This window comes from Protopterus annectens, chromosome 11.part0, assembly GCF_019279795.1.
Source record: "Protopterus annectens isolate FY-2018-M chromosome 11.part0, PAN1.0, whole genome shotgun sequence".
Classification (NCBI taxonomy): Eukaryota; Metazoa; Chordata; order Ceratodontiformes; family Protopteridae; genus Protopterus; species Protopterus annectens.
This window is the reverse complement of record NC_056745.1, coordinates 1,291,949,598-1,292,021,686: the sequence shown is the minus strand read 5'-3', so window position 1 is coordinate 1,292,021,686 and position 72,089 is coordinate 1,291,949,598.

Here is a 72,089-nt window from a genome sequence, read left to right as displayed (position 1 = left end):
ACTTTCCCGGTTAACAAATGTTAAATAAATAAAATAAAATAAATAAAAAATAAAATAAATAAATAAAATATATATATGTGTGTGTGTGTGTGGGGGGGGGGGGGGTGTATGGATTTCCCAACATATCCACAGATTGCTGCACTCACACATCAAAACACCAAACCAAGGCTGTGACAGTACATAATCCAATCACCCACAGACCCCTGTGCTTCTGGAATGTCACCTTGTAGACAGACACAGGTGAGAAGGTGTTGTACTGTAAAATGGTTCAATGCATGCCATGGACAGGCCATATTGTCCCTGGCAACATGTTTACCTAACTGCAACTACTGACATATGCCCATAATGATAACTATACACACATAGCAGGGACAGTGACAGGTATCCCACACATAGCAGGGACAGTGACAGGTATCCCACTCCTAGGATACTAGATACAATAACAGTACTGAGCAATATCACACTGCAGGCCACACATGCTGTCTAACACAAGGCTACTTTGTGTACTACACAAGTACTGTGCCTGCAATCACATATGCAACAGATGTAACCCATGCTGCATGTGATAAGTACTGTGAGCTATAGTGTTATAGGTAGGGGTTCTAAACTCACATCAGCTAACTCTGTAAATGTGTACAAATATATCCCCATGAAGCACTGCAGACAAGCCTGTATGGGCTATCTCCGTGCAATGGTTATGCATTCTATGGCCCTGTGACTAGCTGTTGTCCTCTACATTGCCCTCTTCTACAAGGCCTGCTGATGTCATCCACCTTAAGAGTGCTGGCTGAGAGTCTAATATCAGATAAACTCTGTGGCACATGTGATAAGTACTGCAAGCTCTAGTGTGTAACAGGAGATAGGTAAGGGTTCAATACTTACAGCAGATAACTCTGTTTCTGTGTGTGTGTGTGTGTGTGTGTGTGTGTGTGTGTGTGTGTGTGTGTGTGTGTGTGTGTGTGTGTGTGTGTGTGTGTGTGTGTGTGTGTGTGTGTGTGTGTGTGTGTGTGTGTGTGTGTAGATATATCCCTGTGCAGTACTACAGACATGCCCTTATGGCTATCCCCATGCAATGGCTATACACTTTTTGGCCCTGTAACTAGCTGCTGGCCCTAAATGGTTATGCATATTTTGGCCCTGTGTCTAGCTGCTGGCCCTAAATTGCCCTCCTATACATAATCATAACTGATGTCCACAACTTGACTGACTGATACACAGGATAGTTGTAGACATGTCAACTCCATTTTCACACCTTCTAAATTTGTAAGTTCAGATAACCCAGGTGACATGTAGCAAGGGTAGCAGATGTTATCACAAAGTATGAATGCATGAATACGCTGACTGCCCCCAGTGTCCTTGATAGACTTTTCTACACATATGCATCTAGGGAGCCATGCACATATACTGCCGTACCTTGATCACATAATTTTTCTGCTGTGCTACATTGCCATTCTGTGCTACTGTATTGCCACCATGTGTCTATAGTGTATCCCCTCAGACTCCCGGAACAGAAACATACACAGGTTTGTGACACAACTGTCATTCTGTAACACTACTGCCAGTAAAACATCATGCAGCCAAGATACACAAAGTGTGATGTGTAGTCATGACACATGCCAGGATACATTACTAGTTGTGGCTCACAGGTAGCATGACAAACCAATACTGTGCTATATAAGTACCTGTCAAGTGATATAGACACCCTGTTCATCAGACACATAGTAACATTTCCCTGCATCAATGAAAAGGATGGCAGGGATGTGGCAGAGGTATCACCACATGCATAGGGTGTTGTGTGTGGGTTCTGGAGGCCTAGGCTGTGGCAAACAGTTGACAGCATGTGTCTGGGTCAGGAGGGGTGCAGATTAGATGGGCCATGAAGAGGTACCATGAGTGTCTGTAGGTGACCTGCATGTGACAGTGGTGTTTGAGTGTGTGCGTGTACACAGTCAAGCACAGTGCTAGCTCTACACATGTGTATGTTGGGCAGCTGTGGACCATACATGGTAGAGTGGACAGTTCCCTGTCTCTCGTCATGAACATGGGAAATGGCTCTGCCAGGAGTAGCACTGGCACTACCATGCCCAAGGTCAGATGTGGTGCTAGTAACTAACGGTGACTGCAAAATCCTGGGGCTGTGTCCCCCATGGGGCCACTCTCGACCACGTGGCAATGGCTTGCCATGTTGTGGTGTGGACAGCACATTTACCACTGTAACGCTGGAGGTACTGCCACTATGGGAGCGTGACTGTGCATGGGCATGTGGACTCTTAGCAGATGGTGTTCTTGACCTATGTCTACATGTCCAACACCAAATACCAATGAGATGTTCCAGGACAATGTGCAGTCCAAGACAGACACTGTTGTTGCATTCGCAACATGCCTGTGCCTCCATAATGGCCCGAAACATGCACTGAGTGACCCGTGATGTAACACCTGCAAGAGGTGGTGGATGGACCGTAGTCATCCTATGAGCATTCCCGTCAATCTGCTTGTATGGGACTTTGGCAGATCTCTTGCTATGACCAGTGTCTACACTCACTGACACCATATTTGCCATACTGTCCTGTTCAATGTTGCCACTTTCTGACTTTCTAATATCTGTGGCCTCTGAGGACTGGGTATATGTGGGCATACTGACTGTGTGTGATGACAATGGGGGCAGAAGAGGGATGTCAACTTCTGGGACAGATTCAAGCCCCAACAACCCCATCTGTGCCTCACTATGGCCACCATCATCATCAGAGTCCAATGACACACTGATATCAGGTTGAGAGAGGGGACGGACTCCAACCCCACCCCCCCACCCCCGGTCACCTCTGTAAACCAAGACAAAAGCAGTACATTACTACTTGCACTTTTATGTATGGTAATCCGCACAGACTCATACAAATGAGGATCCGTAACTGCATTACCAGTCTCACATCTTCTCATCTCTGCTTCCATGCACAACAGACAACTTCACACCAACATACACAGACAAGTCAAGTCCTTTATAATATGCACTTTAGCCACATCCAGGTAAAGTTGCCAGTATAATATGCCTGTGAGGTATGCAATATGACAGTATACGTGATAGAACTACACATAAAACCCAGTACACCTATCTTGAGAATGATATGCCAGTACTAGTGTCACTGCCTCAGGTATGTAGCATCTCCCTTTTGTGGTTGAAGAGGCAACTTGGTGTAATTGCCTCATGTATACCAGGCTGCGTAGCCCCTCATAAATATAAGTGCAGATGTGTCAATGGTCGTTCAAATACACACCTGTGACTAACCAGTCTATGAACCGTAGTTAACTGTTCCAGAATGGAACATACAAATATTTTACTCTGACATAACAGAACATTTGTCCATAGGGCATTATGGCAGCCCTTAACTTTCATAGGGTATATATGATCTGTAAAAAAACAGTATCACAATTACCAGGTACAGAACCATGGACTTGGGTGACACCTAATGAACCTATGAAAACGTGAGGGAGAGGTATTGTCAGCACCATCAAAAGTTTCAGTACTACAGGGTAATATGTGCATATATCCACATATAGAGTAGCTACTGTGATACTGTGTGTATTGCTGACATTCTGAGTATGTGTGAACAACTGAGCATAAATCCTAACCCCCCCCCCCCCAGTGAGCCACAATGACTGATGCAGTATTACACAGGTGAACAAAGTATGCTTATCTGGACACCCCTCTGCTGTGGACACTATGGCACCCACCTCCATGATGTATGGTGTGACAGATGCCTGGGAGCTGTCATGTGTTCCTAGATTCACCAGCAATTCCTCTGTGGCCAAGAGTGGTTGTTCTGTTGCAGGGCTTCTGCAGGTGGCGGCATGATCTCTGGCAGCAGCAGCTTCCCTTCATCATGCAGCATTCAACATGTTTGTGTCCTGATGTCAGACCTGCTCATAGGTCCTGTCCTGTTGGGCAATCTGATTGACATCCCACACAAGGTCTGCCCACAATGTTGCCCACTATCCATATCTTGTACAGTAGCAGCTGTGCATTTTGACAGATTTTGTCAATGAATTTGGACTCTCAAACCCCAGAGAGAGGGGTGAGGACAGCATAACTGTGTTGCCAAGTCAATTAGACTAGATTAGTGGTGTCCAGTGGACACATGTGCGACATGGAGAACTATGTATAGGGTGATATGTTTTTGGGACAGGTGCCCATTTTGTATTTTAAGGTGAGAATGAAATGTAGTGGAAGGGACATATGTACATGTGGGGAGATAAGTTGGGTAGGAGAGGATGTGTTTGTAGACAGACAAGACAGACAATACAGCAGACAGGGACAGTGTGTGACACATGAGGGAGGGTAAACACCTTGGATGGGGAGGGTGTTGTGGAATCCAAGTCACATGTGCCTCCAGACAGAAGCAGCATAACTCATGTCCCCACCCATAGGACAGTTGACACTGGTCCTTCACTGGGTGGCTGTGCTGGATGCTGAGCACCAGGGTGACCCTGCCCCATCAGGTCAGCCAGCATGCTCTCAATCTGGTGCAGGCAGTGTTCATAGCTCCAGTGAACAATCCTGTGCACCATGACTGGCAGTTGATCCTGGGTGACTGAAACCCCTCCTCCACCACTCCCAGGGGGAGGAAGTTCCACCTGACACCACAACTGGTGCAGGGCAGCAGAGTAGGCACCACCAGCCTTGGTCCCAGATGTGCTAGTACCCGGTGCCACAGCCAGTTGAGGCAAGGTAGGCGGATGACCAGGAACCGGTAATGGTAATGGTGGTATAGCAATAAGTATAGGTTTGTTATTAACAAAATATTGGTAATAATAGCATGGCAGACGATTGGAAATAATGCAATTATCAATGCATATTATGTGAAACACAACAATAAGTAACAGAACAGTCAGTATAACTGCATGCCAGTAACAGTTACAGAATAAGGCCAACAAAATAGGTAATTTAACAAGATATGTTAATATGCATCCATTATAATACATAATAATAATGCACATGCCCACAAAAAACAGTTAATGCAGCAACATATGTAAATAGTAAACCATAACCAATGAATAACAGTAATAAATAAATAAATAAAGATAAGGGGTGGGGAGAGAGAGAAAATCAGTTGATTAGTAACATTGCTTACTTCCTTGACAACAGTACTACTATCTACTTTACATGTCTGTATTTTCTTTATGTGAACACTGAGTACAAGGCTCCTGTAGCTGAAGTAGCACATACATACCTCTCAAGCTATATGCATGGGACACTATGGGTCAAACAGTAACAACTGCGGGTAAACACCTACATAGAACACTTGCATATCAGGTGGACCTATTTAACTACCAAGGTGTTATGTGGTATGAAATAGTGATACTTTGCAATATAGGTACTCATTGTCATGGTATTCCTGTAACAGGCAGATTATGCACTATTAATTACATAACATGAAATCTTGACCCTTGAGAGACATGTACAGTTGATATAAAAAGTTTACACACCCCTGTTAAAATGTCAGGTTTTTGTGATATAAAAAAATGAGACCACAATAAATCATTTCAAAACTTTTCCCACCTTTAATGTGACCTATAACCTGTTCAATTCAATTGAAAAACAAACAAATCTGTTAGGGGAAAAAATTTAAAAAGTACAATACACTGGTCTCATAAGTGTGCACGCTCTTAAACTAATAGGTTATAATAAACTAATAGCAGGTGTCTGCTGTCTTATCTGTGGGCACCACTTAGCATTGATGCGATCCACACCGTATAGCGCAAACATGCTTTAAAAAAATAAATTAATTAAAAATAAAACACTAGCACACTCTGCGAACATGGTTATCACTACACCACTCCCTGCACTGATTCAATAACTGTGTTCCTCGGCTCTCCCTTGGCAATGCGCCATCATTAATATGTATGGCACACTACCAAGAGGGAACCATGTAAACAGACACAGTAACATTCTGTGTAGACTCTACAATGTGCTTACATGGATTTTATTAAATCCTGGAGTATTTTATTTAAAACATATTGCCTAAGATACTGTATTACTAGCCACATGTTACTGTCCAAATTAAAGTTAACTTTAATTTGTTCCATTGTTAAAAGATTACTATTATGCAACAATTGATGCCAGTAGATTAGCTCCTTTGCTTTAATAATTTTGATTTTGGTCACATGAAAAGTGGTCATACAATCCTGGGTACAGGCAATACGAAATTACAAAAAAATTCAAGTCTTGACATCTGGATTCTTATTTAGATAATTGTATAATTTTAGTGTACTTGTTATAAATCTAGAACTTCCATATTTCTTTTTATCAAGGACTGTATATTCTCTCACCAAGCTGAGGAAATTGTTTGGATACTAACCCAATATATTGTAGTGACACTGAGTGACTTGATTTCGGCCAAAGGCACTCATGTATTTGATTTCATCTAGCTGAGTATGAGGTGTTTAGCCACAGGAATAAGATCTTTATAGCAGATGATAATGCAGAAACCTCTATATCTGGAAGATTTACGCTGCCTGCTTCCCATTCATTTAAATGGTAATTGTTAGCTATTCTGGGTCTACTATGAAACCATAGAAAGTTTAACATTAACTTGATAAACTGCTTTATGCACTGTTTAGAGGGAGGAATACAGAATGCTTGTATAAGATACAATAACTTTGGAAAGGTAATCATTTTTATTATCTATAATCTGTCCTGCATTGTAAAAAAGAATTTGTTCCATTTTTGAGTGAGACCTTTAATATGAATTAAAATATTATTATAATTAGTATTTAATGTCTCACTTTGGTTAACATGACCCCTAAATGTTTGATTTTATTGTCAGTGGTAAGATATTGAGAACATTTGTTATTTAAATTTTCTTCATCAGAGTTTAAGAGCAACAATTTTGTTTTATTTTCATTAAATTTAAGATCTGAAAGTGACTGAATATATTCAGCTAATTTCAGCAAATCAGATAATGAGTTATTATTGTCATTCAATGTTAACAAAATGTCATCAGAAAAAAGTTGAACCTTCATTTCTAGATTATTCACAACCATTAATGTTTGTATTCATTCTAAAATAATATGCAAAGGGGTCTGTCTGTAAGCAAGGCAAATGGCAAAGCAGACAAAGGGCAACCTTGCTTTGTGTCCTTAGTAATTGATTTATATGTAGACAAACATGACCCGATCTTGACATAGGCTAAAGGTTCATAGGTTCATAGGTTCATAGGTAGGTACTTGGCTATCGGCCCTGGGGCCTATACAAGCCCAGCCAAAAAGGTACCCTGGCTTTTGCCACCCAAGAAATGTATTTTCCTAAAGAACATACTCACTAGAGTCATACTTCTCTTTGTGAGATTTATATAATCAATCAAAGCAAGTATTCTTTTAATGTTGTCATAAGTATTCCTGTTCTTTACAAATCCTGTTTGATCTGCATCCACCAATGAAGGAAGCAACTGCTTAATTCTATCAGCATGAACTGACATGAACATTTTGTAATCAACATTTGAAAGGAATATGAGTCTATAAGATGAACATTCATTGTCACCTTTATCAGATTTCAAAATGGGAAAAACTACTGTATACTTCCAAGAAAGAGGTATATCCAAGCCTTCATTTACTGGATTGAACACCTTTAATAATACAACTACTGCTTCCTTAGGTAGAAGTTTAAACATCTCTGGAATAATGTTATCTATACCAAGTACTTTATTAGGTTTTAACTTATCATAGGTTCATAGGTTCATAGGTAGGTACTAGGCTATCAGCCCAAGGGCCTACGTAAGCCTAGCCAACACGGTTCCCTGACTTACGTCACCCAAGAAAGTTATTTTCATGTGCCCCTGTTGAGCAGAGCCACAGAAGTGATCCCTGGGGTGTATTTCCTATTTCCCATCAACTCATCAAGATTTTTCTTGAAGGGTGCTAATGAGGTACTTTGCTTGACATAGATGGGCAGCTTGTTCCAGAGTATGGGAAGTCTCTGGGACAGGAATCTATCCCTCCAGCATGTCCTGTTTATTGTGGTGACAAGGTTTAGGTCCCTAGAGGGTGTGGCTCAGAGGGATTGGGATTTCTTTATGTGCAGCATGTCCAACAGCTCTGGGTTTGACATAGCTTTATATGTTAGGCAGAGATTACCTTGGAGTAGGCGATATGCTACAGAATAAAGCTGGAGTTTTTTGAGACAGTCAGTGTAGGGCATCTGTTTGAGGCCAGTAATCCTCTTTGTGTGGTACTTCTATGGCCTTTCCAGCTACTGCAGATGTCTTGTGAGGTACATTCCAAAAGGGGCATTGTACTCTATAATGGGTCTAATGAGTGTCGAGTAGAGGGGAACAATGACCTCTTTTTTTCCTGGATGAGAACCCTTTTGTGATGAGTTGTGCCACTTAGAAGAATTTCCTGACTACTGTGGTGATGTGATTATCAAAGGAGTGACTACCGTCCACCTGGGTCCCAACGTCTTTTATCACACATTCAGCATTAAGTAGACTGCCACCTATGTGGTAGTTCGTGGAGTTTTTACCAAAGGGGATGACAGTGCATTTTTTGGTATTGAGCTTGAGGCCACGGCTCTGACACCAGGCATGTGTCTCAGTGAGGCACGTCTGTAGAATGTCCACATCATTTGGGGACTCGACTATGGGCCCTAGTTTGGAGTCATCTCCGAACTTCATTAGCCAAAGGCCTTCTGTGTTAGCCTGTACTGCAGAGAAGTAGATACCAAACAGGAGAGGTCCCAGGACTGAATCCTGTGGTACTCCACTTGTCACTGGTTTGAACGTAGATTTAGTCTGCAACTTTTACAGTGTGGGTTCTGTCAGTGAGCCAGTTGGCAACCCATCTTGTGACATAGGGATTTATACCTAGTTTAGTGAGTTTAGCTATAATTCCAGATTGGAGGATGGTGTTGAAAGCCTTGGCAAGGTCAAGATAGGCTGTGTAAACCACCTTACCCTCATCTACGGCTTTGATGACAGCCTCAAAGAAGTCGATAAGGTTCATTAGGCATGATCTGCCTTTTACAAACCCGAACTGGATGGGGTCCAGAGATTAGAGGTTACCAATGTCTTTGTTTATGAGTTCCATGATGATATGTTCCATGGTCTTGCAGAACAGGCTTGTCAGGCTAATAGGGAGATAGTTCCCGGGATCAGAGGTAGCTCCCCCTTTGTGGAGTGGGATAACTGTTGCTGTGCACCATTCAGTGGGCACAAAGCCTGATGTGAGGCTATGATTGAACATGGTGCTTAGGTGGGAGCTAGTTCATTCTGAAGTTTGTGGAAAACACAGCCTGGGATGCTGTGTTTTTGGCTTTACAGAGTGCAGCTTTTACCTGGATAGTTATGATTACAGGGACTCTGCATTCTTCCTGTATATAGATGGGCCCTTTAGGGGGTGAGAAGGGGGTAAAGTTAGCACTGAACCTATCTGCCAGGATGTTGGCAATATCAGTTGATTCTGTAATTTTTGTGCCGTTGTGCTGTAACTCAGAGCAGATCTGGGTGTTGCCATTGATATTCTTGACATAGCTATAGAATGCTTTGTAGTTGTCCTTAGAATCAGTGGTGATTTTGTTTTCATAGCTAGCTTTGGAGGATCTTATAAGGGATCTCAGCTTCTTACTGAGGCTGACCAGGGAACTCCTCCACTCATGGGATTTTACTCTCTTTTGCAACAGTTTCTTCCTTCTGTTGTAGAGTTTGTTTATGGCATGGGACCACCAGATTGTCTTCTTTATTTTGTAGGATAGCATCCTGGTCCTAGTTTTGATAGCACAATCCATGCACTCATGTAAGTGCTTATAGAGTACATTTGTGTAGGATTCAGCAGTCGTAACTGCATTGTCCATCTGCATGGGTGTCATGAAGTTCACCACTTCTGTCTTAAAAAGCATGAAGTTGGCCTTGTAGAATTTTTTTACCATGGTTTCCTTAATGGGAGGTGGGGTGGGATGTGGATATCTAGGGTGATTAGCTTATGGTTGGATCTGACCAACGAGGAGTTGACGTCAGGTATAGAACACCAGTCACTCATGTTGGTAATGACTAGATCTAGGATATTGTTTCCCCTGGTGGGGGTGTGGATAAGTTGATCCAGAATTCCAGAAAGTGTTGAGTGAAGGAGTTGGTACATGAGTAGTTTTCCCAATTAATGGTGGGGTAGTTAAAATCGCCCATTATTAAGGTGTTTGGTTGTACCCTAATATTTTCAAGTATATCAAGAAAAGATTGGGAATCCTGGGGCATGGTGGGGGATCTTTAGCAAGCTACTATTTGGATTGCAGTTTTGCCCAGAGTTAGTTGCACTTGGATAACCTCGGATGCATTATGCTGAGCAACCAACCTGGAAGTGTGGATATCCTTAATGAATATGAGCACACCTTCGCCTTTGGTGTTCCAGTCCAGGTTAGATGGCTGAAAAGTTCAGTATGAGTTATAGCCTGATAATGCAGGAGTGCTCTCTGGAGCCTTCAACCTGGTCTCAGTCACTGCACCGATATCGATGTTTTCCATTTTAAGGAGTGCCTTGATGGAGTGCATTTTTTTGAGATTTAGACTTCTAGCACTGAGTAACATTACCCTTAGTTTTTGCTTGCCTGTTCCTGTTATGGTGGTGAATTTGTCATTTGAACCCTGCCTAAAAAAAGGCAATATAGGGGTGGCAAGAGCTTTAGCCAATATCCGGAATCCCAGGGCTGACAGGTGCAGGCCATCTCTGGCAAAGCATTGTGGTCTGTTGACCATGTCATCCCAGGCAGACAGATACTGGATCCCCTTAGAATAACACCAGAAGCTTAGCCAATTGTTGAAGTCAATCATTTTGTCCTGGTACTGCGGTATCATTCTGGGTGATGGCAGGATGCTACTCAGGGCTAGGGTCATACCTGTCTGGGTTACAAGATGGTAGAGCTCTTCCATGTCTCTTTTCATGCAGTCCAGGGAGGTACATCTCAGGTCATTCACACCAACATGGACAATGACAGACTCATATTTGTACTTGGTGTGAAGTGACCTGAGTCCGTGGGTTATGTGGTGGATCCTGGCACCTGACAGGCAGCTGACAGTAACCCTCTCATTGTTTAGCCTGGTGAATGGGACATCAGTGTGCTTTACTATAGAATCACCTATGGCTAGTGTGTTGGGTACACTGTTTTGCCTTATATGCTGTGGTTGAGTGGCACACTGAGTCTGTGGGCTATGTGTCATTTGGGTTGTGTTGGGAGGTGGAAGTTGCTTGTGTTTCTGCTTTGGACATCTCTGTTGCTTGAGCAGATTAATATTGAGAGCCTCCGTGAATATTTTTATATTTCTATTTGTGAATTTTGGTGGTGTAGGTTTAGTGGGACTATGTGATGAATGTGGTGTGGTGGAAGTGTTTATCTTCTCCTCTTGACTGTCAAGTTCAGTCTTGGTTGGAGAGAGCTATATCTCCAGTTTGGCTAGATAAGTGCATCTCTCACAGGTTGCAGTGTTGGGTGGTAGGAGGAGAGGGTTGTCTGTGTACATGAGGCAATTGCTACATTTCCCCAAGATGCCCAGATTCATCAGATAGACAGGAGAGAACACTGAGAGCTGACCCTTGGACATGCCTGAATAAAAAACTATTTTCCTCTAGACAAGAGAAGAATGTGAGTACACAAGCTATTTTTCTCTAAGCAAGTGAGGAAAGTAAGTACAAAAACTGTTTTCCTCTAGGTAATGAGGAAGACTGAGTGTTGTAGTAATTTGTAGCTTATTTAGTGCTTACAACAAGTTCTGAACAAGTGCTGAGCACGAATAAGCAAATTCAAGTGCTAAAACTAAGAATCTGTATCTGGACTAGACTAGTTACAGGAAAGAAACAAGTGCAAATGCGGGCTTTTAAATCAGAAATGTTGACAGAGATGGAAAAATTGCCCAAACGGCCAATAACTACAATTTCTGGATCAGAAACCACTCCTTATGTGGTAGATAGGTTACCTAGTGCTTACCACTCCCACTGATAAGCTAGCAGGCATCCCTCCAACACAGAAAGGCTTGGGGGGCTCAGAAGCTTACAAACAGTCCTGGATACAGCAAATCTGTATCTGGACTAGACTAGTTACAGGAAAGGGGGGAAACAAGTGCAAATGCGGGCTTTTAAATTAGAAAGTTGAAAGAGATGGAAAAACTGCCCAAACGGCCAATAACTACAATTTTTGGGCCAGAACCACTCCTTATGTGGTAGATATGTTACCTAGTGCTTACCACTCCCACTAAGCTAGAAGTCTTCCCTCCAACACAGAAAACTTGGGAGGCTCTGCAGCTTACAAACAGTCCTGGATATAGCAAATCTGTATCTGAACTAGACTAGTTACAGGAAGTGTGGTGAACAAGTGCAAATGCGAGCTTTTAAATCAGGAAATTGAGAGAGATGGAAAAACTGCCCAAATGGCCAATAACTACAATTTCTGGGCCAGAAACCACTCCTTGTGTAGTAGATAGGTGACCTAGTGCTTACCACTCCCACTGATAAGCTAGCTGGCTTCCCTCCAACACAGACAGGCTTGGGGGGCTCAGAAGCTCACAAGCAGTCCAGGATATAGCAAATCTGTATCTGAACTAGACTAATTACAGGAAAGGCAGGAAACAAGCTTCAGTTTTTTTTGTTACAGTTGAGCAGAGAACAGGGAGATTCTAGCAAAGTTTCTTTTTTTGTAAAGGAAAGGGAGAAAGGAAAAGCAGAAGATAATTTAAGGTTAAGAAACTAAGTGGGTTGACCTTCTCAAATGCTCTCTCTGTATTAGGTAGAATGAGCTAATAACACTAGACTGGGAGGAGTGACCCAGATCAAATTTACAGTAGGGGCAGGCAACTGCAAAGCCACCATGTATAACAGCAAGACACCAACAGGGAGGGAGGGTGGAGAACAATACTACAGGTATTAGCCTACACTCTTCATCCAGTAAACACCAGATAAATGTTTATCACAGCAGAAGAACAGCAGTAAGCCACAAAATGAAAGTTTTTAAACAGATAAAGGAGCAAGGAGACTCTACAGAATGCTTTTAACTGTAAACAAATCAGTTATATGATACACTCCTTGGAAGGAAATCAGAACAAACAAACAGGTGCTTAACAAGTAGAGGAAATTTCCAGTTAATACCATTCACACAATGAAACTAGCTAAAAAGCTTTACAAACAGTGTGACAGTAAAAACCTTACTTCTCAGGCCCTGTAAGTCAGACAGTTTTAGTTCAACCATGCAGATTAGTTAATAGCAATAAAATACAGTAAAAGGTATGCAGCAGGCAATAAAAAGTGCTATATATAAATTGCTAGAAGCAATAATTAGTAAAAATAAGCAAAAAAAAAAAAAAAAAAAAAAACAGGATACTTATTGTTATATATCTCACATCAGAGTTGTAGTCAATGCCCCTCCTTCATTCAGCTCAGTGTGTATAGACAGAAATCCTCTCAAAGTTAGGGCTTAAATACCAGAAGATACAGCCTTAAACAAGTCTTTTAAAAAAAGCTCAAAAGAACCAATGAGTGCTTACTCCAAGCCCTAGACCATCCAACCTCCAATTTGAGATTTAAGTTCCAACATTATTTGTTTTCAATTAACTTGAGTCTACTTCACTTTGTCGTAAGCTTGCAATATCGAGTCTGATATTGTCAGCAGGACAATATCGAAAGAGAAGAACATTGTGCAAGTAAACGGAAATCTCCATAAGGGGAGATTTCCATTTACCTCAATGTCGTGCAGTCTCGGAGTTGGAATATTTAAGTAGGGGGATGTGGGGGGTGCAAGGGAGCTTGCCCCCTGCCTACGCCATTTAGTTTTTTTTTTTTTTTTTTAGTTTTTTTTTTACGTTATTCAATGTTTTACTTAATCGACCTTTATTGATTTGATTAAGTAAACTTTCGATAACATGATATAGATGCATTAACTTGATATGCTGATCCTATACTTTAGATTTGATTTTTGCCTTAAGAAAATACCTTATTATATTTTGTGGTTCTAGTTTATCACTTTGTGAATTAATACTTTTATAATGTGTTTGAAATGCTTCTAATATTCTTTCTAAGTCTGACACTTTCTTACTAGCGCCTGGCATATATAATCCTTTATCTGGTTTGATTTTATTATCTTTTTAGCTGTATTTGTAATTATCTTCTTATTTCTAGGATTCATCGAGTAAGAAACAAGTCTAATCTTTCTTAAATCAGTCATTGGTTTTTAATGCAGAATTTCTATATATGTATTATTCTTCTCTTTCAGTTCATTAATTAAGTGCTTCATCCTCTTTTAAATATTATGCTTTAAACTGTCAATATTTGATTGTAGCTCAAACAAATCTTCATTCTATTGCTTTCTCTTATTATTATACCAAGCTAAAGTTTTGCCATATAAATATGATTTCACTGATTCCCATATATATATATATATATATATATATATATATATATATATATATATATAGTATCATGAATGAGGTTTATTTCAAAAAAGGATTGTCTTTCTTTGTTAAAAAAATCCTTATACAAGATGGTATTCTAGTGATAGGCCTCCTTTGTCTTGTAGGTTCGTCTAATTCAAATGTAAGGGCATAATGGTCTGAAAAGGGGGATGAAGTTACTTAGCTTTTTCTAACTTTGCAGTTAACTCTCTTGAGATATATATAAATATATATATATATATATATATATATATATATATATATATATATATATATATATATATATATATACTCTATCAATCCTGAAATGAGAGCCATGCCTGTGTGAATAGAATGTGTAAAATAATGAATCTGCATCAACATATTCATTTATATTTGCTAAGTTAAACATATCAGTAAATTCAACCAGTGCTTTAGATGATGCAGTTTTCCTATGTGTATTCATGGGGATAGTGTTACTTTCATTTATCTCCAGCTAATATTATATTCCCCTAGAATATTGCATAATGTCTTCTGTGTGTTGCTTAACTACTTTAACTCCCAGTCCAGGAATCCAGTATAAATTCACTAATGTATATATTGCCCCATTTATCTCTAATGTTACCAAGCAACTCACTCCTGCTTTATCTTGCTAAGTATTTATAACTTTAGGCATAATGGCAGAGTTGTTCCAGAAAATCATTACACCTCTTTTGTTTATGATGTGAACTTGCTAAAACCGAATAATTGCTAATACTGAGATTATTTAAATCTATTTGCAGAAGATGTGCTTCCTGTAAAAATATAAGCTGTAGGTTAGAGATTTTTATATATTTAATCAAACTTCCCCTGTTAAAATTATTGTTCAAACCATTCACATTAATAGAAATGCATTTCATACTTAAAATATCACCTACAGAATTACTCACAATGTATATATGGTAGTACTAGAAAAAAAAAAAGCAAAAACATACATAAAACCGGTAAAAATAAATTGATTACTAGTGAAATGACTGTATTTTTAGTAGACTTAAGCATCCCAAAACAACAAAAAAGAAAGTAAAACATTAAATATCGAATTAAAGAACATACTATACACTCTATATGGTAAAAGGAACCCCTATACTTAAATCCCAAGCCATCCAAGTGCACACTCTAAATTCCCTATCCTATCTACCCCTAACTCTGTCTATCTAATAGCTTAATTTGTAACAGAAAGTAGGAAGATATTAATATGAACTATGTATCTAATTAATACATAAATATACACCAGCCAACATACTAAATGAGAGCCTCCAGTTCAACTAATACAAATAAACTCAATTTAAACTGCAGCATCTATAATAAACAATAATGTAAGTCTGTCTAGTCCACTATATATTTCTATCAGAAAACAAAAAAATAGTTCTTTTCATACCTTCTATTAATATACACACAGACTAGAAACATTTTAAATATTAAATTTAAATATATACATAAAGAGAGCCGTCTAGTAACCTGCAATAAGCTTTTGAAGCAATTCAGATTAAAATAGCATGTGTATCACTTTAAAGTACTAGGCAGCCTGAACATCTCTAGTTTGTCCTTTAGCTAGTGCGGGTGTCATGATGTCTGGGCTGTTTAGTTTCTTTTTGGGCTGGTCGCCCTATTGTCAGGGAATTTAAACTAAGGAAATGCTCATTTTGAAGAAAAGGACTTGAAAAAAAGAAGTGTTTTAGCTCATGATCTTGCTGGGAAACCAAGAAAGGAAGGTAAGTAGACTATAGAAAACACTGCAGAATTTTGGCTTGAGCTCGTTAAGTGACTAACTGTAAATTCCTTCACTTCGTGGCAATATATTTATCTAAATAAGCATTTAACTTAACTGAAATATTTTAAAATATAAAATATAGGAGTTTACAGTAAATTATTATAATTATTTAATAAACTAGTCAAACAGCTATATTCATTAATATAAATCCTAATGTAAATCTACGCAGCAAAATATTAGTAAACGCTTTACATTTTCAACTTTCTCTATAGTAATATACTGTTCATCTTTAGTCAGCCAGTCCTAAACATTCAATTCACTACAGCATTGTTACATTTATTAGCAGAAACTATAAAATGTGTTTAAGTGAATTGGAATAAGAATAATCAGTCTTTTCCTAACCTTTAGTCATGATGTTATAATATAGTAATGCAAGAAGTGTGTTGTGTTTTGGAGTAGTTGGACACTAATTATGCACTTTTATGATTATTAAGTTACTTTGTATGGACTTAAAACTGCTTAAAAAAGCACCATATAAACTTCTTTAATATAAGTTTACCATAAGCAAAGTATATAGTGGTGTGATGTTATATTATGAATGCATTACCAAAGGTAAAATAATCAATCTTAGAGAAATAAAAAATAAAGGAGTTTTTACCTTTATTTTTTGAATTACGTAAATGTGAAGTTTCATTCTACTAGATTTGTATATAAAACAGAAAGCAATATAACTGCAGAGAGAAATAGAAACAGTAGTTAAAAAAAAATATTTGTCCTTTAGTCTTTCTTTTTCTTGTCTACTATTTTCTTTTCTTGACACTTGAGTGAATAAATATTGAAATCCATTTCTTCTGTTTGATCTACAATTTTGTTGTTTGATAGATATGTAACAGCAGAATCTAGTGTGTCAAAGGTTTTGGTGCCATCTGGAAGGAATACTTGAAGTCTTGCAGGGAACAGTCAATGATCTTTAAGGTGTTTCTTTTTCAGTCTTTAATAAATGATAAAAATTCCTTTCTTTTTACCATTTCTGCAGACAAATAATCATTGTCGAATCTAATAATATTGGCATTAAACTTAATTGGAGAGTTAGTCCAAGCTGTTTTCAGTACCAATTCCTTGTCATCTGAAGAAAGAAAGTGTACAATTATAGACCTTGGATTAGAGTCTACCTTTTTGGAATTTGAAGAAGATGCTAGTGACCTATGGGCTCTTTCTATGTCACAGGAGATGGATTCCTGGAGATTTAAGATGTTAGGTAGCCAAGATGTGAGGACGTATGATGTTGTCCACTTCTGTTTTTTTCTGGCAAGCCATAGATACAAAGATTGTTCATTCTTGATCTATTTTCTAGATCATCTAGTTTACTAAATAAGGATGCGTTTTGTTTTGAGAGAAACTCTACTTGTAGTTTCTATTCAGATAATCTGCTCTGTAGGCCATTTAAGGATTCTTCTGTACCAGCAATCTGGATGTTGTATTGTATTATCATTTCTTTCAATAATTCCATTTGCTTTGTACACTCTTCTTTTAGGGATTCCAGCTTACTGTCCATCTTATCTGTTTTTATAGATAAATCATTCATACTGGAAAGCAAGACTTGTAATTCCTTCTTCAGTGATAGGGCCTGCACACTGCTTTTGGCATAACTTGTCTTGAGAGAAAGTCTGCAACTTTTCTGTGAGTTTTTTTGACAGGAAAATTAGCAATTAAACACAAAAAAATTCCAAAATAGTCTTCCAGGAACTTTAAAATATATAAATCCATAGGTTTCAAAAGTCAACTGGTCCCGGTTTTTAAAATTTCCTGTTAGAAATGAATATTAGATAGTAGAGCTAAGGGAAAGTATTGTTAACTAGCCAGCATTTTGGCCAGGCCCAATTTTATTGCACGTCTGTCTGGAAAATTTTTCAAGACTGCTCACATTTGAAACAATTTCACAAAATGTTTTTTTTATTAAGCAAATGATACCAGTTAAAAGTATCTGGTAGGCATGTTTACATTTAAAACAATCATGAACGTGAGTATGGCAAAAAACAAGTGTCATTTGAAAATTGTGCGAGTCCCAAACTATATTCATTCCGACACTGCATGACATGCTTATATAGTGTAATCCAGAAGGAAAATACAAAGGAGGGGAAATAGCAATGACATAAAGACTTACTTTGAATTAAAGACAGTCATAGTTCAAGAGGAAATGCAAAGCAATTGGTACAAAACAGTGAAAGACAGTGACTTACAGTAAAGGTGTGTATGTGTTTGTGTCTGCTAGCATACCCAAATTATGGTGCATAACCTCCACCTGTTCCCTGTCAAGCTGAGAGATACAATCAGTTCTGTATATCCCTCTCTCCAGCATGTCCTAGGTGTGCTTCACTACTACTTCCTAGTGAGGCCTGACTGGTATGTCTCCTATAGAACTGTAATGACATCCTCTCTAGAGGTCCAAACTACTATAAACAAATGCAAACATTTTGTACTCCAAGATCCTTCTAGACTGCAAAGTTTTTCATTCATCATGAAGCCTGATTTCAGGATCCTTATTAAACAATCTAATTTCTGCTAATTTCTGTTGTTTGTATCCACAAGGTCTTCTTTTCTATCATTACATATGTCTCATAAGCACAGATTACAACTGGACAAAGATTCAGTAGTAAAGTATGAACTTTGACCATGACTCAGCACTGATTGCTGTACCAGAGACTAATAAACTGCCTACAGTATTGGTGTTGGTACAGTTATTCACTAATAAAATATTTGATGCAATGTGTGCCATCTTAAGAAGACCTGCAAAAAATGCTTAAATTGTTTTATTAGGGTCAACTGCTCCCTACCAACCTACAGACTGCAGTCTACTTATCTGTATGAGAAAACCAAGATCTCTGATATGGAAGTGTTGATAATCTTCCAGTCACTTCACACTCAGCATCAAATGACTCCACTCCTTGATGAAGATCACAGTCACTGCTGGCCAAGAGAACAACATCATGTGCAAACAATATGGAAGAACCCCTCATGCTATTAAACTAAATACTCTCCCAACCTCAGATATCCCCTTGTGGAGTCCTAGACCCAACTTGCAAATACCTTATCACCAAGAAAACTGACATAGGTCTTGCTTCTCCCACAAGACATTTCTGGGGACATGATCAAGTCCACAAAACACACGTAAAACATATCAGTATAGCCCTATAACCTGTCTAAACTTTCTGCAAGGACAAAGAATTGGTTCAGTATTTCAGGGTCAGGATGAAATCTGCACTGTTCCTCATCTATAACAAGTGCATCTGTTAAAGCCTTCATTCCAGCACCCAAGCAAAGGTTTCCCAGTAAGTATAAATACAGTCATCCTTCCTGAATGAGAATACACCATCCTCACCTTCTTTTTTAAGAAAAAAATGTACAGCTTACCATTTCAGAGGTGTCAACACTGCTTTTCAAGTAGCATTCAGAAGGTGCATAACTCTACCTAACAATTTCCAGCAGATTCAGCTTTACTGGCCAAATTGTATCCACTCCTATTCATACCTGTCAACCTCTTAGAGCAAGAAATCTGGACAAATCCATAAATAATGGGAGGACAAAGGCCCAAAATAGGGACAGTTTTTTAAATATTGCTCTTACAAACTTAGAATGTAGACAGAATGACAGGTTTTGCATTAGCATTAATATTCTGAAGGATATGAAGTCTGAAACTCAAATGTCTGTCATTATTTTCTGACTTAAATATTCAATGATTTGCCAATCATTTGCTAAAATAACAATTTTTTATGAAAATGGACCAAAATATGAGACATAAATCTGGACATTCTGTGAAAATCTGTACAGTTGAGAGGTATGCTCCTATTATATGCTAATCCTGTCTCTCTCTTTCTCTCTCTCTTTATGTGTATTAAGAAAATAATGTAGGAGAAACCACTGTTATCTTTTAAATGGTGTTCTAATAAAAACATTATAAAGTTGTAAAATATGATAATGTTATAATATATAACCTTCACAAAAATACTGATACTTTTTCATGTTATAATTATAAAATTTACAAATACATAAATACAACTAATAAATGCAGGTGTTTGGTTTAAGCTCAGATACACATAGCTACGAGCTTCCACAACTCTTGCATTACATACATGGGACATTGTTCGACTTGTCAAGAATGCATGTGCATTGATAATGTAAAAACTATTAGGAAAATTAAAAAAAAATGTACTGGACAACACCTTAAACAGATGCCAGAAAAATGCCCTGTATTATCATATTAGAGATAATAAGGGGCATTCATTTTGTTGCGCAAATTTTCCAAAGCTTTCCTACAGACAGTGAAATCATCATAATCTTGTTAAAATAAGAAACTTCGGTCACAGTTATTGACAGGTACTGACTGGCCAGGACTTTTTGAAACTAATTGTATTATTAAATGTGTGGGGTATAAACAAAGTTCAAAGTTAGTAATTAACTGACTCATTAACTGATGTGAATATAATTATTGGGTTATTAGATGATATTTTTAATTTGTGTGTCTTTGTGGGTGGAAGTTTAATTTCATTTGCCTGTTTATTTCCTTTATTTGAAATCATTTTTTTTTTTAATTTTGGCCAGTCGTACTATATTTTTAACTTACACAGATGTAAGAGGTACAAAAACAATCTTTTTGATAAGCTGAGCATGAGAGAGATGCATATCAGGATATCATGCAACAGATTAACTAAGGGAAATAGATATGAACATTTACAATGATGGCAAACTTATATCTGGAAAAAAAGAAAATGAGTCACTGAGAAAAGTATATTTTGTGCTTAAAAACAGATTAATATTGAATAAAGAAAGTTATGAGTCCAACAGATCTGAAGTAAAATTGTTTGTGGACTATTTTCAGGAAAAGGAATGCCACACATTCAAAAATGTTTATGGGTTTACATGATGTGTCCACAAAAAGAAATGCCAAGGAATTAAAACAGTTGCTATACAGCACATCTATCTATCCTTCCATCCATCCATCCATCCATCCATCCATCCATCCATCCATCCATCCATCCATCTATCCATCCACAATCCCCCTTTCCCCATTTTTGTACATGGGGTCAATGTGAGTGAATGTGCATCAGAATTTAGCTCTGCGCCCACTGTTGTTCATACTTGTGATGAATTACATTATTAAACAAGTTGGAGAGAACAGATCAACAAAGCTCTTATACTCCTGTGGTGTGGCAGTACAGCAGACTTTGACCAAGGACTTCAGTAACTGACAGGGGAATAGAATAAAAAAAACTGAAACCACATGGAGAAAAATGTGTATAGACAAGACAATTGCCATGGCAGCAAATGGGGAAATCAGAAGAAGCTAAAAAAGTGAAATAGAAAGGAAAATATTAGAACAGATTAACAGATTCAAGTATCCATTAGGGTGACTAAGGAGAAGAGAAGCCGGAATCAGGAGGTCAAAGCTATAATCAGAGGGGCTGTAGTCAAGTGGCTAAGAGGGTCAGAAACAGTGTGTGATAGATGAATGTCAAAGAAGCTAAAACATATGGTGTACAAAACAGTGATGAGACCAAAATAACTGTGTGGTACAGAGCCCTGGGTAATGAAGGCATAGCAGTTGAGGAGGCTAGAGGTGACTGAGATGAAGTGCCAGAGACAGAGGATAGAATGCGCACTGTGAGACAGGCATAGGAATGAGGACATCTGAGCAGAAGTTAAAATAATCTGGTTGCAGAGAATGTCAAAAATGATAGTGGTTGAAGGACTTCTGTAGGAAGGCAAAAAGCAATCTGGAAAAGGAGATTTGGGGCAGACATGAAGGAGACAAGAGGAAAGGAAAACACCAAAGACATGGATGGATTACATGAGAGTAGACCTGTGACAGTCAGGCATGACCACTGAAGAAAGTATGAGAATGACACTGAATCAAGATGGATTGTAACAGCTGAAGCAGTACTACAACCCCATACAGAAAATGGGAAAAGGGACATTGAAGATGGTGATGATGAGCATGATGATGATGAGATTATGATAGATTATAACATTCACTGTATTGGTGGTGCTGCGGTAGCATTGTCGCCTCACAGTTAGACGTTGCCCGTTCGATTCTCAGTTAGAGCGTCTTCTGTGTAGCGACATGCGTTCTTTTGTTGAAGGTTGTGCATTAGGCCCGGCAAGCCAATACGTAAAAATCTACTGCCAATCATTAGCGGACCGGAGTTCCGCTGTGGCGACCCCTAACCGGGAAAAGCCGAAAGACACAAACAAACAATATGTTCTAACATTCAATGGTTTTTAGTGAAAAAAATTAAAGTCATAGTCATAGCAATGTAGCAGATGGTTATGCAAATGATGACATCAAAGTGTGTAATGATGCAGCATGACATTAAAAGACATGATTGGGGAAAGTCCCATTTATGCTGTAAATGAAATATTCAGGCATCCGTATACAAAACTGCAATTTGCTTAAAAAATGATACTGCTACTTTAAATGAACATGCAGGTGAAGTAAACCAAGCTGTATTACAATTGTATCAAATAAAAAAATGTAAATACTTGTTTAAAAGATAAAAGAAGTTGTATTGTACTTGTATTTTCAGTAAATTTTAGTATGTGGACTGAATTCTGTAAAATGGTCTATAAATTCATATGTCACTGTGAGCATACATTACACTTAAGAAATTAATCTGTGATTCACAAATGTGTGCACTTTTCAAAGGTTACTACTTCTTGTAGATAGGAGCTGGCTCAAAGGTTATTTGTTTACATGGTGTCTGGCTTGCTAAAACATGCTCTTTACCCTTAGTCATGAAGCTGTGGAAGAAAGAAGAAAGCGTATTAAAAGTTTGCATTAAATCCTGTTTGTATTTAACATAAGCAGAGACAAACTGTAACATGAGAGCTATTGCAATTTAGACATTGGATCTGTATTCTGTTGCACACATGAGAGACAAGCATAACATCTGAGCAACTGCCAGTAAGGACTCTTAAGAATTAATTTGCATTCTGTAAGCCAGGAAGTAAAGGCACTATTAGTGACCACTTAGTTAATCAGTGGTATTTTCTGAACATTATCTATTTAAATATTTGTTTTTAATTCCTTGTGGAAGTTTTGTACAATTTGTATATAGAAATATAAATATTTGTAAAGGAAATAAAGAAGAGAATTTCACAGGGTAGACATGAACATACTGTGGCATCTTGGGACCTCAAGTATCATAGGTACGAATTATACCTTAATGGTAGTGGATATGCTACTAGGTCATGCTGATTTTGTAAGTTTTTCTTATATAGGCACAGAGAAGGGAGCAAATACTCTGTTGGAGATTTTCACCAGTGTTTTTTTCTGCAGGACAGATTTTCCACGAGATACTAATAGAAATAGGAGCGAACTGTATATCAAAACCTGATAATTACTTGTACAAGTAATATGGAGGAAACTGTTGGAAGCTACCCTTACTACCCACATACAAATGGTTTGATGGGAAGGTTCAACTTTACTCTCAATATCCTGCTAAGATCATTCAAACTCAGTTAAGGGAAAGTGGGACAAATACCTGCCCAGATCCTTTTTGTGTAGAGAAGTGTTCTATAATTCTAATTACTATATCATCACAGGGTGAGGGGGGGGGCTCTTGATTTATTCTGTGATGAGTGGGAAGGTAAGGTTGATTTCCGTAGGTATCTTAAATTTTAGGACTAAGCTCAAGGAGCACATGAGGTTGACACAAGATCATCTAGCATAAGCACAGTGTCTGCAAAATCCTGGCATGTTCAGATAGTGTGTCAAAAATATACAATTGGGCAAAAGGTAATGGTACTCATTCTTAGTCAGCAGAACAAGTTATAGGCAGCTTTGAAGTGTATTTTCACTCTAGTGTGAAAACTAAGTGACATCGATACTGTGATTGATTTGCCAGGCAAGAGACATAAGCATACATTTTTGATGTCAATGCAATAAAGCCCTACCATTGTAGATGGATAGTTAATATCTGTTGTGGGTCAGAAGAAGAATCGGGGGTGGTGGGGTGGGGGTGGTGGTAGACTTCCTCAAAAAGACTCAAACTGACACCTTAGTGGATTACATATTTTCACAGCAGTTATCCTATAATCAAGTTCAAAAAATCAAAACAGTACAACAAGAACATATTGGGAGATAAGCAAACTATAGATCACTGATCTAATGGTTAAGGTTAAATACTGTCAGATAAAAGTAACAACAGGGTCCTGTCCTGTAACTTAAAGTGCAGACTCTTCCAAACTAAAAAATTTGAAATGCACATATTACATAAAGCTTTATCTCTTCAGGGCTTCTCTACAAAGTTTGCTTGAGTCTAAGAAAGATGGAGATGCTGTGTTAGGTCATGTTTATTTCCTTATTTGGACTCTGGCTTGTTAAATTTTACCCTTCACCATTGGATATGCAATTGTGGAAACAAGAAACAGATTCCAAAATCTGAAACAAAACAATTTCCATGATTAGTCCTGTCTTAAACTTATATAAGCAGAGACAGACTGTTAATTCACAAAATTACTAGTATTCAGTTACTGGGTTTACATGCTGGATTATACACTTGGCACAGAGTTCAACTCTTAATCCACTGCCTGAAAGTGCTCAGAGAGTCTGTTCAGATTCTGCAAACAAGTAAGAGCATAACTTTCTCTTCAGCTAAAACAACATGTGACTAGTTAGTTAATAGCTAATATTTTTAAACACTACTTGTGTGTTTAAATGCTTATTTTCAATTAATTTTGTATCTGATGTATAGTTTTCATATTTGTTTATAAAAAGTGTTTTAACATATTTCTTACACATAATTAAATTTACTGCTCAATTTTAAATTCTTGTCATTTGTGATTTATTTAATTGTTTAAGGATGTATATACCTAAAATACTTCTGGATAAGTTTCAGTACTGGAAGGCATTAAGCTCAACATGAGGTGGTTGAAACCCTGTGGAATCAATGATTATAAGTATAAACTATAGTTGTATGGTGTAAAGCTCATTTGGATGTTGCAGAGTTTGGTTATTACTCAGGGCACAACAGGTGCTCATTTATTTATCATGCAAGATGCCAATTGCCCTTTGAATAGTAACTGCTAATAGTGATGGTATTTCAACTGCATGTTGCTTGTTTTTCATGTGGTAAATTTCTGTTTGCAGTATTTAAGGATTTAAAACATATTTGTGCTACATGACTATCACACAAGAAAAACAAAAGTGACACAGATGCTGGAATTTACAAAAAATATGAATAATATAAAGATGATATTATAGTTTTGTAGATGGTAATTATCAATTAAAAGTGTAAATGACAGTAATTTAAAAATTGCTACAGGACAGTGTTATAGATGTTTCACACAATCTGGTAGCTACTAAGGAAAAGGCCATGGTTAGAGAAAATCCATTCCTTACTAGCATAGAATAACATACTGATAAAAATCAAAAGTAACATACATTTTTTCCAAACTAACACTCAGGGAAATGCTTGTACTCCTGTTTAGACATCAGAACAGAACAAACACCTCAGATGAATATATGTCTTGACTGTTATGGTAAACTTACTTAATACAGACTACTTATTGGCATTAAGAGGTGGGTATTTCAAGTTTCCCTTGTAGAGTCTGTATCATTCCCACCTAGGAGTACTATGATTATAATTTTCTGTGCTTACTACACAAACTACCAAGCCTGATAATAATTAAACTTTCAACATTATTCAGTTAGGCAGACTGGTGGTAAGCAAAAATGATGTCACAGGACAGTAACACCTTTATGGCCTCATGTGAGAGGTACAGTAAAAAGGCTTATGACAGATGCAGGAAAAAAAATAGTGTTTGCAGTGAGGACAACAGATATTCCCTGTGTTGTGATGGTACAGAAATGCAGTACACTATTGCATGTTCATGAGTATCATTATTATTATTATATCAACTCATTCACTCCTGTTGCATCTGCTTTTGTATAGCCTCAGTTAATACCTTCATCTCCTTATGGAATCATAACAGTTTTTCCTACCATAATGCTTAATAAATGACTTCCAATCAATAACAGACAACTTATAAAAGGAGTCGGTGCTCATTAAGAAGAAGATACGGATTAGTGTTTGTTACCTGATAATTACGGTCTTATATTTATATTCATATCTTCATAAATGAGTAAGCTGCATGCCATACATGGGTATAGTTTGAAATGCCATGTTGACAAACCAAAAAAATGAATTGCTGTTTTACATATATAATTTTGTTTGCTGTCGATACTGCTAGTTTGCTAATAATTTTGGTACTGTGCAATATTTTTATAGGTACATTAATATTTTCAAAACCAACTGACCTATAAACTATTACATAGCGTGTGGTAAAAGCTTAGATGGTGTTGGAATAAAGCTATCATTGATACTTTCACTGTAGCTTGCAAATATTGAGAGATGTTTGCTACTGGGTCCTCATTTAGAACACGTCACTGTCTAAACCTAAAACTTCTAGGATGGCTTGAACTAAATAACCAGCTAAAATTTCAACAACTCTCCGTTACTCATAAAATACTATACCAGCCTAGTAATACTCCTATTCTCAGTAACCTCATCTCCCCCTACACAAACCTTTGTAACCTTCTCTCAGCAAATAAACTACTGGTTACCACCCAGAAATCCCACAGCAAGGCAGGTGATTGTCTTTTCTCTAATTCTGTGGGGAAGATTTGGAACAAACTTCCCACTGAACTTACATCTCTTTCATCATTACCTCTCTTTAAAAATCAACTAAGAATTCACTTAAAAACACAATGGCTTTGTCCTTGTACTAACCCTGACTAACCCCCCTCCCCACCATAACCTTTTCTATATATCTCCTCCTTAACCTACTTTGAAGTATTTAACAATTTCATCACTCTTCCCCGTCCTAGTATCTTATTCCCATCATGCTATCACTGAGCATGCTCCTTACTACATATTCCTTCCTCAGTGAACTTATATCTTCCCACCTCGTATATAAACCAATCTATTTCTTACACTATGACTATAATTACTTCCTCATGTACTTATCCTCCATAATTTCTCCTACTTCCCTGTACTCCATAATTTCTCCTACTTCCCTGTGTTATACACCTTTCATAACCTTTTTATATCATTTCAAAGGCACATCCATACCCATTATACTAATATTGAATGATCTATCTCTTTCCCTTGGTCATAATATTGCATTTTACCTTATTAAACCCAGTACTCAAAATCTGTATATTTTTAGTTCTGTATAACTTAAGTTGATGAAGAAATTCTTATTTACTTTACATATTGCATGTATCATTTTTGCATTGTCTTGATTTTATCTAGTTTAAAAGTGGAGCTTTTCTCCCCGGGCCTCTACTGAAAATGGACATGTATCCAGTTAGACTAGCCTGGTCAACAAATGTAAAATAAAAAAATAAAATAAAATGTGGAGTATAGTTTAGGCTCTTAATTATTCACTTCAGCATAATTTTACATATTTCCATAAATATTTCAATAAGCAAGCACTCACAAAGGAATTTCTTGCTATCATGTAAAAGCTCAGTTCTTCTAAACAAAAGTTGTGTGAACACTGTTTACATGGAGTGTACAGTTTCATACATAAGATGTGAACATTATTAAATGCTTGCAAATGGTTGCATGAGCTTTTAATTGTGCTAACTTTAAGGTGCATATAGCTAGGCAGAATACAGTTCCTGTATCTAAAAACAGCAATAAAAGTCAGAGACCAGCAAAAACTGCACATAAAAGAGATGTAGTCCAAGTAATCACCACCACAGCTGCTATAATCCATAAAAGTATTTTATTAACAAAGTTATTGAGTGCTTTCATCTCAGTAAAGATAGACTTAATCAGAATAACAAAGAAGGCATAAAAAACAGTTTAAATACTAACATCAATTGAAATTCCACCAATGAAATGTTAACTGTAATTCAAAACCTTCACACATCAATTAATTAATTAAAAAAAGCCTGAATAGGATCACCACAAAGCAAATTCTTGCAGCATGTATTAAACAATGTAATGGTTCAATATATTTAACCTAACTTTTTTTAAAAAACACATATACCTTATAGTTTGTTGTATTTTATCTGCTTTTTCATGTAACATAGGAACAATAGAAATTCCATCATTCAAGCCTGGGGGGAACATTGCAGCTAATCTAAGCTGCCATTCTGTTTCTTTTTTCTTTAAAATATTTTTCCAGTCTCCCCCCTGCCATCCAATTTAATAATTTCCACTATCCCAACAACAATGGAAGCAATGTTAATTCTAGTTCAGGTGCTGCTCAGGCTCCAACGAGAGAGTAGTTTTTCGAACTTGTTAAACCCTCCGAGGATGTGTTCAAGGGATGAGACTCCCGCTGTTGCTGGAAATGGTTCATTACGAGACCAATTGCTTCATTTTGAGAAGGGGTTGCGACGTCTTAAGTCTTTACAAATGGACAATGTCTTTTTAGAAAGATCAATCGAATTGAAGCAGGTGCCGAAGGGCTTAAGGGTATTTAGGTTACCCATGGGCTTCGAACTCGATACAGAGGTTTTCCAAGATTTACTGGCATTGTTCGACAATACAGGTATTGATTTAATGAAGCTTATTATTCTTAACAACACTAATAAGTTGGTCAAGCTTAAAGATGAACTTGCTGTGCTAAACGATAACATTGCCAAGGACCTTCTTTTTGAGTTTAACAAGCAGAGATATGAACGTATACTTAGTGATACTGAATTATTTGTTAAGAATGGCCTTGACACTAAACTCAGCAAGCTCAACAGAGACAAGCTTGACTATGCTGAGAAAAAAGTGTATACGCATTTTAAATCTTATAAAGTGCTTTATGACGGTCAAATGAGATCGAATGCGCCCAAAGGGCATATTACTTCACACACTTCCAACATGCATGATGAACTGTTAGAAGGCACTTTTGAATCTGAATTGCTTGACAAGCAGGGGGATTTTTTAGAGCCCCTACTGTTAAGGCGTTCGGAACGGATTCGCCAAAGACAGTTTGTGGGTACAACAGTTCACACGAATATGGGCAGGGCCACCAATCAACAAAACAGACGGAATTGGTCAAGACGCTACAACTAGGTGAACTTGACCATTACAACCATATTGTGCATAGTGACTGTAATGACAAGTTAGGAAGTAAAAACTATGAGTTTTTCCCAACACCAAATGACATTACGGGTTCTTCAATAATTATCAACAATGCTAATGTTGACAACAACTCTAATATTATTGATATAGTTGAACCTTTTGACAACATTTCTAGTATTCTTGATTCATGTTGCAGTAAAGATGTTCTTAACAAAGTGTTCAATGATATTGTTTTTGTTGAACAGGAAAAACAAGTTAACATTATCAAAAAAGGGAATTTTTGTATTTACAATTACAGTGAACTAACACTTAGTAATGATTTTGTCAGTTTGTGTGCTAAAGGATTTTCTTTTGTTCCATCTTTTAAACATGATATAACCAAAATTCTGGTTTCCTTGAAGTTGTTTTCTAGAGAACTAAATTTAAAAATGTTTTTTTCTAACCAGGGCAGTCAACCTATATACTATATGCCCTTGTTAAAAAGAAAAAGTACTTTTATTCCCCCGTCTAACCCTAACATTCATATTTTTGAACAGGTATGTGAAACTTACCAAAGGAGGCATTTTAAATATAGTAACAACTGGAATGATAACCTCACCCATGGTGAGAGGTTTTGTTTACAAAAATTAACCTCATCAGATTTTCATAGGGTGATGAAACCAGAAAAGGGAGGGGGAGTTGTAATTATGACAAAAACTGATTACAGCAGTAGTATGTTGGATTTGCTTAATGATGCATCTACTTATCTGCGAGTATCAAAGTATGATGTTCACAAGGCATATACTAAGTTGGATTGGCAAATTTATGAGTGGTTTATGGAGGGAATACTGGATAAGGATGATTACGAATTCCTGTCGGTTAATCTACCAGTTATTCCCTCCATATTTGGTATACCCAAAATACATAAATCTATAGCCAATCCACCTTTTCGACCAATAGTCTCGGCAAGAGGTTTGAAAACTGAGACAATGGCCGCATTTATTGATTTTCACTGCAAGGACATTTGTGACAATGCCCCACATGTGTTAAAAGATTCTTGGCACTGTTTGGATGTCATTAGGACAACTTTGTGGGATGATAATTATATTTTTCTGACAATTTATGTCATCAATTTATTTTCAGTCATTCTTAATGATTTAGGGTTGGAAATGTTTAGGAATAGTCTGAACAAATTTAGTAGGCAGCATGTAGTGAAACAGAGTCTGTTAGTTGACTTATTAGATATGGTTCTTAACAGCAATTTTGTAACCTTTGATGGAGACTATTTTAAACAGATTACTGGTGTAGCAATGGGGGCAAAATGCGCTCCGCTCTATGCCAACTTAGTACTTGTTGACTGGGAGTGTGAGCATGTTAGTTCATCTAGATTCAAACAAAATATAGCATTGTATGTACGTTTTCTAGATGATATTCTCATTTTTGGAAAGGTAACGAACAGGATATCACTGAATTTGTTGAATTCCTAAACAACAGTACTTCTTTCTTAAAATTTACACATAAAATACATCATGACAAATGTGAATTTTTGGACATCACGCTAATTAAGGATAGACAGAGTAAGACCTTAACATCCAGTATCTATCGTAAGAAAACATTTTCAAACTCTTTCCTTCACTTTCAAAGTTGCCATCCCTTTCATCAGAAGAAAAACATCATAAAGGGGCAAATGGTGAAATTGTCTAGGCTCATTAGTGATGACACCTTATATGAGGCAGAAATTATTAAGTTAATAGATATGTTGCAGGAAAGAGGCTATCCCTACGATATTATGATTACTATTAAAAATGATGTTGCGATGAAAAGACATACTATTTACACACCTATTTTAAAGGTAGGTTTGTCTAATGTTAACAAAGACAATACCCGTGTGAGTAAGATGAAACATTCAATGGTTTCACCATATAATGCAGATAGTTTTCACATTATGAATATTATCCAAGATGTTTGGTCAGGGGTACTAACCAATGAAATTACTAAAGTGCTAGGTGCTTTACCCTCCTTTATATTCAGCAGGGGGAGAAACCTTAAGGAAATCATGGAGACATCAGATCATCAAAACATTTATAAACACTCTATGATGAGTAAATGTGTTTTTTGCAGTACCTGCAAGTACATTAACAATGGACCCTATGTTGCAGTTTACAACTACAACAAGACTATAGGGAGTCCTGGTTTCTGTAACTGCAACACCAAAATGGTTGTATACCTTGCTGCATGTTTAAGCTGCACAACATTTTACGTGGGTAAAACTATTAGGAACTTGAGGTCCAGAATTTTGGAGCATGTTAGGGACATCAGGAATAGAAAAATTACAAATGCTCTTTATGTACACAGTAACAGTTGTAACAATTTCAAAAAATTTTTGTTTTTTATAATTGACAGGGTACGTTACAGAGAGAAAGGTGGGGACGCTGAGACTTTATTAGAAGTCAAAGAATGCTTATGGCAGCTCAGATTAAATGCATCTAAGTCACCAGGGATAAATGAGTATATCTCACTGTCAAGTATCCTTAAATATAGAGCACAGATGATCTGAGTAATTGTAAATTTCTTCTTGTACATTTAGTATCAACTCATTAAGAGTTTAGGTTTATTATGTTTATATTGTATAGATTTTGTTTTTGTAGTTTACTTCATTATAGAGGGGGATCAAACATGCTGAGAATGTGTTTCTGTTCTTTCTCGAGACACACTACATTGTTTGCAAGAATGTTGTGAGATTTTATTTTATTTTATTTTATTTTTTGTAGTAATGTCAAATGATTTTTAACAATTGTAATATACTAATGTATATCACTATACAGATCACATATTTTATATCAGAGTGATTACATATGTCCTCAAGAAATATATGAATAGGCTTTATAGTCAATTGAGTCCTTTTAAAAAACTTAACTGAGGTTTTATTGGTTGTTGAAGGGGGTGTGTTTATTAACTTTGGTATATATATATATATATATATATATATATATATATATATATATATATATATATATATATATACACGTGTTTTTAAAGATGGTGTATAACTCTGATGATGCCCTTGTTATAAGGGTGAAAGCGCTAAGTTGTGGATTTTTGCTGCTTGTTCTCAAATAAAGACGCTGCTATACGGGGATTCCTGCTTGGTTTGTTTTTCAAGATACTTGTGTTGTTGCTGTTGGATTGAATTGAATAATTCATAAAAGTATTTTATTAACACAGTTATTGAGTGCTTTCATCTCAGTAAAGATGGAGTTAATCAGAATAACAAAGAAGGCATAAAAAACAGTTTAAATACTAACATCAATTGAAATTCCACCAATGAAATGTTAACTGTAATTCAAAACCTTCACACATCAATTAATTAATTAAAAAAAGCCTGAATAGGATCACCACAAAGCAAATTCTTGCAGCATGTATTAAACAATGTAATGGTTCAATATATTTAACCTAACTTTTTTTAAAAAACACATATACCTTATAGTTTGTTGTATTTTATCTGCTTTTTCATGTAACATAGGAACAATAGAAATTGCATCATTCAAGCCTGGGGGGAACATTGCAGCTAACCTAAGCTGCCATTCTGTTTCTTTTTTCTTTAAAATATTTTTCCAGTCTCCCGCCTGCCATCCAATTTAATAATTTCCACTATCCCAAACAAAAACGTATCAACGTTAGAACAAGTCTGAGAATGTTTATACAGTGCACTATTCTGCTTTCCATTTCTGATATCATTTACATGTTCATATATTCTACATCTTAAGGGACGTTCAGTCTTGCCTACGTAAAAGTAAAAACATGTGGAACAAATACTTAGACCACTTTGCTAGTCTTACAATTACCCTTTTTAAAGTAAACTCTGAAATGCATTCTGTTGTTTAGGGTAATGCATTTTTCCTTAAAAATAAAGGGGCATTGACTGCAAGCCCACAAGGCCTTGTACTCACATTTATTGTACTAGAGCTGTCTATGCTATGTTCTAGGAGCTTCTTAAAATTTGCTCTTGTACTATATAAAAAGTTTGGTTCTTTACCCACTGTATCATAGACATCTTTATTTACCCTAAATATGTTCCAATTGGAACTCAAGGCATTCTTAATCTTTTTGGTAAGATGGTTATATTGTAAAACACATGCTTTCTCATATAACACCTTGTTGGTTTCAGTCTTACATTTAGTATTAGATGGGGCCAAACCCAATCCCAACAGTGGTTTGTAAACAGTACCCCATTGTTTATATATTTCATCTATTATTTCCATAGCAAATTCTTTGGGGTATCCCCTCTCCTGGAACATAATACAAATTTTATCTAGTTCACTTTTTACATCATCATGATATGATGTCATATGTGCTACGCTTGTCCCTTCATAATGCTTCTTTTTTGAGTTATAGGGTGGTTACTTAGAAAATATAAATAAGAATTGCAAAAATTTCCTTTTAAAAAATCTTTGATCTAAAACCACTATTGTCATGGAAGATATACGTATCTGAAAAATTGATACCTGAACCATCAAACTTATATGTACATTTTAGGAATTCTGTTGTATTATTAAGATATTGTACAAATTGTTCAACCTCAGTAGTAGGTCCATCCCACAAAATAAAAATATCATCCAGAAATCTGGTATACATTCTAATTCTATGCTAAAAAGGGCATTGGATTACATGGTTGGTCTCCCATCCCAAAAGTTTTAAATTTGCATACACAGGGCTCAAGTCGCCCACATCACTACCCCCTTCATTTGCTGATAAAACTCGCCCTCAAAATAAATATAATTATTTTCTAGGACTAGACACATAATTTCACATATAAGTGTGATTTGGTCATGTGCAAGATCAGAAAAACGAAACAAGGCCTCCTCAAATAAAGCCATCCCATCTACTCTAGGAATAACAGTAAATAAATATTTCACATCTACTGTTAGATAAATGAAATCCTTCTTCCATAATTCATTCTTTAAATGACCCAAAAAGTCCCATGAGTCTTTCATTAGATGTTCAGTTTTCTCCACCACATGTTGTACCCAGAAATCCACATGTACTGCTAGTGGATGTGTCTTAGACCCACTTGCTGCAACTATGGGCCTAAAAGGGGGGGGGTCAATATTTTTATAGACCTTGGGTATGCCAAAGAATACAGGAATAATTGTTTTCTTATTGTACAAAAGATTATGGTCCTCCACATATATTCTCTGATTTATAAGATATTCTTCTAAAAATGTATCAATACATGAATAGGCAATGTTTATCTGATTTTTTGAGACACCTACATATATTGTACCATCAAATAACATTTCCTGCATCACATTAGAATAATCCATCGCCCTATACAGTACAATACCCCCAACTTTATCTGGGGTCATGATGTGAACTGAGTTATCCTTTCTAAGGTCCATTAGCAAAGTATATTATCTTTTGGTAAGGTTCCAAGGTATTTTTGTATTACTTAAATGAATATCATTAATGTCTTCCATGGCTACTTTCTCATATGTATCCAATAAAGGGTGTAGTGGTGGATTAAATACACTTTTGATTTTGGGTGTACCTTCTCTACTTTCTGTATTTTCACTTAAGGGGTTAGTCGGTCCATTAGCTGAAAAAAATATACTGAGATTTAATTTTCTCATATATAATTTTAGTGCCACAAGATCTTCTACTAAATTGCCCCTCTTTTCAGGAATGAATTTGACCCCTTTCAATAGCAGACTGAAATATTCTTTTGAAATTACCCTATCTGAGTAGTTGTAAATAGTAAAACCCTCAGACGTACACACAGTGTTGGTGGGTTCATCCAATTCCTGTAGCTGTTCTTCTGTCTGTAACTGTTCTTTCTCCCCATCTTGGGGAAATAACTCCTGCCATATTCCCCACTCTCCGTGTACCTTTGAACCAGTCTCTCTGAGTGTCGCACCCCTGGAAAATCCTGCTGTTCATTACCACCACCTTCATAGTCTACACTAGCATTCATAACCACTTCACTGAACTTAATTTCTGATTCTCACTACTTCTATGTGTATCAAGTATTCTCCCAACAGGATATACCCGTTTGTTATTAAATAGTTTAATGTCCCTCTCTAATTTGCGTTTCTTTTTATGATATATGTTGTTACATCTTTCGACCTTATCCAGAATTTTAAAATACAAACTGGTATATTGGGGAAACATTAAATCTTGTCTTATTTTACCATCCAGGGATTCAACTTCCTGGACTAACATCGTTTTTTGCTTTTCATAAAAAAACACAGTCTTTTTGACAAGATTCAAACCAACATCATCAAAAAATGAAACAAACTCTTCAATACTTTCTGAATCATAGTTAATACCAAAAGGAAATTTAAACATTCTTAAACTTTGTGGAACAATTTTAAGTTGCACACATTTATTAAAATATGCTATATCCATATCCAGTGTCTTTAGTTTGGAAAGTCTCTTCTCAAATAAATATATCATGTCCTTCAAGGAAACAAAATTGCCATTTTTACTGTGTATTGCACCCAAAGCAGAATTATAGGGTACATTGACATTATTTTGTCCAAAATTAAACTGTTTGGCTACAAAATCCATGTATCGGCTATTAACATTGTCCATCTCCCCCAAAGTATGTCCATTTACATATGTTTGTCCATTAGACCCACTGGAAACACTTTGTTCTTGTTGTGTACAAGAACCAGCAATGTTGCGACTATTAAAGCCATTATGCTCACTTTGTGAGCAACCCCCCCCCCCCCCAGGAAAAGTGAGTACAGTACCTTCTTTATGCCTAATATTCTTCCAATGCACCTATAAAAATTGAGAAAATGTAGGGAAAGATATACTTCTAGATATTTCTGCTTTGTAATATCTTAACATTATTTATGTAAAGACCGTGAACAGGCTGACCTGTATCATTGTAAATAAGACTTTTTGCTGAACACATCATGTATCATTTAACAACATTTACTGTTCACACATTATTTACATTTATTTGACTTATGTTATTTAACTTTGAGAATCAAAGTATGTATATAAGCCACTGGAGGCATGACTTTTCACACCTAGTAGATATGAATGAATTAAATGCATAATGGTTTCAGTGGTAACTGTGAGCAATGACAAATTCTACATTAACCAGAAATGTTTTATTGAAAGACTATTTTTAACATTTTTAGTATTTGGTATAGAACAATAGATAATAACCAACCTATTGAATGCATTTTACGTGAAAAATATTTTCTCCGATATCAGATTCATATCTAGAAGAAGGACAGAGTTAAAAAAATGCCTGTGTCTTTGAAAGACATTTTCTGTGATATACTAACCTTTGCATAGAGGATTTTGAACAATGACAACTAGTGGGAAATACACATATATTTGAATATTTCTGTATACGTTAGCTTTATTTTTCAAATAACTCATTATCATCTTTACTAACTTACAGAAGAACTAAAACATGTTTGTACGCATCTACTTAGAACATTGTTCAATACATCATAAAAAAATAATGCTTTGTAGAAAAAATGGTGATGCAGTGTAGTGGAGTTAATTGTCATATAAAACCTCATAAAACATTTTGTCACAGTGTTGCAAAAAGTTAAACCAAAAGCAAATAGTTTAGGAGTCTGGAAGTGCAGACATGTTTCTGAATCTTGAATGAAAACTTAGGCTATGGCTTAGCTTTTAAATGCTAATTAATGTTTTGGGATGCTTTCTAACTGTGGTCTCCTGAATGTTTTAAGTCAGGCACTGTAACATTGCAATGTCATGTCTTGTTAGACAAGGAGGTGTGCATTGTTGATTGGTGCACCAAACATGGAAGAGAACTGCATACCTAATGAACTTTTAACCATTCAGACATCTGATTTATTTTAAGCTGCTGTTTTACTGAAAAAATCTTCTGCAAAGGAATTCAAAGTTACCTCTGAAAATTTTGTTGTGCTGTTTTTCATTTCTACTTTCTCTCCTGGTGTGCAATCATTCCATTCTATTGGAAATTGTTTCTTAACATAATGTAACCTTTGAAATAATAGGATTAGACTTCACACCTTAGGTTTCATGAAACACTTGACTTCTGCGCAACATAATATTCCAATGAGAGCAAATACCATGTTAATTGTTTTAGAAGGTGCGAGGTAGTCATAGTCATGGTAAAAATGTTGTGAAAGCATCATTTGCAGTTATGCAGTTCAGTACTAGCATATGGACAATCTGGGAGTCAGAACCACAGAACTATTTATTTCACGGACTACATACTGTGTGTAATTTACTCCCTGTAGTGAGACAGAAAAAAATTCTATCTGAAATAGTCTTTTATTCCTACCCAGTATATCCCAGAGGATCTTATAGCTATGAGCATTCTGAACCTAGTCTGCAGAAAGATTTTGTAATAATTTATTTTGCAACTATTTAATATATTCATCTATTTATTTACTTGCAACTGTTTAAACATTTAGAAAATAAACACATGGGATTTTATATATACATGGTTGTGTACAGATAGTCTATATTTAAGAGGTTATAATTTGCTGGGGAAAAAGATAAAAATGGGCTTTTTCATATGATGAAAACAACACCATTTTAACTGTTGCTACAAAGCATACTAGAGATTGAAAGTCATGCAGCAAGGGCACTGCGTACTTCTGAATATGTTCACATAGGATATTATAAGATTGTTGAGCTCCACCTTTGGAGTTCTGAAACATTGTGGAGGCCAAAGGCTATAACACCTTGCTGACTGGGGAGCTGTTTACAAGATGCTTTGTGTGATCATATTCTCTATAGTCTGCCACTGCAAAGCTTAATACCAAGACCCAAAAGACACTTACAAGAAATTACTTGATATTTGAATTCTTAACAGCGCCATAATTAGACAAATTATCCTTCTCTTGACAGTTCATAAGTTTTAATTAAATGCTATCTTTGGCAGTGTGGAAGTTCCTTAAATGAGCCTTTGCTAAGAAAGGCTCCCAAGCTACTGAAAGGGAGTTAGTAAAAAGAATAAAGTTGAAATTCTGACATATAAATGACTGTGCATCTAGATGAGACATCACTGCATGAAGTCAGTAATATTATGCAGCTCACCAGAGCAGCATAAGGGCATTTCATATTTTGCTAATGCGCTCGTATGTTTGTGTGAGCATGCGCACGTGCATGTGTGTGTGCGTGTGTGTGCGCGCACGTGTGTGTGTGTGTGTGTGTGTGTGTGTGTGTGTGTGTGTGTGTGTGTGTGTGTGTGTCTGGTGGGGGCATAACAATGCAGGCGAAATGACCAAATTAGATCTCTCTGCCATGCATACAATACAAATTATGCATATCCTGCCATTGTGCTTCACTGTTATACAGTAATGTTCTTTTCTTTTCCTTAGTGTAATTTTTGTATGAGTTAACATTTTCAACCGGAAATAACATTCCCCCATATTCTCAAAAGCCTGTACGGAGTGCAAGATGAGTGCAGTAGCTCATGCAGGCAATATGTCTGCTGTGCAATCCAGGAACAGCTGGCAGGGGCGTGCATGAGAGCTCCAGCACTAATTTTGCACAGACTAAGCCCCGGTATGCAAATCACCTAATTTGCTGAAGAAATCCATGAAAATTAGGTGATATTGCAATCCAGGAAGCTTGCAATAGTCCGTGCAAGGCAAGGGCAATCTGCAGAAATGTACTGGGTTACTAACCAAGTACATTTCTGCATATTCCAAAATGGAGCTGTGACAGCTCCAAATAAAGGCTGCATATTATTGAGGAAGCATGCCAATGGCCAAGTAGAAGGCCATTGGCATTGCAAACTGTTTAAAAAATGAATAAAACAACTTTAATTTTTTTTTCACCGATCTCGGCTGTTTAAGCATAGGGCAGTGGTGCACAAACGGGATCGGTGGGAAAATAATAAAATAAACTGAAAATGACCATTCTAACAAAAATCAGTATTCTGCCATGCAAGTCAATGGCAGTCAAAAGACAACTTGGCCAGTGAGTAGTGGTTGCTAAGGGGGAAGGCTCAGTGTGGGACATGTAACTATGCGTTAGTAGGCAATCCGATGCAAATGAGGGAAAGGTTAGTGAATCCCAGATTTTCCCAGAGTGTAAGGCAGGTCCTAAGACTGTAAGAGTATAAATAGCTGGGTGCAAGACTAGGATATAGGTGACATCATGGGAGTGTGTGTCAGGCATACTGTAAGCGGATTGGAAACCTGTGGCTTGAGATTGCTCCTAGGTTAGCACAGCTAAGCCAGGGGTGTGTCTAAGCCTGCCTAGCACACTTTACAAAGTGTAAGCGGGTGTGCGTACCATGCACCAGGTCCTACAAGAAGAAAAAGGAAGTAAAATCAGGAAAAAGCAGCTCTGTGGTCATATGAGCAGTCTGCTTGCACGGCGTGCACACAAGCTTAAACAGGGTGGCAATGGGAAGGGAAAACAGCAGTAGGAAGGTAATCAAGGAGAACTAGCTTAGCTGACAGGTGAAATGTATCAGAATTAGACAATTACACAGGCAGCAGACCAGCCTAGCCCAGCACACCACTATAAACTATGCAAACACCTTTCCCCCTTGTTTTTCCCAAAAACCCTGCACCACCAGTGTATACAGATGGGGAAATTTTACAAAATGAAAGCAAGAGAAAAAATGTTAGGGGCTGCTTTTGATAATAAACCAGCATGTGCAAGAGGCTGAGAGTGGTGAGGATGTGAATGCTGCTGAGCAACCCACAGTGAGGAGACAGAGAAGAGTGTACCGACCCAGGGTAAACTACCAAGGGCTACATGAGCTGGAGATAGTGGAGCGCTATAGGGTGGACAGGGACCCCCTACAGCAAATTGTTGAGCTGTGCCGGCCACGCCTCATGCACAGAACTAACAGAGGGGAACCCATCCCAGTGGATACCGAGGTATGTGTAGGTCTAAGAATACTAGCTACAGTTACCTTCCAAAGGCCAACTGGGGATATGATGGGCATTTCACAGGCATCAGCATCCTGGGTACTCCACCAGTTCCTGGATGCCATGTCAGCACATGTTGGTGAGCATGTATAATTCCCCATCACCCATAAGGCATTGGCCAGCAATATGCATCTCTTTCACCAGGTAGCAGAATACCCTGAGGTAGTGGGTGCAATAGACTGCACGCACATATGCAGTAAAGCACCACCAGGTGAGCAGAGTAGGGTCTACATCATCTGCAAGGGTTTCCCCCTCCATCAACTGCCAGGTCATGTGCGATGCCCAGGGTATATTAATGAATGTGTGTGCTGGCTGTCCTGGAAGCTACCACGATTCCCACATCTGGCATCTGACGGAGCTGTACCAGAGATTTTCCAATGGGGACATCCCACACGGTCACCTAGCTGAGGATGCTGGATATGCACTGGAGCCATGGCTGGTGACATCCATCAGAAATGCACATACACCTGAACAAGAACTCCATAATGACGCACATGCACACACACGAATCATAATAATGCATGTGTTTGGGATGCTGAAGTCACAGTTCCAGTGCCTGGACACATCCGATGTACCCAAATTGTCCTTGTATGTGCCATGCTGCACAATATGATCCTGCGGAAACAACTGCAGCAGGAAAAGCATGGGACAGGGCCACAGAGCCCTCCACCAATGCCAAGGCCGGCAAAGTGCAGAGTGACTCAGAGTTGGAACAACCTGAGCCTGCTCCAGTAGGCAGAAGGAGGTGTCCCCAGTATTCCCTGGCCTTGGCCAGGAGGCAGTGTATAGCACATGCACTGATCCAGGGAATGACACCTCTCTACAACTCACACATACAGTAAAAGGGATGCCAAACATGACATTATCTGTGCTCAACCATGCATAGGGAGTGTACTATGTGCATCCGACATAGGCAGCCCTGCATCACCACCCTCAATACTGGGACACCCACAAGGTAAGCGACACACACATGCCAGTCGGGGGGGCACATACCCAACAACAGTCACAGCCAGTAGGATAGGTGTAGACAAACACAAACAAATGCTGTACTATGGCCTATGAATGAGCCCCATGGGTAACCCCTACCCCAACCCTACACAGACAGACTACAGCAGGCCAGCCAACTGGCTGTCAGTTGTGAAGGCTAGGAAGTCATAAACTAATATGTAGGGAGTGGAAGCTGCAATCTGTTGTACACTGGTATGCCTCTAGCCAACACGATAGGTAAGACTACAGACTGAAATGGTGTACCCAACGTACCAGTACAGTCCTAGCAAATGTGTAAAAGTGTAAGGTGTGCTCCACCATCCCATGTACACTTATGGTAACAGTCAGGTATGCCCCTCCACCCCTGTGTAGAAATATAGAAATGGATTAGTGCCCCCCACCCGCTAAGCAGAAATGTAGCAATAGTTAATGCCAAATGACTGATGTATACCCTGCAAACACAGCATGCTACCTGTCGGTGTACAGCACAAAGGTCAGCACTGCAGTACAAACCACCTGGACATGATCCACACATGCGATATAGATGGCCATACTGGGCATGCTCACACACTTAGAGGAAAGAAGGCAGTGTCAGTCAACAACATACTGAAAGCTTATACTGGGCATGCTCACACAAGGTCATGTCAGCAAACAACAGTGGACCAGACATATCTGGCAGTTGCAGTTCTCAGTGCAGATACATGTCAGTATGCACCACTCCTGCCTCGAATACACAGTGGATAGGAATACAGACATATATGTAAGTACAGCACACTATAGTAAGCCAAAAGTAGACAGACATAGATGTGTTGAAGAGGGTAACCATGACGAGGAGATATCTGGGCCTGTCCCACCCAGCACACAGCCAAAGGGCCCCAAACACATGAGGTGCAGGTGTCACTCACTGCAGATACTAGCCACCAGTATCTGTCAGCATGATGGCATGTTGCACATGCCAGCTGTGCAACACGACTGTACAAGGAAGATGTCACCTAGTAGCTGTATACATGTACCTGTGGCATATGACCCTGTGTGTGGCCGCATGTGGCTTGCCAACCCCAACATGAATGTGTTACGGCCCATGCACAAACTGCCCTCCCCATAGCAGTATCATGACAAGCCTGCTGAGGTCATCCAATGTGAAATACACCTTTGAGGGAACTGTATCTCAGTAATCCCCATGGAACATCCCATAACTGTGTACTGCTGTACTGATAAACTAGTTAGGTAGTAGTCCTAATCCCAGACTTGGCAACTGTGTGAGTGTGTGCACGTGTGCATGTCTCGGTCTCTGGCTGTGTAGAGAGTAATACTTCTAGGCTGCTCACACTCACTAAAGTTCATACACACAACATTGGCAAAGCTGCAGATGTCACGCACCTAGAAATACACCTCTGGTAAATCATGGCCATGTAATCTCCGTAGTGTGCCTTGTAACTGTGTACTGCTGTAGTGTGATAAAGTTATGAGGTAGGTGTTCTAACCCTAGACCTGGCAAGTGTGTGTGATGGTATGTGAATGTGTGTGTGTGTGTGTGTGTGTGTGTGTGTGTGTGTGTGTGTGTGTGTGTGTGTGTGTGTGTGTATGCCTGACTGAGTAGAAAACAATGTTTTTAGGCCACTCACACCCCATACAATACACATACTTGACTTTGTCAAGGCTGCTGATGTCACTCACCTAGAAATACACCTCTGGGAAATCATAGCCTAGTACTCTCCCTAGCATGCCTTGTAACTGCGCACTGCTGTAGTGTGATAAAGTAGTGAGGTAGATGTTCTGACCCAAGACCTGACAACTGTGTGTGTGTGTGTCTGACTGAGTAGACAGCAATGTTTTTAGGTCACTCACACCCCATAAAATACACATACTTGACTTTGTCAAGGCTGCTCGTGTCACTCACCTAGAAATACAGCTGTGGGAAAGTCCTAGCCCAGTAATCTCTGTAGAGCATCCTATAACTGCGTACTGATGTAGTTTGGTGTAGGAATGTGGTAGGGTTCCATCCCCATCCATGGCAGTTCTGGATGTTCTGTGTGTGTTGCAATGTCTGTGTATGGAGCAATGCATCATAGGCTACTCACTCACAGTACATTTCAAATTGCCTACATTGGCAATCCTGCTGATGTCATTCAATGTGAAGTAACACTCTGGGGAGAAAGTTCTTTAGTAATGCCTGTGGTGCGGCCTATAACAGCTCTATGCTGTGATGTGATATAGACCTCAATCAGGGGTTCTATACCCACACATGTCAGTTGTGGATGTTATGTGTGTGTCTCACTGTCTGGGTAGGGAGTGATGCAGTTTAGGCTAGTCACTTGCAATACAGTTGAAATGCCCTGCTTTGGTAAACCTGATAATGTCATTCAATATGAAATATACCTTTGGGGAAGGAAGCTTCTAGCAATCCCTGTGGTGTGTCCTATAACAGCTCCATGCTGTAGTGTGTGATATAAACCTTTGTCAGGGGTTCTATACCCCCTTCTCTCAGTTGTGGATGTTTTGTGTGTGTCTCACTGGCTGTGTATGGAGCAATGCATTTTAGGCTAGTCACTTGCAGTACAGTTAAAATGCCCTACTTTGGTAATCCTGCCGATGTCATTCACTGTGAAATACGCCTGTAGGGAAATAGTCCTCCAGTAATGTCAGTGGTGCATACTATAACTGCATAGTGCTGTAGTGTAATAAAATTTCTAGGTAGGGGTTCTACTCCCAGACATGATAGGTGTGTGTGTATGTGTGTGTGTGTGTGTGTGTGTGTGTGTGTGTGTGTGTGTGTGTGTGTGTGTGTATGTGTGTGTGTGTGTGTGTGTGTGTGTGTGTGTGTTCATAACCCATATCCTGTGTAGAGGTGAGTGTGTGCCAACTGTGGGCATTGTGGAGGGGTTTTTTCTAATTTATTTTATGGTGGCCCTACTATATATCACAATGTCGACCATACAAGTATAACAGATCTAAATTAGCTGGGAGGCTGGGGTGCAAAGCCATACCTATACATGTGACGTTAAGGCCGGACAATCCAAGTTAACAACCCCACTATTACCCAGAGCACACACTCAAAACGTGTCATATGAACACACATGTCTAGGCAGCATGCAAAATGTGGGTAGTACACTGCATATTGGCCATTGATAGTGGCTAAGCAGTGATAGCAGTGGGCTACAGAGGGCGTGTCACCCTGCACATCTGTCCAATATGCATGTACATGCAGACAGTGCACCTCTACCATGTTCCCCAATGGACACCTGCACCACCTGCGGTGCCTTCACATGTGACTCCCAACACACATACCATGCCTGACAACATGTCCTGTAGATGACACTGACATCAGGAATTGCTGTTGGCATGCCATCAATGTAGGTGAAGGGTAAACCTGCTGCCCAGTACCAATCCCTGCCACAGGTGGGCAAGACTGGCACATCTGATGATAATCTGTGTTCACAACATGGGCCAGACACCCCAGGTACAGTTCCACATGTCACTGTACATGCATGTCAGAAGTGTGCACATCCCAGACACCATCCATGTCATGGAATAAGGAACACATACATGGCATGTGGTGTACAGCACTGGCCACACACAATAGTCACCCAGGTGAATGGATGGGGGTAACAAAACCCACCTGTGTAGGCAAATGCAGTAACTACAGGCCTGAGCCACAATGCAGACCATTGTCATGGGGCCTGACACCAAGGTATACCCATTGTCTACCCTTGTACAATCTGCTGGCACAGTTGACTACCACACCCCCATGTAGACATGCTCCCATGCATGTCAGAACTGGGACCTTGTGTGTTTGTGTGCGTGTGTGTGTGCGTGTGTGTGTGTGTGTGTGTGTGTGTGTGTGTGTGTGTGTGTGTGTGTGTGTGTGTGTGTTGTATGATGCGTATGTCCACATCCACACTCACTACAACCCCCCAGGGCATACTGAAGCATGCTGTCTGATGTGTGACATCTCTTGGTACACTTTGTCCAAACGGCCTCTGTATGACCAGTGTGGTGCATGTGATATCTGCACATTGATGTGTTGTGGCAATCCCACTAGTGACGAGTTGCACTCCTGGCCCTGCCAAGTGTGGCAATGTGTGTGTGTCCCTGTTTGAGTGTGCCTGTGTTGAGGCTGTCACCTGTACATGCAGACAGGCACGTGTACGACACCTACTGTATATCTACTGTATCCCTGTTGCAGATGTCACTCACCCTCAAATATATGTTCCGAGTGCTCCACATCAGGTAACCCATGTTGTGCATCCAATAACTGCATCGAACTGTGATAACACTACATAGTTGTCGTGGGGTTAATACCCTGTGCTGGTAGGTGTGTGTCACGAACATGATTCAGTTTTACATTCCCACCCCTCCCTGACATGTATTTGCCTCTGTCTGCCTCCCCCACTCCCTCTCTGATTGATGTGGGGACCCACGCCTGCCTTGCTTAGGCAGCAGCAAGTGTATTTTATGTGATGCTCATGATCAGCTAATGGTCTCTGATTGAATTGCAGCCCTTCCCTAGCTGATTTCATTTAGAACAGCTATGACAATAATCTCATAGCCAATTGCATGGAAACACATTCCAATACCTAGGAACCTTATGGTGTTGTTGGGCATTTTCAGTCACTGTGAGCAAGAACTAGATTTGTTATTTGGCAAATGGCATCCCAGATGGATTGTGGATTCACCTCCAACAACATACACTGTGGAAACAGGCCAACAAACAGGAGATGGATGTGCCTGACCTGACTACAACTGTAAGTGCTGCTATAATGCATTTGGAGTAATGTTAGTTTAATAATGTTTGTCTGGATATGCCTGTCATACATGTAGTAATACCTGCCATGTCAATTCCATGTATATGAGGAATCCCCATCTGTGGGGACATCTGCAGACTGGACAGTGTTGCGCCTATGGTTTCATGTGTTATCCACAGTGCATTTCTCTGTGGAATGCAGATGGTAGTGTGAGGATTGCAGTCTGTAGATGGTGAAGGCTGTGACAGTTACTGACTTCATATACCTCATAGGACATATGTTGCAACAAACACTGATACAACAGAAAATATGCAAGATTATCACAGCAACATGTCTATATTGGCCCTGTGTATGTGCTGTCAGCCACACCATTGTCAAAGTTTGTACATACGGCGTGCATGAAGTGGTGCATATGCGCCGTACACCATAAATAGTGTCATCATATCTGATAACAAGTCAGTGATATATCAGAGTGCTACACATGTCATGTACAGTAGAGGTTATATTTCATGACATATGCTGGACATTCTGTGGATGTTTGTGCAGCACTGAGGTCTGTGTAGTGATGGTGAATGTCGGCAGTGTGTGTATTGTTAATATGTACTTTAGCCTGTGTACAGACTGTGGTAGATGTCATTGTCCTACCTCACTGTCTATCAGATGTTACATGCTGCCCCACTGTATGGTACTGTTTTGCCATGCACATTTGTAGGGCCATAAACACACATGTCCAAAATCACAGACATCCATCAGACCAAACTGTGTAGCATCCCAGTATATGTAGGGACATTCTGTGACTGGCACATATGAGGATGGTATAGAACAGATAGTCCATATACTGTAATATTATGCTAGCCTACCATATGCGGCTGTGGCTGTGTTCACATTGGTTGTGGTTATGCACTCTCACACAGGTATATCTTACCCTGTGCTGTGACATGGCTGTTGAGCCTGCTATATATGCAAGTACATGTGCATTCCCCCATACAAGATGTAGGCCAGTGTTGAGCCAGTCTGCCTGTAGCCTGCACAGTGCATTGTTACATGCCTAGCAGCATAGTGTACTTAACCAGTAGGATGTCATGTGCAGAAACTTGCCAGATATACTGCCGCCAGGCCTCCCTTAAACGTCAGGTATGTCAGACAGACTAGTGGGATGCTGTACAGATGTATGTCAATATCTAGTGGGTAGTATGTGTCCATGGCAACCCTGTACCAGCAGTCATTATGTGTTAGGCCAGACAGGAGTGTGTGACTCCAGCACCTATGGTGCCAAATGCATACCAGTCGTTAAGTGCTATACCCATCTACATGGCTGTCTACATCTATATTGTCAGGCCTGGTACACGTGGTGCACTAAGGGAATATGTGCATATCTCTGGACTATACAGGGTGTGTCCGAAGTTCCATATAAAGTGGCAATATCTCTGCTGCACTCCACTGGGGCATTACATGCTAGCAGCGGTACATTACAATGATGTCCGTAAGATGTCTGTCAGTAGCCAATGGCACATATGTTATAAGCAGATGTCAGCATCCACACACACCATGTCTTTGAAGACAATCCCAATAACAGTAACAACAGGCTAGTAATATATCTGCTATACATACCTGACATCCCCTTGCACTACGACATTGTGCCTGTAGGGGCTGGGGTATGGCTACACTCCATGTCCAGGACATATGGTGGAAATATATGTACACATACCAATCCAGGTAGCTATATATATATATATATATATATATATATATATATATATATATATATATATATATATATATATATATATACATATATATATATATGATGACACATGTGTACTACACTGAATTACCACTGTCATGGCAAGCACCCACTATAAAGCCCTACAACATGTGGCTGTGGTCCCTTCACATTTCCTGTGTGATGGACATCCATCCTGTGTGTGGGCATCAGTGATACAGGCAGCAGTTAGCAAGACCTCTCACAGGAGTACATGTACACTCAGAGCGGACACATTTGTAAGAGGTTCAAGAACTACAGACAAACTGTGGGTAGAGTTGTGTAATGCTTTGCATACTACAGGTTTTACAAGGTGTGTGTGTGTACATACTAGTGTACCTTGGAATGCAGTCTGCATGCATAGGTCACTACTGTGGGCCTACCTTTTGCTGGGCAGAGGTATGCATATCATGTGATGTCCGTCCACCACACATGCCCTGTATCAGATATGACACTAGCAGTGTGTGTGTGTTGCGTGCTACCGGTACATGGCTACATCCGTGTCTGTATCTAACCTCAATACCCTGACTAAGGGTATTTTGAAGACAATCCTTGTAACACCAGCACCTTGCTTGTGTATGGCAACAGTGTTCCACATATATGCCTGTGTTCCAGCCTTTGTCCCCATCTGCATACCAAGCTCTGCAAATTTGCCATGCTGTCAGGGGTTGTGATGTAGTGGGCTGTGAGTATATCACACTGCCATTTCAACCATTAGTACACTGCTGTTGTATCCCCTGCACATACACTGGGGCTATATATGTGTGGGCATCACCTACACAACATATGTGCACCCTTATGCACTGCAGAGGCCAGTGTATGTAACAGTGGTATATGGTCTTGTATTATTGAGTCCAGGTGGGGAGCACCATAAATGACATAGGCTGTTACAAATGTGGGGGTATCAGGGGGGAGATGCCACAAGGTATGTGGATGTACAGTACTGTATATTCCACCTATATTGCAAGCACTAACATGACTTGGGGTACTGCAAGCCTACTGCCCCCTGCAATACAGACTGTTCTGTGCATTATGCCTTGATATGCTCTGGGTAGAACCCATTAGATCACACAACGTCTCTACCTCCTATGGAGATTGTACAGAGTGTAGTTAGAGGCTGCTAAACTATACACCTGCAGTACATACTGTTTATTGTGTGGTACCCTGTGGCCTAGTCTGTCTGCACTATTGTACATTCTGAAGGGCTTGGCTGGACTGCAACAGTTGTGAACCTTTCCAGACTACTGTATGTGTAACTGTTTCACAGTTGCAGTACTCCGTTTATATGGTTGTCAGTATTGGAACAGCTATATGATATGGCATATACAACTGTTATGGTACACAATTAAAGTAGTCCCATTTCTGCAAACCTGTGTGTGGTGTCTGTACTATGACCTTTCTGTGAGTATATGTTGGAGGCAATGATTGACATTTGTATGTTTTGCCCATACAGTGTCCAGTTGTTCAGGTGTTAATTGCAGGCATACTTGCTGTTCCATATTGTGTGCACCTCCTACATACGTATCTGCCTGTACCTATATCTGCGTGTATATGTGTAGTTACATGTGTATATATATATATATATATATATATATATATATATATATATACACATATATGTATATCTGTATCAGCATATATGTGTATGTGTATCTGTATCCTGGGGACGTCGACGGCTTACACATATTACATGTCCTGTGGGAAGTGGACTGTACTTGGTAGTGTATTGCAGGGCGCAGGTGTTTGGCTTTTGGTGGATGCATATTCGTACAAAACATATAGTGTGTGGGCCCACTCAACCCCATTAACGGTGCATGTGGACATTGGTGTATTTGTCAATCTGCAATTGCTATCTTCAGATTTATGACCATATATACGTATATAGCTATATTAACCTGTTAACAGATATATAGGTTTATGTGCATAGATAGCGATATATATGTATATAGAGGTAGCACAACAACATATATATTTGAATACATGTCTATACATATATGGGTATGCTGTATCTATTAAGGTTGCACTATAGTTACACACGCAGACATCTAGATGTTGGTAAACATTCTCTGCACTTTTACATGACAGGACTGGCTGATATGTTTCTGAAACATTGAATATTTGTGTGCCTGTCAGGGCTTAGTAGTACATCGGTTTGCTTTGGGTGTGCAGGGTCCTTGGTTTGAGCCTTGCCAGAGTAGTTTAATTTGTTGCTGGCTAGAACACATCCCGTTGGATAGAGAGTGATTAAGGCACCGTAAAGCAGTTGTAAGCAGATTTGTGTGTTCTGCCCAGCAAGAAAATAACAGGTTCTGCAAGGCTCGTAACCAGGACCCTGCACATCTTACACAAAGTAAATTATTTATTTTTATTTTATTTTATTTTACATTTGTTGACCGGGCTAGTCTAGCTAGACATATATCCATTTACAGTAGAGGCCCGGGGAGAAAAGCTCCAGTACAGATAAAATTACAGTGATTTGTAACAAATAAAAAGTTTATAACAATAATAAAAAAGATTTTTTTCTACATAGAATTCTAAATGGCACAAGAGAGGAAAGCAACATTTGCAAACTTGTAAGTCATCTTCTACAAGAGAGGATAGCAAAAACATTTAAAAACATACAAGTCATGTTCTACAAAAAAAGAAGTAAATACTAAGGATAAAATAATCTAAGGCATACCTTAAGATTCAACTCTCATCTCCAGAAGGCATCAGGTAGGGGCTTAGTAAGGGGACAGGAAAAAAATTTAGGTGTATTGAGAATTACTTTCAGTCGGGATTAGTACAGGGACATAGCCAATGTGAAGTAAGATGTTCTTTGACTTGTCTTTTGAACAGAGAGGTAGACTCTAGAGTAGTTATATTTTGAGGGAGTTGATTCCAGTGTTTACCTATGGAATTAGAAAATAATGCATCCCCAGCTTTATTATATGATTTAGTTATGGATACTAGGAACTTATTTGCAGAACGAAGTGTGGTTAGGTTCTTGTTACCACTAAGCCATGGCAGATATGCATAACCATGATGTGTCCACATACATATCATCCAGCCCAGGTATCCAACACTACAGGAAATGTATTTCACCATGTCAATGTATTTGTGTGTGTGTGTGTATGTATATATATAAAATATGCTTGTCGATGAAATGAACTGTCGACGAAATGAACTGTCAATGAAATGAACTGTCAACGAAGTGATAGGAACCCATATATATATATATATATATATATATATATATATATATATATATATTTATATATATATATATATATATATCTATATCGCTAAATATATATATATATATATATATATATATATATATATATATAATATATATATATATATTTATAAATACAAGCCAGCACATACAGATATACATAGATATGCATACAGCCAAAGATATATATGTATATATCCACATGTCCACATATAGACAGCACTAGGAATGGATATATGTTAGCATATATATGGCTCATCTTTCAAAGGGAGAAATCCATGTGTCCGGAGGCTGGTAGGCCTATAGTATGTTCCCAACATTGCACAATCCTGCAATACATGCATAGAATGTGCAATGTGCGAATGTCAGTATGCATTCGCTCATTGTAGATTAGGCAATTTGGTTGCGGATGCTACTATAGTGGGGATGGGGAATAATTGCCTATCCCCACTGTAGTGTACAATAGGGGTTCATATATCACAGTAGGGTGGTTGTGGGGGGCCAGACCCCCAGAGAGGGGTGCAGGGAGTCATGCACCCCGCCAGTACGATATGTATTCCAACTTGCAGTTCGAGTGTCAGCGATGGTGCCTGTAGAACTGCAGATCTCTTAACTGTGGTGCAATAAGAAATGACGGGTTAGTCCTTTCTGTTTGCAGAAAGGGCCGTTCAAAGGAATGATTGTCCCCCTGTAAAAGATGAACACATATATATCAATATGTCTATATATGGACATACGTCTGTAGATGGAACTGGGAACGTAACCACAACATATATGTCCACATGCACCATTGATGGGTTTGAGAGACCCAAACAACATACATCTGACATGGATAGGTATCCCCCCCCCAGCCAAATATGTCTGGCCTGCAATACACTACCAGCCTTAGGAGATCTCATAAGCAGGACCCTACATGACAAGGGCAGTACATGTTAACAGTACTCCATCCCATCTGCAGGATGTAAGGCTGGCATTACTAGCATATCATGCAGTACAGTCAAGTGACATGTCATAGTTGGGGAAACCCCTGGGCAGGTGCATTAAGTAGCTGGGATCCCTCATACAATCCAGCAGCCCTACATCTGAAAATGGTTTCACAAAGTTTGGCAAGTACATCCACAAACCCACCATGTCAGCTGGGAACTACCACCCGGTAGCCAGATGACTGTGGTCTGAAGGGACATGGAACATACCATTAATGAGCCCGTGGCCAATGTCACTGGCTATCTCAACACACTGGACCCTGCCAATGTTGGACTTGTCAAAGGCAGAGAATACAACCTGAACCCTGTATACCTCCTCAACCCAATCATGTTAAGTGTAGATGAGGGTTAGGAGGTGCACAATGCCTATGTACATCATAGCAGGCTTTTGTACACCATCCCGCTTGTAGGACTGTGTATAGTTGTTATGGGATCTACCTCCGTTCACAGAATATGTTTCCACCAGGACTGTTTGGCATATGCCAACATACCACAGGTGCCATCCCGTGGGTATACAGTCCTTCACAGGTCATAGATGTGTCAATGCCCCCCTCCACACTGTTGAGGTGTGCAGCACTACTGGGGTTGCTAGAACTCACTGGATGTGGCTGTTGTGGACACAACCGCCATTATTGCAGTTAATGTTGTGTCTTTACTGCCACATAGCTGTCTGTAATACTGTACAGTGTATGTAATCAGGTTATTAATTGTTGTTTACACCATTCACAGTATTTGAGCGCCTCACCTCCTAAGGTTAGGGCTATGCCACTGGCATTGGCATACACATGTGACTTAGGTGAGGATCGCAGTAGAGTGGGGAGAGGGACATACACCCTGCTGTTAGCATGTTCATTGCCTTCCACATTGCAGACCACATTTTTACCACTGTGTGGTTGTGCCTATGCTGTCTTGGTGGGATTACATGTGCAACAGATGTGTTACCTGCATGGGGACATACCTCCATGTGTACAGTCATGTACCTGTACTGCATTCTGACCAAAGGCACTTTGTGTTGTACCCAGCCATGGCAGGTGTACCACCAACTGCACTCACTGGTGTCCACTGTAGAAGGCCTGCTGACACCACTACACCCATCAGCCATGTGGCACATAGACAAACGCAACACAATTTGAACAGATACTGGTGACAACAATACAACATTGTTAATTAAAGCTAGGATGCATCATGGCTGCACAGCTACACCTTCCAAGATATTGGCATTTAATTTTACTGCTGACAACATGCTACATATCATTCCATTGCTACACTGTTGTACAGTCACACTGTGCATCCGAACCATGTTAGCCTGTCCCTGCATCGATGTTACGGATGTCAGGCAGTGGCACAGGTATCATCATATCACAGAGTGTGTTGTTGGTTTGCCAGAGGCCTAGGCTGAGCCATACAATTGACAACATGTGTGTGTATGTGTGTGTGTGTGTGTGTGTGTGTGTGTGTGTGTGTGTGTGTGTGTGTGTGTGTGTGTGTGTGTGTGTGAGGGGGCTGAGTATTGTTATGGGCCACTGGTAATATCATGTATGCAGGTATGCGGTTGCCCTAGGTTCATTGCTTATGTGTGTGTGTGTCTGCATGCACACAGTTCCTCCATGTGGCTGCCCTATACAGGGAATTCATAGGTTCATAGGTTCATAGGTTCATACTATCCTATCTGCCCTGGGGCATTTATAAGCCTAGCCCGATTGTGTTTGGCTTACACCACCCCTTGATTTGAGCATACTGTGCCCTTTTTAAAGTTTAGTTTACTGAACCTCTGTCTAATAGTGACACAGAAGTAATCCCCAGGAAAAACCTATGATCCCCCATCCACTCATCAAGATTCTTCTTGAAGAGAGTCAGTGAGGTGCTTTGCCTAACATGAATTGGAATTCTATTCCAGAGCGAAGGGAGCCTCTGGGTTATGAATCTGTCCCTCCAGCATGTTCTATTTATTTCTGTGCTGAGGTTCAAGTCCCTCGAGCGCGTGGCTCTGAGGGATTTAGATTTACTGAGGTGGACCATGTCCATTAATTCTGGGTTGGACATAGCTTTATATGTCAGGCATAGATCGCCTCGAAGTAAGCGGTATGCAACTGAGTAGAGCTGGAGTTTTTTTAACTGAGCAGCAGATGGCATCCATTTGAGTCCCTTGATCCTCCTGGTGAGGTACTTTTGGGGTCTTTCTAATTGCTGCAGGTGTCGGGTAAGGTACATCCCAAAGGGGGCATTGTATTCTATAATGGGCCTGATGAGGGATGAATAAAGAGGCACGATTACCTCTCTTGATCTAGATGTGAATCCTTTCATGATGAGGTGGGCTATGTAGAAGGTCTTTCTAACCACTTTGGCAATGTGGTTGTCAAAGGAGAGATTGCTATCAACTTGGGTCCCCAGATCCCTAATTACTTTCTCTGTACTTAATGGGTCACCACCTATGTGGTAATTTGTGGGCACAATGTTTTTGCCAAAGGGTATGACTATACACTTTTTGGCATTTAGCTTTAGATCATGGCTCTGGCACCAGTTATCCATCTCTGCGAGACCTTTTTGAAGGATGTTTGTGTCAGCTGGAGAGTTGATTATGGTGCCCAGTTTGCAGTCATCTGCGAACTTGGTGAGCCATAGTCCTCTCACCTTGGCCTGTACCTCAGAAAAGTAAATACCGAACAAGAGAGGTCCCAGGACAGAACCTTGTGGGACGCCACTTGTGACCGGTTTCGAGTCTGACATGGCTGCAGCAACTCTGACTCTGTGGGTTCTGTCTTTGAGCCAGTTTGCGACCCATCTTCTGACATAGGGGTTTATATTTAGGCTGGATAGCTTATCTATGATGCTCGAGTGGGGTATTGTGTCAAATGCCTTTGCGAGGTCCAGATAGGCTGTGTGGACTACATTCCCTTTATCTATGGCCTTGGTGACTGTTTCAAAGAAGTTGACGAGGTTCAGAAGGGAGGATCTGCCCTTGATGAAGCCAAATTGGGTAGGCTCTAGTATCTGTAGGTCCCCAATGTCTTTGTTTATGAGTTCCATGATGATCCTGCCCATAGCCTTGCAGACTAGGCTAGTCAGGCTTATGGGGTGATAGTTTCCAGGGTCCGCAGAGGTGCCACCTTTGTGGAGTGAGACCACTGTTGCTATACGCCATTCTTTGGGCACATATCCTGTAGTGAGGCTGAGATTGTACAGCAGTTTTACTTGAGGGATTAGTTCTTCTTGGAGTTCATGTAGGACAACCGGGATGCCATCTGGTCCCATGGAAGCAGTGTTTTTTGCTTTGGAGAGGGCGGCCTTCACCTGAGCATCAGAGATGTTTGCGATGCTGCACTCTGCCGGGATAGATACTTGCTCTTTTGTGGGGGAGGGGGTGGAGAAGTTTGCACTGAACCTGTCTGCCAGGATATTGGCGATGTCTGTGGGTTCAGTGTATTTTTTGTCGTTTAGAATCAACTCAGAACAAGTCTGGGAGTTGCATCCCAGGTTCCTAACATAACTGAAAAAAGCCTTATGATTGTCTTTAGTGTCCTGTGCAATTTTTCTCTCGAAGTTGGCCTTGGAGGATTTTATGAGGGATCGTAATTTTTTGCTAGTGCTGATCAGAGATGCCTTCCCTTTTAGGGATTTTGCTCTATCATGTAATAGCTTCCTCCTTCTGTTGTACAGTTTATTTATGGCTGGGGTCCACCAGACTGGACGCCTGCCTTTGGATGATTGGGTCTTGATTTTGTTTGGGATAGCATGATCCATGCCTTCCTGGAGATGTCCGTAGAATGCGCTTATATAGGATTCTGCAGTTTGGGCCATAGTTTCCACTGGCCCTGGGGCCTTGAAGGATTCCACTTCGGTTTTGAGAAGTGTGGAGTTCGCTTTTGAGAAGTTTTTCACTGTGGTTTTCTGGGCTGGGGGTGGAGTCGGGATGTGGATATCCAGTGAAATTAATTTATGGTCTGATCTTACCAATGAGGGATATACTTCTGGTATGGAGCATAGAGTCCCCATGTTGGTAATGATCAGGTCTAGTATGTTTTCCCCTCTTGTGGGAGTGGTGACTAGTTGTTCCATAGCAATTGAGTTTATAAATTCCAGGAACCTTTGGGCTAATGTGCTGGGGCTTGAGTAATGCTCCCAGTCTATGTTTGGGTAGTTGAAGTCGCCCAATATAATGGTGTTTGAAGAGATCTTCATGTTCTCCAATGTTTTCAGGAAAGCCGAGTGGGATTCCTGACTTTGAGAGGGTGGTCTGTAGGATGCTATAAACTGAAAAGCAGTCTTGCCCACTGCCAGTTGAACATGGATGGTCTCCGATACTTCGTGCAATGCCACTCACCTGGAGGTGTGGATATCCTTGATAAATATGGAAACTCCCCCTCCTTTTGTGGTTCGGTCCGGGTTTTGGGGCCGAAAAGAATGATATGAGGTATAACCTGGTAGTGCTGGGGTGCTCTCTGGAGCCTTGAACCAGGTTTCTGTCACTGCACAGATATCAGTGTTCTCCATACTGAGGAGAGCTTCGAGTGCATGCATCTTGAGGTTAAGACTTCTGGCGTTTAGCAGCATTACCCTTAGTTTCTTGTTCCTTGTGCTGTCTATGGAGGTGGGTTTGACTTTTGAGCCTTGCCTAAAAAAGGCACTATCGGGGTGGCAAGAGCCTTTGCCAATATCCGAAAGCCCAGGGGTGACAGGTGCAAGCCGTCCCTAGTGAAGCAACATGGCTTGTCGAGCATGTCATCCAGGCTGACAGACACTGGATCCCCTTTGAATGGCACCACAATTTTAGCCAATTTTTAAAATCGATCATTTTTTTCTTTATACTGTGGCATCATTCTAGGTGAGGGTAAGATGCTGCTCAAGGTCAGGGTCATACTGACCTGGGATACATGATCAGAGAGCTCCTCTATGTCTCTTTTCATGTAGTCGAGGGAGGTACGTCTCAGGTCATTCACGCCAGCATGTACAATGACTGAGTCATATTTGTATTTGCTTTGGAGTGACCTGTGTGCTTGCATTATGTGGCAGATTCTAGTGCTCGACAGGCAGCTCACTGTGACCTTCTCTTTATTCAGCCTGGTGAGCAGGACATTAGTGTGTCTGACAATAGAGTCACCTATTACAATAGTATCAGATGTGTTATTCAGCCTTAAGGGCTGTGACTGCTTGGCACACTGACTTTGTGTGCTATGTGTTGTACGTGTTTTGTTTTGAGATAGCTTTTGCTTGGATGTCTGCTTTGGAGGTCTCTGTTGCTTAGGTAGATTTTTATTTAGAGCTTCCGAGTATGTTTTTGTGTTTTTATGTGTTTGGTTCGCTGTTGTGGTGGGACTATGTGATACTGGAATTGTGTTGTGTGAGGTTACCTTCTCCTCCTGACTGGTTACACCAGTTTTGAGATGAGAGAGCTCAGCCTCCAGTTTGGCTATATGGTTGCATCTCTCACATATATTTGAACCTGTTTGGAGGAGGAGAGGGTTGTCCGTGTACATGAGACAGTTGTAACATTGCCTCAAAATTCCCAGACTCACCAGCTGGACTGGAGAGGAAACCATTGACTGACCTTTGGACATGCTAGAGTAATATAGGGAACTGAATTAAAATGGACCAATAGGGGACAAGGTAATCGTAGAGAGTATAAGAGTAAGTAGTGGTTATGGTTTATTAGTGATAACTTGTAAAATTACTTATTTGGACCAGTGAGGGGCCTTAGAATGATAATATGGTGTTTAATTTGAGAGATAGAGCAGTTCTAAGGGAAAAAGTGAAGAGCAGACTTTGTGGAGCCAGGAATAGTTTAAACCCAATTAGGCGGCGCTGCCCAATGTTGCGCTATGTGCAAAACCGCGCAAAAGAGGGTTTTAAGAGAGGGAGATCAAGGAGTTAGGAATTGACCTAAAATGGCCAATAAAACTACAGTTTCAAGGCAGTAACCACTCCCACAGTGGCAGGCAGGCTGCTCAATGTTTATCACTGCCACTGATGAACACAGAGACTTCCCTTTAGCCCAAGCAAACAATGGCCTCCAAGAAACTTACAAACAGTTCAGAACAGCAAATCCGTAACTGAACTTTTTTAAATCTCAGAAAAGTAGGAAAAAAGCAAGATTTTTTTGTTTTTTTGTTTTTTTTAAGGAAAGCAGAGGTTCACAAGTATCAACAAGGTAGAACAGTGCAGTAAATGACCCCACACTTGAGTGCTAGGCCAGAGACAGATAAAATGCAAGTTTTAGGAAAAAAAACGATTTTAATAATAATTGCAGGCAGGAAATTCAGTAATCAGCTCTAGGTTGTGTTCTAAATACAGTTACCAACACAGAAATCAAGTTTAACAAGCCAGAAAATGCTCAAAAGTAGGCGGCAATGCAGAAAAACTTAACAAATAATCTGAAGCAAAATACTTAAAACCTCAAAAGTGGCTCCTTTCTTCTCTCAGCGTTTTCTGCTCTTGGTGGGTGTTTCACCAACAGCCAACAAGTCCGAAAAGATGCCAAATCCACGAGGCAACTGGGTTTTAAGAGAGGGAGATCAAGGAGTTAGGAATTGACTCAAAATGGCCAATAAAACTACAGTTTCAAGGCAGTAACCACTCCCTCAGGGGCAGGCAGGCTGCTCAATGTTTATCACTGCCACTGATGAACACAGAGACTTCCCTTTAGCCCAAGCAAACAGTGGCCTCCAAGAAACTTACAAACAGTTCAGAACAGCAAATCTGTAACTGAACTTTTTTAAATCTCAGAAAAGTAGGAAAAAAGCAAGATTTTTTTTCTTTTTTTTTAAGGAAAGTAGAGGTTCACAAGTATCAACAAGGTAGAACAGTGCAGTAAATGACCCCACACTTGAGTGCTAGGCCAGAGACAGATAAAATGCAAGTTTTAGGGGAAAAAACGATTTTAAAAATAAGTGCAGGCAGGAAATTCAATAATCAGCACTAGGTTGTGTTCTAAATAGAGTTACCAACACAGCAATCAAGTCTAACAAGCCAGAAAATGCTCAAAAGTAGGTGGCAATGCAGCAAAACTTAACAAATAATCTGAAGCAAAATACTTAAAATCTCAACAGTGGCTCCTTTCTTCTCTCAGCATTTTCTCCTCTTGGTGGGTGCTTCACCAACAGCCAACAAGACCGAAAAGATGCCAAAACCACGAGGCAATTGGGTTTTAAGAGAGGGAGATCAAGGAGTTAGGAATTGACCCAAAATGGCCAATACAACTACAGTTTCAAGGCAGTAACCACTCCCACAGGGTCAGGCAGGCTGTTCAATGTTTATCACTGCCACTGATGAACACAGAGACTTCCCTTTAGCCCAAGCAAACAATGGCCTACAAGAAACTTACAAACAGTTCAGAACAGCAAATCTGTAACTGAACTTTTTTAAATCTCAGAAAAGTAGGAAAAAAGCAAGATTTTTTTGTTTATTTTAAGGAAATCAGAGGTTCACAAGTATCAACAAGGTAGAACAGTGCAGTAAATGACCCCACACTTGAGTGCTAGATCAGAGACAGATAAAATGCAAGTTTTAGGAAAAAAAAAATAAGTGGAGGCAGGAAATTCAGTAATCAGCTCTAGGTTGTGTTCTAAATACAGTTGCCAACACATAAATCAAGTCTAACAAGCCAGAAAAAGGTCAAAAGTAGGTGGCAATGCAGAAAAACTTAAAATCTCAACAGTGGCTCCTTTCTTCTCTCAGCATTTTCTCCTCTTGGTGGGTGCTTCACCAACAGCCAACAAGACCGAAAAGATGCCAAAACCATGAGGCAATTGGGTTTTAAGAGAGCGAGATCAAGGAGCTAGGAATTGACCCAAAATGGCCAATACAACTACAGTTTCAAGGCAGTAACCACTCCCACAGGGGCAGGCAGGCTACTCAGTGTTTATCACTGCCACTGATGAACACAGAAACTTCCCTTTAGCCCAAGCAAACAATGGCCTCCAAGAAACCTACAAACAGTTCAGAACAGCAAATCTGTAACTGAACTTTTTTAAATCTCAGAAAAGTAGGAAAAAAGCAAGATTTTTTTGTTTTTTTGTTTTTTTAAGGAAAGCAGAGGTTCACAAGTATCAACAAGTTGTGAGACAGGTGCAGACTGTTCCTGGCAGGGTTTGCAGTTCACCATCTCCAGCCACAGACATGGGACCAGTGCCTGGCAGGGGTGCACCAGGCAGTATTAGGTATACAGCCAGACCGAGTACTGTCCCCAAGTTTGACAGGCATCCACTGGATCCAGATTCCTCCTGGGACTGGCCAGGGCAACGTGCACGTGGTTTGTTATGATGGGTTGTGGACAGCCCCTCCCACAGTGCTGCAGCTGGTACTGCCACTACATGAGTGGCTGTAATTGTTTGGACGTTCACGATGACTTCCAGCTGCTGGTGTTGCTGGCATACATCCATGTGGCCATTGCAACCATCCCGCCCTGTCCCGAAGCATGGACATGAAATTTTGGATGAGTTCCAATGTCTCACCCAACTGTCTATCCATGACCTCGGTGTAATTATGGATGGCACCTGCAAGGACACGGATGCTGTGAGTTATAGAGGTCTGATGAGCCCTCTGCTCCCTTAGACCCTGCCTGGTGTACTGTTCCATTCGTGCCTGTACCTCCATGACAGTCTGGAACATACGTGTGGTTGAAATAGGGGTTGCACGTCTGCCAGGTGCATGATGTCCAGCAGTGCCCCTATGAGCACCCCTGCATATCTGCCTGTGTGATACCCCACCAGACATCTGGCTATGGCTGCTGTGTCCTGACACATGTGCCATAGATACCACACTGTCCTGGCCCATGCCAACTGTAGGCTGTCCCTGAGCTAGGGCCAATGGTGATGAGGTGTGTAGAGACAGTGTGACTGTGTGTGTGGATGGTGTGGATACATGTGGGTTGTCAATTGGTGGTCCAGCTGCAGCCCCTGATGACCCTTCCTGTGCCTCAACACACCTATCTTCATGGTCACTGTCTGTATCAGTGACATCAGATTCCCTGCGGGGGGACCCAGCCCTCCTCAACACTTGTGAGGGGAAAACAGGGAACAGACTGTAAGACCTGTACAATACCACTAAACAGTAAATACACATACACACACACACACACACACACACACACACACACACACACACACACACACACACACACACATGTATGCAGACATGGCCACACTCACAAACATACACATATGCAGTCGACATACATGGCAACCCATACACTACACCAGACAGCACCTACAGACAGCTCCCGCAACCCCATAACACACACAATAGCAGGCGATGGTGCAGTACAGTATCACATATACCTGTCAGACCTCCCAACCATCCTGAATTACTCATTTTTTTCAGAGTTTTGGGGTCCCAATATTGGGGTGCCATGATTTCCGAGTGGCACCCCTTTATTTCCGATTTTTTTTTCAATATTTTTAAAACTTTTTAATTTCTGCGCTTTTGGAGCTGAAGTCATCACATGCGTGATGATGTCAGCTCCATCAGCCTGTCAGAATTAAACTCAAGGGATGTGCATGGGAGGCTGGGAGCACATCTGTTTGAATACTGGGACTGCCGGCTGTTTAAGCTCAATGGACTGCTTGTGCCGTTATGGATTTTAAGCTTGTTGCCAGACTGCTTGCGGTGTTATGGATTTAAGCTCATTTTGAGCCTGATGGGCTCCAGACAGAGCACGGAGTTGCCGCTGTAAGTCAGTATACACTAACAGCTGTGTCCACGTTATTTACTTTTGTGAAGGAACACTTTTTTCGAAATGCAGGTATTATCTTGCCATTTCTAATTTTTCTTATAAAGATGTCAGTCGTCCTGTCTTTTATGCCTGTTTTGCCATCTAATTCGTCATTAACAGCTTGCGGTAACTGAAACTGTGGTCTCATGGTTAACATATTGAATTCCAAAATAAAATAACCCAAAGATTGCCAAATTTTGATGCAAAAATTCTGTCAACAGGTTCATGCATAAAATGAAATGGTACTTAAATGCACATTTACCCTCCCCAGTAAGGTACCAACCTAACTGAAACTGCTGTATGGGTACTGGGCAGAAGTTAGAACACGGAGCTGCCACTATGTACGTGTGTGTGTGTGTGTGTGTGTGTGTGTGTGTGTGTGTGTGTGTGTGTGTGTGTGTAGAGCTCAGAGATGTTCAACATGTCAGCAATGCATCAGCAACATTATTTATATATATAATTATATTGAGTCTCTCCTATTTCCATACATCAGCCATCCTCACTGAATCCTAGGCTCTTTAATTTCAGGCTCATGATGTATATCATTCCTGAAAGTTTCTGAATTCCAGTCTGGTACATAGAGTATGATCAAACACCATCTAATATGCAAGTGTCAATACCAGGGTATGATATTGAACCATTGTATTCCTCTCTGATGTGATCCAAATAGCCTTTGTTACTTGCAGTTACTATCCTGCTGATTCTCAAAAAGATGTAGAAAACCAAAGCAGGTAATATTACAGATTGGTAAATATAAACTATGTTTAGAACAAAGGATATTGTACTTTTATAGCTAATGTTTGTTTTCTAGCTTATTTATTTATTTGATGTTTATTTTACTTTAGCAGTATTTAACTTGTAAGTAGATTTAATAATTGCCATGAATGTTATATAATTGACTCCCCCCACCCTCCCAAAGATGTATCCACTGGGATAGTTTTTAAAATCCTGTAGACCAGGACTGGGTAATTACAACCTCCTCCTGCATGCTATATGTCTCTGCTCAAGTCACTTAACTGAGCAAACCTTTTAGTTTACACCTTAAAATGTGTAATTAATTGATTAGCTGCATGAATTAACACCTGGAAGCTAACGTGTGGCATCGACAAATGCTTATATTTATGAAGCTGGAATAAGACATGTATAAGAGCAGTATAAGACAGGATGCATTTTCAGAGTGAAAGTTAATGGTTGACACACAAAAGAGTTTTCTTGAGGAAATAAGTGAGACTGGGATGAATGAAGGGTGATGGGTTAGGAATGCACCATATAAATGTATGGAAGTTTAGCAGAAAAATGGGGGAGGCAAGTTTTTGATTTCCTAATCCTCAAAGCTAGCACATTGAACTGAGAAAAGTATAAATCTTTTCTGTATTTGAATTTGTCATCATATACTGCATTTCTGTATAAAAGCAATTCCACTGGGGTTCGGGGTAATGCTGAATACCTTCTCCCCAGCTTATTTAGTATAACAATGTAACTTTAAACAGCACACCTGCTTACCACAATTTTTGATACAAACTCATGCTACTGAATGTGGTATTTTGAATACATATGCCTTTTTCAAGATTCCTAATTAAACTGAATAAAACATAAATAATGCATTTTATCTTTTAAAGGATTCCAAATTAAACTACAATATAAGATCAGTTAAGTATTTGAAATGTGTCCCTATTTTGGGGCTGTGTTCCTCCATTACTGGTTTTGTCTAGGTTTTTTGTGCTAAGAGGTCGAGAGCTATGGTGAGAAATGAGAACTGAATTCACTAAATGATAACCATTTAAGTTTCAGCCTAACTGTCTTTCAAGAAGCTGATGATTTTGGCATAAGGGTATGTTGTTCACTTCTGACTGTAGTGCACAGGGTCCTGGGTTCAAGACTTGGCAGTTAAATGCATGGTGGCAACATGTTTTATTCTAGCAACTTTCCAAAATTATACAAGCAATGATTAAAATGTGTCTCTGTTTTTTGCCCTTTTGTCCCCCCCCTGACAAAAAAAAAAAAAAAAAACTGAAATTGAAAATAAGTGCATGAAGCTGTGCAAGATGCCTATGGCTTACACTACTGTCATTCTATTTATATATTTACATTGTGTGTGTGTGTGTGTGTGTGTGTGTGTGTGTGTGTGTGTGTGTGTAAGTAGACTTTTATGATGGAAAAGTTCTGAATTGGGCAGTTTTATCACTATTGGTTCATGCATTTTGTTTCATTGCCTACTGGAAAAATGTTCAAACTATAAATTTAAAATGCACTCTAACTTAAGTCTAACAAGTGTGCTGTATTATAAAAGGAATATAATTTAATAAAGTCAGGAAGGTGTATCAAAGAACACATGTATGTTTCTTGTTTTGTGTGCAAGGGGCCTATGATTTGAAAACAGCCCAAAAGTAATCTTTATCCACCACTGGCCAGATGCATTTTCTTTGGATGTGGTGTGGGTTCCTATTCTGTTTCAATGAATGTGAGCTTCAATGGCAGAGAAGTTTTAATGCCAAGTTTATTTTCATTGTGAGACAATAATATTGCGTTGTTTAGCAGATACTATTCGTGTTTGTGCATTGTGCTACAAAATGTAAAAATAAAATGCAAATAATCACTGTAGAAGAAAAGCAATATGCACACATTAGCCGATTCTCAGCTAGAGCATCTTCTGCGTGGAGACATGCATGAATGGGCGTACCTTTGTTGAAGGTTGTGCATCAGGCCTGGCAAGCCGGTACATAAAAATCAACTGCCAATCATTAGCGGACCGGAGTTCTGCTGTGGCGGCCCCTAACTGGGAAAAGCCGAAAGACACAAACAAGTGTTTATGGTGAATGGGGTGAAATAGCCAGGTAATGGGACACTGGTATGGCTGCAGGGGGACTTTGGTGCCATATTTTGGTTGTCTGTTCTTCAGTTTGCTTTTGAAAGTTGTCATCCCACAATTCCATTGGAGTGGGTGGGGTTATTTAATTATGTATGCAAATTTTATGTTAATCAGTGTACAGATTTGTACCTATTTTTCATGGGCCTTGTCCAGATAATTGATGATTCCAGGTTGAGAGGTATGATACCTGTGAATACACACATGTCAGCATGCAGGACATGTGGGGCTGAACAGCATGCAGTGCAACTGTAGTCAATCCCTGTTACCAACATTATACATGGCTGTGATGCATGGTTTCTGTTTGTAGGTGATGGTCCTCCTCCTGGAACTCACTGCACCCATGTCCACAGCATTGCTGTGCATCCATTCAGCACCCTGGCATGTACTGTGCACCATACATCACGGGTGTGCACACCATTGCAGGATGTGTCTCTGTGTATCAGGTGTGTTTCTGTTGCTGCTCAGAGCCTCTGTGTGTTCCTGGATCATGTGTAGACACGTGTTTAGTGACTGCTTGATGTGTATTTACATACGTCATCATCAGTGGTGCATGTATGAGTGGTAGATTACCATTAGACCAACCACACACACATTGTACTGTACCTATGGTGAGTGTAGAGGCCATTATTGACAATGATTGGGCCCTGGCTGATGTTGCCTGTGGTACACAGAGGTTCATAGGACAGTACTGTTCTTTTGGTCCTGAGGCCTACATATGCCTAGCCACAGGGGTTCCCTGCCATACACCACCCCTGCCAGGCTGCAGCACATACATGCTACCCAGGGTGTATTCCCCATTCCCCATCCAATTGGCAAGTGTTTTGTCAAGAGGGCCAATGAGTAGCATTGCCTGACATGTATGGGTAGTTCCTTCCAGAATGTGATGAATCCCCAGGACAGGGCCCTATCCCTCCAGTATGTTCTGAGAAATGTGTTGATTAGGTTTAGGAAGCTGGAGTGTGTGTTAGTAGATGGAGTGGGATGTCATTATATGTAGCATGTTCAACTGCTCTGTGTATGACATAGCTGTGTATGTTGGGCAGATGGCAGCTGTGCCTGGGCAATGTGCACTGGAGTGTAGCCACAGTTGTCTGAGATGGACTGTGTATTGCATGTGTTTGAGGTTGGTAATCCCATTAGTGAGGTGTGTGCTGTGTCAGTGCACATGTACAGCATGCATTATGGGTAGGTGTGTTAGATGTGTATGTGGCCTACGCCTTAGCTATGACATGCACAGTGAATCGCCAAGCATAACCTTAAACCATACTCACCGACATATGGCCGCTGCCTTGCTGGTATCCCAGAGGTACCTACAATGACATGGGATAGAGTTGATGTCAGTGGCCACAGCTGTGGCATTGCTGCAGGGTGGCTGCAATATTACAGTACAATAACAGCTGAAGGCCACAGTACTACAGTTTATGCATTACTGCTTATCGGTACTGCACAGCAACATACCCCACATCTCACACATGCATGGGCTACCTGTAGAGATGCATACAATACAGTATTCTACTGATATGCCCTGGAACCTTACCTGCATGCTCAATGTGGGATGTGTGAGTAGCACCCACCTCCATGACCATATAGGTCTGGAGCTCTTGCGGGCGGGCAGGTGCTATCAGGCTGATGAGCAGATCCTCCACTCCGATGAGGGGGTGATATATGTTATGGCCCCCCTGTTGTGAGGTGGTCACCCCGCACGGCAGCAGCACGACGTCATACTTGCCGGAACCGGTCACTAAAATGGTGGTGGACCTGCTCATAGGTACGGCTGTGCAACCCCACCTCATTCAGCCTACGGACCACATCAGTCCACATGGCTGTTCTCTCCTGCTGGTCCATGCTTGTCTGTGCGAAGAGCAGATTATAGTTGTGGATCATGCTGGTGATAATGATCTCCTCCTCAGCGACACTGTAGGCAGAGTTTCTCGGATGTGCCATATTCCCTGAAAGACTTAGTGATGGAGATATGTCTGAGCAACTTATATGACAAGTTTGCAATAATAAAATACACATATCAGTCTACTGCCACCATATCAGCTCCAACATAATGTTCATACTACGCTACTGGTATGTGTAAGGTATGTGTATCATTGGGCCATATATTGTATTGTACAACACCTTCTGCTATGTGGTTATAGACATGGTCCCTGTGAGGACACTAGAGTTGCAGGGCTGTTACAGTGTATTTCACCAGCATGCCATTGTCACTGCCGCTATGTTTCCATATAGGCATGTGGTAGGCCTGCTATGTGATTGCTACACATCTGCCATTCTGTAGTATTGGGGATATCTATGCATTCTGTTGGACATGTTCTGGGATTGTGTGGACTATTACAGCCCACATATGTTCCATGACAGTTACACACCAGTATGTGTAGGGGTTATTTGCCAGCAGGAACACCCCTCCAACCTAATGTGCACATGTTACCAGTCCACATCACATCCATGGCCCACCATGGAACCTCATTTTCTACTGTTCACCCACTACCTTCATGTGGAACCACCTCAGGGGATGGTGTCCCCACATGGAGCACACACAGACATGTGTCTGCCACCCAGGTATGTCATGGGTATTGTGCATAGGGAAGTCCACAGTGACATGGGGTACGTGCTATATCACCTGGAGGTATGCAGTACACATACACAAAGTTCAACATGCATGTCCCTCCTGCCCACCACATAGGCCAGGCATCTTTATGTCCATGTAGATGCTGTTGTGACTTCCATGGTTGGCCACCATGTTCCCTTTGTTCCCATGTGGGGGCTCAATGGCCTCCACATTCCAAATGTAACAACCTGTCCACAGTTTTTTAACCACCACATGTGCCATATACCAGCCCTGCATGCTGTCTTGTTTGTCACCCAACCAGACCTACATACCAATATGTGCCCTATACCCTTCAACAACATATATACCCCACCATCCCATACAATTGCAATGTGTTCCCAATGGGTTACACACCTCACTCCACACTCCATCTTGCAGCCATGTACTGGTGTGTAGGTACGGTGTGTATTGGTGTATGGTGTTCTCTCACACATGTCATGGCAGGGAAAATGTATTGCCATGCATATATATTTTTTTATATCTACACAAACACACACACACACATACATATATATATATATATATATATATATATATATATATATATATATATATATATATATATATATATATATATATATATATATATATATATATATATATATATATATATATATATATATATATATATATATATACCTATATATATATATATCTATATACATCTATATATATCTATATAGATATATATATAGATATATAGATACACACACACACATATGTGCATATATGTGTAGATATAATTTTGTGTTGTTTATATACCTATATAAATGTATAACTGTCTGAGGTTCTGTACACATACACAGCTTTGAATATGTATCACACACATATATGTATCTATATGTGGGTGTGTACGAACATCTGCACCACACTCATGTACACACTTTTCTTCACAGTTGAAATGTTCTGCCTTGCTGCAACACAGACAGGTGTCACATGTGAACACAAACTAACATTATGGGGGTATATATGGTGACAAACTTTACATAAGCATATTATACTGCTATGGCAGTGTGGGCATGCTATGCCACACTCTAACATGACTGTCCTGCAGGTGGTGTGGTCTCTCACCCATGTGTCTATCATGGCAGTATTAATACCCCCACCAGCCATTGGCCACAGTAATTTACAGGACAAAGATATCATGGGTCACATCCTTGCCATTCACCACTGGTCTGCACATTTGACAGGTATGTCCCACTGCCCACAAGGACTAATACTACTGTCCAGTGCAGTTGTTGAGCACAACATCATTACAGGGACATGTACTGATGGCACATATACATCCTTTCACAGTATGCATCCTATTAATCTATGCCATATACTACATGCCAGTAAATGCATATCTGTTTCACATACCTGTTATGTTGTTTCCACTGTAACACAACCCTGAGCTTTATGAACCTTCTTGATGTTTCTCTCTCTCTCTCTCATTCTCTCCAGTAGAGTGATTGATCTGGTTTGAATAGATTGCAGCATGCTTTTGTTGGTATTGCACATGATCAGGTGGTGTCCTCTGCACCAGTTAGTGTCCACCAGTTGCTAATTGCATGCAGCCTGCTGTGTAGTACTACAGATAACCACTGTAATGGTAACCCTGTACTATAAATTGTTGCCTTCTGTGGGCATTGTCTCTTCACCTTTACAGTATGGAAGACATCTTTCCTGTGTGTGGACATCAGTGTTACAGACAGAAGGTAGCAATACCTCTTACAGCAGAACCTGCAGACACAGGCCATATCCACATTTGGGTAAGGTTCCAAACCTAGAGACAGCGTGCGTAGTGTTGTTGTGTGCAATGTATCTTGCTGTTCTTACAGGGTTTCTGTGTACATGGTACTATTTCATGGAATGTTGTCTGTCTGCATAGCTCTCAACTGTGGGCCTATCCGTATGATACCAGGGTGATTGGCTGTTAGGTTTTGTCTGTGCACCACACAGGTATTGTCCCACATATATCTGTGGCATCCTGTCTGTTGAGTGCTATCAGTACATGGCTACATCCATACATATTTCAATGTTGCATCCCTGCATAATGGTATGCTGCAACAAATCCTGTAACACCAGCAATTTCCAGGGTGTGTAACAGCAATAATGCAAATATGGCCCTATGTTCCTGCCTCTGTCCTCCACATTTATGCCAGTCTTTGTCCCGCTGTGATACAGGAAGGGTTGTTATGTAATGGCATATCATTATTTACTGCTAGCATTACTGCTATCATCCCAGTCATGTCATGGACTCCCACACCAACTGTTGGGTCATGTCCATATATATGGGGGCAACAGCTGGTGATCACTTTTGTGCCCTTGTACATTTCTGAGGTAAGTATGTAGTACACAGTGTTCATTGCCCTTGTACAGCCTTTTATGGGGGGGGGGGTATATGCAATTAACCTAGGCTATGGCACCTTACCAGTGATATAACTGTTAAGATGACGGTCGTCATTCAGTGTGATAGTGAGGTGTTAGGTTAAGGAATGATATGTACAAGATACTGTGACATTAACACAAGTGCAACCTTTCCCCTTAGGGCTTGCCTACAGGGTGTAATTGGAGTCTACTGAACTAAATCTGTAATTGTTGATTGTTGCGTACCCTGAAGGCAAATACTTTTCCGACTGTTCCTACTGTTGTACTAATTGAAGGCCCTGGACTAGACAGCATAGTATGGTATATATACACATTGCTTGCATCTACTGTTTTGTATGGGCCTTGCATTCATGACTGATTACATTTTTCAAACCTTATGTGGTGTTAGTACTGGCATACATTATTGTATAGTACAGGAATACAGATTATCTGTGTTTGCATACCTTGGTGTCGTGTCATGTCCTGTGATTTGTGGGTGGGTATATGTTAATGTCAGTATTCTCATTTCTGGGAATGGTTGCCACACTACACATTTCCCAGGTACCAGATGAGGGGCTTGTGGCTGAGGGATTTACTTTGCACCCAGTACTTTCACTCTACTTCTACATATGTATGGCTACTGATACCTTTAGTGTGTGTATATGTGTATGTACCTAAATATAGCTCATATGGCTATATCTATAAATATATGTATCTATAGATATATACATCTGTATATATATATATATGTATATATATATATATATATATACATATATATATATATATATATATATATATATATATATATATATATATATATATATATATATATATATATATATATATAGATACATATGTATATATGTATGTATCTATATACAAGTGCTGTTTTATGATTATTTGTGAGGCACACATTAATATATATATATATATATTTATATATATATATATATATATATATATATATATATATATATATATATACATATAGCTGTCTGTCTGTCTACATTTACAGATATATCTGTCCATATGCACATGCATGTCTGACTCATATTTTGGGCTGTTCCTCATTCACTTGGCAATTGTCATAGATGATCGCAGCCTTCAGACTTCATCTCCTTCTACACATGTGTTCTAATACATATAACTGTGTATCTAGCAACAATATAAGTGTAACAGCACATTAGTTGACATATATCCCTATTTGTACCCACAGTGTGGCAAACTTTGTCCAAACTTCTTGCATTAACAGGTTATGTGGTGTCATAATAATACATTACCTGTACTGTTGACTGATTCTGCTGCAGGGTATGTTTGTGCAAAGTTCAGGTTATGGATGTCTGCCATGGTTTAGTGATAAATCACTTTATCTATTGAGTGCAGGGTCCTGGGTTCAAGTCTTGGAGAGGCAGTTTGTGTTGTTGCTGTGCAGAACAAGGGACATTGGCTACAGAGTGATTGAGGCACTCTTAAACAGTTGTAAGTAAGGTTGCGCGGGTTTGAGCAGAGCTAAGCAATTGCTACACAGGTTAAGCAATTCAGCAGGTAACTGAGTATAAGAAACTGTAACCTGACTTTAGCAGTGCTTACCCCCGTGCAAACTCTCTTACTACTGCTTATTTGTGCTTAAACCTGCTTACTACTGTCTAAATACATTATGATACTGAAATTTCACATGTGCATTTCATGCAGTACTCCAGTTCACATTTAAATGCTATTATGTAAGTTTTATGGCAAAAAGATGTACAAATATGTTCATATACAGCTTTCACATGGAAAAGGATATGTACTGCAGTGGGACTCTAACCGGGAATGCCTGTTCATTAGGCGGGTGCTCCAACCTCTACACTATTGCTGTGCTGCTTCATTTGCACATATACCCATATACCCATTGATCCTAGTTCCACAAACACTCACCCCAACACGTCACTGACACATCAGTCGTCCATTCTCCAGTTGGAAACACGGTGTATCCACACCACTGCACATTGACCACTCCCTACTCCTCTGGAACCATCCAATGGGTTGACTCAATCCAAGTATCCTCAGACATCCCAACCTTATAGTCCACAAACATTGGTGACATGAGTGACCACTAGGACACTATTCCCAATGTTTGGGTTGTCCTACCTGGGACACACATGTCTTTATTTCAAGATTAGACTCTATGCTTCATTACTTCATTACTCCAGTTAACAAGACACTAAAATAAATTTATAACTAAGACTATATGATAACGCAGACGTTACACATGTAAACCCGTGCTGTACGAGTTCGGCAACATTATATTACAAATAGGACCAGTTTAGTGATTGGAGTTGACATAGTCGGCAAATCACAGGAATGATTCAAATATCTCATAATGGGAAAGTCCTCACATTTTATTCTTTTGAGAACAGCACTCACTTCAAAACTAAATACACAACTCTGAATTATTGTAGATTCATCACTTCCCTCTATCTTCTTGTAACTCTAATACTATAGTACTGCAATATACAACAGAAAGAAAACAACATCTTATTTTGCCTTGGAAGTTTATATCCCAGCAGAATCATAGAAATGTTACAAAGGCATAAATATATATATATATATATATATATATATATATATATATATATATAGATGACAACCATTTCATGACAGTCTAAGTAAGGCCTGCACTGTTACAAAGGTCATGCATTTGGCATGAAATTTAGTCGGGATATATAAGCCACAGTTTAGAGAAGGGGCTCAC